The sequence below is a fragment of the Narcine bancroftii genome, unplaced genomic scaffold, assembly GCF_036971445.1.
Source record: "Narcine bancroftii isolate sNarBan1 unplaced genomic scaffold, sNarBan1.hap1 Scaffold_290, whole genome shotgun sequence".
In the NCBI taxonomy this organism is placed as follows: Eukaryota; Metazoa; Chordata; class Chondrichthyes; order Torpediniformes; family Narcinidae; genus Narcine; species Narcine bancroftii.
In genome coordinates, this window is record NW_027212026.1 from 9,962 (window position 1) to 76,843 (window position 66,882).

Genomic DNA, 66,882 nt, shown 5'->3' on the forward strand with positions numbered 1-66,882 from the left:
TCTTTCAGCTTCCTCTAACTCACTTTTCCTCCATCTTTCAGCTTCCTCTAACTCACATTTCCTCCACATTTAGCTTCCTCTAGCTCACATTTACTCCATCTTTCAGCTTCCTCTAACTCACATTTCCTCCATCTTTCAGCTTCCTCTAACTCACATTTCCTCCACATTTAGCTTCCTCTAACTCACATTTCCTCCATCTTTCAGCTTCCTCTAACTCACATTTCCTCCATCTTTCAGCTTCCTCTAACTCACATTTCCTCCATCTTTCAGCTTCCTCTAACTCACATTTCCTCCACATTTAGCTTCCTCTAACTCACATTTCCTCCATCTTTCAGCTTGTCTAACTCACATTTTCTCCATCTTTCAGCTTCCTCTAACTCACATTTCCTCCACATTATGCTTCCTCTAACTCACATTTTCTCAATCTTTCAGCTTCCTCTAACTCACATTTCCTCCATCTTTCAGCTTCCTCTAACTCACATTTCCTCCACATTTAGCTTCCTCTAACTCACATTTCCTCCATCTTTCAGCTTCCTCTAACTCACATTTTCTCCATCTTTCAGCTTCCTCTAACTCACATTTCCTCCATCTTTCAGCTTCCTCTAACTCACATTTCCTCCACATTTAGCTTCCTCTAACTCACATTTCCTCCATCTTTCAGCTTCCTCTAACTCACATTTTCTCCATCTTTCAGCTTCCTCTAATTCACATTTCCTCCATCTTTCAGCTTCCTCTAACTCACATTTCCTCCATCTTTCAGCTTCCTCTAACTCACATTTCCTCCATCTTTCAGCTTCCTCTAACTCACATTTCCTCCACGTTTAGCTTCCTCTAACTCACATTTCCTCCACGTTTAGCTTCCTCTAACTCACATTTCCTCCATCTTTCAGCTTCCTCTAACTCACATTTCCTCCATCTTTCAGCTTCCTCTAACTCACATTTCCTCCACATTTAGCTTCCTCTAACTCACATTTCCTCCATCTTTCAGCTTCCTCTAACTCACATTTCCTCCATATTTCAGCTTCCTCTAACTCACATTTCCTCCATCTTTCAGCTTCCTCTAACTCACATTTCCTCCATCTTTCAGCTTCCTCTAACTCACATTTCCTCCACATTTAGCTTCCTCTAACTCACATTTCCTCCATCTTTCAGCTTCCTCTAACTCACATTTCCTCCATATTTCAGCTTCCTCTAACTCACATTTCCTCCATCTTTCAGCTTCCTCTAACTCACATTTTCTCCATCTTTCAGCTTCCTCTAACTCACATTTCCTCCATCTTTCAGCTTCCTCTAACTCACATTTCCTCCACATTTAGCTTCCTCTAACTCACATTTCCTCCATCTTTCAGCTTGTCTAACTCACATTTTCTCCATCTTTCAGCTTCCTCTAACTCACATTTCCTCCACATTATGCTTCCTCTAACTCACATTTCCTCCATCTTTCAGCTTCCTCTAACTCACATTTCCTCCATATTTCAGCTTCCTCTAACTCACATTTCCTCCATCTTTCAGCTTCCTCTAACTCACATTTCCTCCATCTTTCAGCTTCCTCTAACTCACATTTCCTCCATCTTTCAGCTTCCTCTAACTCACATTTCCTCCACATTTAGCTTCCTCTAACTCACATTTCCTCCATCTTTCAGCTTGTCTAACTCACATTTTCTCCATCTTTCAGCTTCCTCTAACTCACATTTCCTCCACATTATGCTTCCTCTAACTCACATTTTCTCCATCTTTCAGCTTCCTCTAACTCACATTACCTCCATCTTTCAGCTTCCTCTAACTCACATTTCCTCCAAATTTAGCTTCCTCTAACTCACATTTCCTCCATCTTTCAGCTTCCTCTAACTCACATTTTCTCCATCTTTCAGCTTCCTCTAATTCACATTTCCTCCATCTTTCAGCTTCCTCTAACTCACATTTCCTCCATCTTTCAGCTTCCTCTAACTCACATTTCCTCCATATTTCAGTTTCCTCTAACTCACATTTCCTCCATCTTTCAGCTTCCTCTAACTCACATTTCCTCCATCTTTCAGCTTCCTCTAACTCACATTTCCTCCATCTTTCAGCTTCCTCTAACTCACATTTCCTCCACATTTAGCTTCCTCTAACTCACATTTCCTCCATCTTTCAGCTTGTCTAACTCACATTTTCTCCATCTTTCAGCTTCCTCTAACTCACATTTCCTCCACATTATGCTTCCTCTAACTCACATTTTCTCCATCTTTCAGCTTCCTCTAACTCACATTTCCTCCATCTTTCAGCTTCCTCTAACTCACATTTCCTCCACATTTAGCTTCCTCTAACTCACATTTCCTCCATCTTTCAGCTTCCTCTAACTCACATTTTCTCCATCTTTCAGCTTCCTCTAATTCACATTTCCTCCATCTTTCAGCTTCCTCTAACTAACATTTCCTCCATCTTTCAGCTTCCTCTAACTCACATTTCCTCCACATTTAGCTTCCTCTAACTCACATTTCCTCCATCTTTCAGCTTCCTCTAACTCACATTTTCTCCATCTTTCAGCTTCCTCTAATTCACATTTCCTCCATCTTTCAGCTTCCTCTAACTCACATTTCCTCCATCTTTCAGCTTCCTCTAACTCACATTTCCTCCATCTTTCAGCTTCCTCTAACTCACATTTCCTCCATCTTTCAGCTTCCTTTAACTCACATTTCCTCCACGTTTAGCTTCCTCTAACTCACATTTCCTCCATCTTTCAGCTTCCTCTAACTCACATTTCCTCCATCTTTCAGCTTCCTCTAACTCACATTTCCTCCACATTTAGCTTCCTATAACTCACATTTCCTCCATCTTTCAGCTTCCTCTAACTCACATTTCCTCCATATTTCAGCTTCCTCTAACTCACATTTCCTCCATCTTTCAGCTTCCTCTAACTCACATTTCCTCCATCTTTCAGCTTCCTCTAACTCACATTTCCTCCATCTTTCAGCTTCCTCTAACTCACATTTCCTCCACATTTAGCTTCCTCTAACTCACATTTCCTCCATCTTTCAGCTTGTCTAACTCACATTTCCTCCATCTTTCAGCTTCCTCTAACTCACATTTTCTCCATCTTTCAGCTTCCTCTAACTTACATTTCCTCCACATTTAGCTTCCTGTAACTCACATTTCCTCCATCTTTCAGCTTCCTCTAACTCACATTTCCTCCATCTTTCAGCTTCCTCTAACTCACATTTTCGCCATCTTTCAGCTTCCTCTAACTCACATTTCCTTCACATTTAGCTTCCTCTAACTCACATTTTCTCCATCTTTCAGCTTCCTCTAACTCACTTTTCCTCCATCTTTCAGCTTCCTCTAACTCACATTTCCTCCACATTTAGCTTCCTCTAACTCACATTTACTCCATCTTTCAGCTTCCTCTAACTCACATTTCCTCCATCTTTCAGCTTCCTCTAACTCACATTTCCTCCACATTTAGCTTCCTCTAACTCACATTTCCTCCATCTTTCAGCTTCCTCTAACTCACATTTCCTCCATCTTTCAGCTTCCTCTAACTCACATTTCCTCCATCTTTCAGCTTCCTCTAACTCACATTTCCTCCACATTTAGCTTCCTCTAACTCACATTTCCTCCATCTTTCAGCTTGTCTAACTCACATTTTCTCCATCTTTCAGCTTCCTCTAACTCACATTTCCTCCACATTATGCTTCCTCTAACTCACATTTCCTCCATCTTTCAGCTTCCTCTAACTCACATTTCCTCCATATTTCAGCTTCCTCTAACACATTTCCTCCACATTTAGCTTCCTCTAACTCACATTTCCTCCATCTTTCAGCTTCCTCTAACTCACATTTTCTCCATCTTTCAGCTTCCTCTAATTCACATTTCCTCCATCTTTCAGCTTCCTCTAACTCACATTTCCTCCATCTTTCAGCTTCCTCTAACTCACATTTCCTCCATCTTTCAGCTTCCTCTAACTCACATTTCCTCCATCTTTCAGCTTCCTTTAACTCACATTTCCTCCACGTTTAGCTTCCTCTAACTCACATTTCCTCCATCTTTCAGCTTCCTCTAACTCACATTTCCTCCATCTTTCAGCTTCCTCTAACTCACATTTCCTCCACATTTAGCTTCCTCTAACTCACATTTCCTCCATCTTTCAAGTAACCATTTACCTTATTTTCAATTTTCTTATTTGTTAATTTCAATTGCTGTTGGGTTCCAGGTCCTCTGGGCCCGTAACAGAAATAAGAAGTCAAAATGACAGGCATTATGCTGTGAGAACGTTGCTTGGATGGACAATTAATGGATCATTAGGAGGAAAAATGAATAATGATCAGCAGTCATCGAATGTAAATGTCAATGGAATTTCACTTGTGAAACTCAATGATCTGTGAGAACAACAGTTTAAAACTGATTTTCCTGAATGTCTCACAGATATTCAAGAACTGCCAAAGGAGGACAAGCAGTTTCTGGATTTTGTTTCAAATTCTGTTAAACATGTTACTGTACAGCATTACCTTTGAAGAAAAGAGAAATTTGCATGCAGATAATAATTGCAGAACAGCGCATGCTGAATTTAAAGAGGAAATTCAAGAGAAATTCTTCCTTTTATTTGGAATAAACCAATGTCATGTCGAACATGATAACCAAGGGTTATGAAGAAAAGGTCTCAGAAGATATCTTGGAATGTAAAGATGGTAAAAAATGGTATTTACCTCATACATCCACAAAAGGAGAAACTATGAGTAGTATTTGATAATGGAGCATCAATTCAAGGAGTTTCATTGAATTTGCAACTTTTACAAGGTCCAGACTTGACCAGTATTTAATAGGTGTTCTGATAAGATATTGTAAAGAGCCTGTTGTAATTGCTACAGATATTGAAGTGTTTCATCAAGTGAAAGTACTATCAGAAGATTACTATGATGGCCTAATGGTGATTACAGTAAAGATACGATTGAATACAGAATGACAGTTAATTTATTTGGAACAACTTCATCACCGAGTTGGACAGATTTTGCTCTCAGGAAATGTGCTGAAGATGATGAAGAGCAATTTCATTCTCAAGCCTCAACCATAATCAGAAATAACTTTTATGTTGATTATTGTCTCTCTTCAGTGGTTTCAGACAGAGAAGTAATAGATCTTTATCATGAATTGAAAGAAATCTATAATAAAGGTTTCTTCCTTATGAAATGGATCAGCAACAGTCGGGATGAGGCAGAAAGAGCAAAGGAGATAAAACACCTTGACCTGGATTGTGATGTTCTGCCTGTTGAAAAAATCCTAGGGAGTGCAGTGGCGTGTTCAATCTGATGTTTTCAAATTCAAAATTGTTTTGAAAGAATGGCCTTTAACAATAAGAGGTATTCTTTCAACCATAAGCTCAATATACGATCCTTTGAGAATATTGGCACTAGTAGTATTAATAGCCAAGAAAATTCTGCAAGGATTGTGCAGAAAAACATTTGGATGGGATAAAATTGTACTAGATTCCATTGCACAAGATTGGATGAATTGGATTGAGAGTCTTGAAATGTTAGAAAGTTTTGAAGTCAACAGATGTTTTAAACCTACAGACTTTGGAATTACAACATTTTCTCAGTTACACTTCTTTGCTGATGGAAGCGAAGGTGGTTTTTGTACTGTCAGTTATTGAGTACTGTGAAATAATAAAGAACGAGTACATTGTGGATTTGTTGTGGGAAAAGCCAGAGTGGCTTCATTCAATCCAGTCACCATACCTCAAATGGAATTGACTGCTGCTACTATGGTGAGCAAAATAGACACTGTGTTAAGAAGAAAATTACAGGTTGAGTTAGCTGACTCTTGGTTTTGGAGTGATAGTACATCAGTGTAATAGTACATCAGTGTGTAAATACATTAATTTTAAAAAATCATGCTGTTTCGTACCTTTATGACTAATAGAATTTCTGAGATCAAGAAGGTTTTGCATGCTAATCAACAGAGATGTTAAAACAGTGGATAATCCAGCTGATATGGCTTCACGAGGATCAAAAGTTCAATCGTTTCTGAAAAGAGCCAACACTTGGGTGTTCGGTCCTCAATTTCTTTTGCATTCTCAAGAAGAATGGCCTCAAAATCCAGAAGAGTTCAAAAAATTAAATGGAGGATCCAGAAATCCAAAACACTAATAGTAAATACTATTCAAATATCTAATGAGAATCATCCCATTATTCAATTAATTTGCTTTCATTCTTCATGGCTTCATTTGAAAAGGGCAGTCGCATGGATTCTTAGATGTAAAACTAAGTTTTTACATTGTATCAAAAAAGAGAATCTGAAGTCTCAAAAGAGCCATTAGCTCACAGTTGATGAGTTGGGAATGCTGAATTTGAGATAATTTGTTTTTTATCAGAAAAAGACATTTGATAATGAGATATAAAAATTGAAGAAGAATCTGAATGTAACAAAAGCAAGATTGGAAAAAGCAATGCCAAAACAAGTGGAACATCCAATTATATTAGCTAAGGAATCTCATATTTATGATTTAATTGTACAACATATACATGAGAAAACAGGTCACAGTGGTTGTAATCTTGAGTATTTAGAACTGCACCAGAAATATTGGATATTGGTGCTTCAGCATTGCCTACTTGATCTAGTCAAGTTAAATGATTGAGATATCTGCCCATTAGTTATTACTTTAGCTTTAAAAATTCTATAAAGTGATTTAATCCAATTTACAAAATTAAATCCAAAAATCAAATTTATCTAAAACTTTAAATGAAAAATCCCATTCTAATCTAGCAAAAGTTTTTCCTGCATCCAATCCAACTGCTACACTTAAATCCCCTCTTTTTAATGCCAGATGAATTATACTTAATAATCCTACTAGATTTCAGAAGTTTGTCTATTTTTAACAAAACCAGTTATTTATTAATATTTATTAATTTATTTATCTATAAATTTATCTACCAATTATTTATTCTATTTGCTAATATTTTCACAATATTTTTATAATCAACATTTAACAATGAAATAGGACTATATGAAATGGGTTTTAATGGATCTCTGTATTTTTTATGAATAACCATAATAATCGCTGTTGAAGGGCATGTACATAGAAGCTTGTTCTATTACTTGCATAAATAAATAAATAATTAGATCTTTACATTCTTTATAAAATTCCACAGGGAATCTATCCTCTCCAGGATATTATTCTGTCAACAAGCGCTTCCTTAACTTCTTGTTCAGTAAATGGTCCATCCAAATTATCTTCATCTAACTCAGTTTATCTTGGCAGTATTATTTGTGGCAAATAATTATCTATATTGGTTTTGTCTTGTAATGATTTTGAAGTATATAATTTTCATAAAATTCCCTAAAAGTTTCATTTGTTTCTTGAGGTTTAAATGTCACCTTTGTAGCGGGCCGAGCAGGCACAGCACGGCAACATGAACTGTCACTGGCATGGTTCTGTGGACGTGCAAAAGCATAATAAGGGTGCTGCATATGATGTAGCGTCCTTATAGCGGGCCGAGTGGGTGCACAGCGCAGCAATGAGAACTGTCACCGGCATGGTTCTGCGGGCGTGCGGAACCCTAATGCGAACGTCTCCCTACTCACCTAATGGACCACACATGAGAGATACTGAGTGCCAAGAAATGGCATTTGAACTGTCGAGTCTCCTGCCAGAAGGTGTGGGACACTTACGAGGCTAAATTTAAACCTGCCGGTCCCGTGGATCAGCAGCAATCTCGTAGTGACGTCCCACCTTGTCCCATGGAGCCTGGGACACACAGTATATAAAAGCCTGTAAACTCTGAATAAATCAGTCTTCAGTTAACTACTCTGGCGTGTGTTTGTATTTCTTTAGTAGCTCTACCTTAATAGCCGCTACACCTTCTTATTATCTCGTTACATTGCATTGATTGTTCGAGATTTGTTCTGCTTTTAATTGTCAAGATTTTGAACTGAAAGTAAAAATAAATCAATTCTAGAATATGAATTAAATCTATTAGAATAAAAAGAATAATCTCTATCCCAAGCATAAATTTTCCTCCATTTATCCACTAAGTTTAAATCCTTCATTAAATGTAACATCGTTTTAGCTGCTTTAGATTTAACTAATGTTCTTGAAGATCTGTCTAATAAAGGATCTAAACAAAAATTAAAGTCACCTCATGTGCATCTGCCAAATGTCAAAAAGTATCTTGCATAGATTTTTCATCATCTAAATTTGGTGCATATGTAGCAACTACTTTAGCAGCGCTATTGAATAACGAGACGTCCACACAGTACGAGGGTGCAACAAAGACTGACTTTATTGTTTGAATTTGCTGCATTGCCCCGCTGGAAATACCCTCCTCCGGTGATGTAACCACTGGCTTCCGAAAGTGATGTAATCACATCAGTGTCACTCCTCAGCTGGCAGCCTGCTTCACGGAAGTGGAAGGCTCCTTAGTTTGCACGTGGTGCTAAACATAGGCTCCTCATTTGGGGACCATTTTGGAATGGCCATTTGTTGTGGTGACTTGGCCAGTTAACCCACATGGTCGCTTGGCCTGCTACACCAATCCCCCCCACCCCCCGAGAATTGTCGCCGCTTTTTGAGCGGTCTGAACAGTCTCTGGGCAGTCTACCTCTGCTTCTGACCCGGGGATCTGGGGGCTTGCAGTTCAGAATCCAGCTGTGTGGCTTTGAGGCGGTTGACTGTGAATCTGTCCTGTCAGCCGCCAATGTCCAATGTAAATACAAAATCGTCTCTCCCCAGAACCTTGAAAGGGCCTTTGTACGGGCACAGTAGGGGTGTTCCTTGTTGTCCTCTGCATACGAAGATGTAATGGGTAGACTGCAGGTCTAATGGAAAGTGGTTGGGTGGTGATCCGTGTCGGGACAGTACCGAAAGGAGTTGTTCACCCTCTTGCGATCTCAACCTGCTTAAGACGTTTAAAGTGCTGGGCTGTGGGGTTGAAATGTAGGTCCCCTGGAATGGTGAGAGGTGTATCATACCTCGGACGATGCTGGCAGGTCCTCTTTCGGTGCCATGCTGATTCCGAGCAGTACCTACAGAAGCTCATTAATTCAATTCAGTCCGGTCAGTCAGGCTTTCAAGGCAGCCTTCAGGTGGTGGTGGAACCGTTCGACTCGTCCATTTGCTTGGAGATGTTAGGTTGTGGTGTTATGGACTTAACTGCCATAGAATTTCGCATTGGACCAGAAGGAGGAGGTGAACTGCACTCCCTGATCCGATGTGATATGGGTCAGGATTCCAAAACATGCAACCAAGGTGGCTGGGAAAGCCCGGGCACACGTGTCCATCTTGCACGAAGTCACGAACATGTACCTCATACTTTAACTCATTGGGAGGGGCCCGGCGATGTCAATGTGGACATGTTCGAACCTGCGTTGTGTTGGCTTGAAGGTCTGTAGTGTGCACCTTGGCGCTCTGGCACTGTAAGCAGGTTCGGGCCAATAGGGTAATGTCTCAACAGAGTCCGTGCCATATGAACTTGTGCGACAGCAGGTGGACCATAGACCTGACCTTATTTGGGAAGTATATCATTTAAAATCTGATCATAAAGGATTGTTTTCAGCCCTTTATGAATTATTTTAAGATATTGAGATGGTTTCCTGGGTGGTGTTAAGAAAATAAGGGAACAAGATTTTCAACAACCATTTGCCGAAATTGCATGGGATTCCATTTTGAAACGGGCTCCCTCATCTCCTCTTTGTGCCAGACATTCATTAATGCAATTTAACATGGTCCATCGGGCTCACTTTTCCAAGGTGCAGTGAGCTACATTTCATCCTAATCTCTTCTAAATGTGATAAATGCCTAATTGAGGAAGTCACTTTCTATCATATGTTTTCGTTATGTCTCTCTTTCATTTCTGGCAAGGGATATTTCTCACCTTATCATTAGTTCTTAATATTAACATGACTCTCAGCCATTGTTTTTGCTATCTTTGGAGTGAGTGGGCCATGGATTGAACATGAACTTCTTCACAATTCCATGTCGTGGCTTTTGCTTCCCTTGTTGTCAGAAGGGCCATTTTACTGAGATAGGAAGACGCTGTCCCTCCCACTTCTACTCAGTGGTTGTCGGATGTGAAGGCAGGTCTGTCCCTAGAAGAAAATGAGGTGTTCTACTACTGTACAGGAAACGCCTGCCCAACGAGTCCCAGACGTGGAGGAGGCTATCACATGGGCCAACCACTGCAGTCATCAACAACAGTTGGCCAGTGTATTTCCTGAAAACCTGCAGGGTGGACTGCATCAAAGGGCCTCCACATCCCATCACTGATGGTAGTAGCATAGCTGCCCCAGGAAGTCCACTTGCCTCTCCATTGGCCTTGATCTCACCGGGGGCTGTTCATGGGGCTTGCTGGTATGGTCTACAATGGAGCTGGCATCCTTCTTCGCTCTCTGGGGCATGTCCATCTGGGCTGCGACCCCTCCCCCCCCCCCAGGGTCGCTGAAGTCATCGTCTGTGAGCAAGAGTCAGATATCCTCAGGCAACTGCTCCAGAAGATCTGCTCGAAGACCAGGCAAGGCCCTCAGAGTGAGCATCTCGCTCATTATGGTGTTTGGGGCCCTGTCCCCAAATCTGACACAAATGCCGCAACTGGGCAGCGGGCTTATGCCAGGAGACCCCGAAAGATCGGGTTAACAGCTCCTTGAGGGCCGCGTATTTGCCTTGCTCCAAAGGCTGCAGTAGGAATTCTACGGCCCTTGCACTGCGTCTTGGTTGAGTGGGCTCACAACGTCATGGATGTGGTCAGCGGTGATGTTGTGAAGCTGGAATTGAGCCTCGGTCTGCTCAAGCCACATGTGCGGCTGCGACACCCATCCCGTCGGAAGCATAGATGGTCCCCCGTCGCGCCCATGTGGGCCACTGGCCCTGACGTCAGGGCCCTGCATCGTCGGAGTGCTGCCCCAGAATTGGCCAAGGTTCCCGCCAGAGTTCTCCGTCTTCCCGCCATGTGACGACGGCCGGTGACACCCCCAGGGCAACACAGTCACTGCGGTCATTGACCATTTTACGGGCTAGTCCATGAACCAGCTCGAGGGGTTCCTAATTTAATCTTCGCCCAAACTGAAAATGTTTGCTCAAAAGCGTGGCAGAGCCCTATCCAAGCACAGGGGCGAAGTACGCAGGCGCCACACTGATGCAGTGACGTCACAAAGCAGGGAGGGACAGGAGGCGGGGCTAAGGGCGGGACCGTTTCCCACTGGCGCTGCCGCTTTTCTCTCCGGCTGGTGGGAAGTGGAGGCCGCGGCTCCACCGACTTCTAACATCGGCCAGTTCCGGCCCCGCTTCCCCGTGGGAATTGGCCACTGCGCCAGGAGGTGAGAGACCCAGGCAGGTGAACGGCTCGGCCCTGGTAGGAAGGGCTTGCTCGGGCGGGCGGGCGCGGCCCTGAAAGGCCCCGGACTCCTAGACTGGGCCCAATATAGCGGGTTCATAACGCAGGGCATTCTGGGTCATAGACCAGTACAGCACAGGCCCTTCGGCCCTCGGTGTTCTACCGACCCATGTATTCCAAGAAAAGTACTAAATCCTCCCAACCCCGTAACCCCTTCGGGACTGGGATTCGTTCGTGTTCTGATACAGGATAGGATCAGTGTGGGGACTGATACAGGGCTGTGGGGAGGCAGTGGGATCAGTGTGGGGACTGGTACAGGGCTGTGGTGAGAGAGCGGGGTAGTGGGATCAGTGTGGGGACTGATACAGGGCTGTGGGGAGGCAGTGGGATCAGTGTGGGGACTGATACAGGGCTGTGGGGAGAAAGTGTGTACAGTGTGGGGACTAATACATGGCTGTGGGGAGAGAGTGGGGCAGTGGGATCAATGTGGGACTGAACAGTGGTGTGCATCTTCAATGATTGCTGCTTCCTTCCAATGGCATTGTTCATAGAACATAGAACTGCAGCACCATGCAGGCCCTTCATCCTTCTATGTTGTGATGACCTCTATATTCCTATAAAAAATTACTAAACCCCCCTTACCCCCAACTCTCTGTTATATTTTCATCCACCCGTCTAAGAGTCTTTTAAATGCCCCTAATATTCTGTCCTTCACCACCATCCCCGGCAAAGCATTCCAGGCACACACAACCTTCTGGTGTTTTTTTTTCAAATGTGGAGGGTTCCGTCAACAAAAGGTCTTAATTGGATATGATAAGAGGAGAGGTGATCATTGGTTTTGGATCTGTGGAGGGAGACAGGGAAAAGGGGAGAGCAAAAGACAGCTGTGGGCATGTGATGGGGAAGAAGGGGGTTAACAGAAACTGGGAAGTCTATGTAAAGCACTAATAGCCTGAATACGCCTGAGATTGTCTGATCTCAGCAGGGGAGACCACCAATGCACCAGGTTTCTGTAAGGGACACTGGACAAAATTCATCACTGCATTTCTATCAACAAATGTTAAAGAATTTCATGCATGTTACATTCTAAATGTCGTTTTACGTGACAATAATGGAACCTTTACCTTTAATACCATCTGGTTGGAGAATGTCCAGACGGAATTATGAGGTGTTGTTCCTCCAATGTGCAGGTGGTCTCAGTTTGGCAGTGCATGAGTTCATTGATAGGCATGCCAACAAGGGAATGGGACTGGGTATTGAAATGGGTGGCTACTGGGAGATTCATGCTATTGTGCCAGACGAGAGCCGAAGTGCTCAACAAAGTGATCTTCAAGTCTGCGTCCCGTCTCTCCGATGTAGAAAAGACCACAGCAGGAGCAGCAGATGCTGTAGATCACACATGTCAAACTCAGGCACAGACAGAGCTAATGCATGAGTCAGAAAGCAGGATGGAGATCAAGAATCTGGTTGTGTGGTGCCAGGACAACAATCTTGCTTTCAATTTCAATAAGATTCCAGCTGCATTGAATTCGCCCATCGTTATTGAATGAAGATCTACTGGGACCAATGCCTGAAGAGGGCGCACAAAATCTGTGAACCGGTGCGGACTTGAAAGGCCAACATGGCCTGTTTCCACTCCGTAGATGATTATATGGTTATGGTTATATGTATTAGAGCTTGCCCGCTGGCTGCTGCGCCAGTATAGCGCATGCACAGCTAATACTACAAATCCCAGAATGCTTTGCAAATGCGTTGTCGCCGGCCTGTCAGCCCGCTAATCACCCCGACCTCCCCTCTTTACTTTCATTAGCATCTGCGACCTGTCACCTAACTCACATGTAATAAACCCCTTACAAAAAATGGCCAAACGAAAGACAGAAAACAGGACCTTTCAAGACAGGTGGGAGGCAAACAGTGACCCCAGAGTTTGATGAACTTGCATCTAAGAAGAGATGCCAAGTATCTGGTTTAGACCCAGGTGCATCAGAGTAAATCACAGTGTAGCAAGCAAAGCTTGGATTAATATTTTCTTTGGTTAACTTTGGACTGTTCATAGTTGAAAGATTGGATTTTCATTGAAGCAAGTTGTTATTTTTTTGACTTGTTGGCTTGTGAAAAAAAATACATTTAAAAGGAGCTTAAAGGCTATAGAGAAATATTATTTATTGAATATTTTATTTCTCATTTGTTAATGCTTCTTCTGGAAAGAGTTTAACCAAAACTATTATTGAACATTTATTTTAATAAGAAAAAGTTTAACATTACATATGTTGAAAGAAGAGAAAAAATGCAGATGTTGAAAATTTTCAATAAATATTTAGTTTGGCCCACGACTTAGTCCAAGTTTTTAATTTTGGCCCTCTGTGAATTTGAGTTTGACACCCCTGCTGTAGATGATCCCTGCAGATTCTCAAGTGAAATGCTGCTTCACTTGGATGGACAGTGTGGGGCCCGAATGTTGGTGAGGGAGAAGGAGCATCTCCTATCACGGGGTAGATACCAAGGGGTTGATTGGTGGGGAGGGAGGAATGGTGAAGGGAGTCACAGAGGGGAGAGGTCCCTGCAGAAGGCGGTGAGGGGAGGAGAGGGAAATATAGTTGTGTCTAGTGGTGGGATCATGTAGTAGGTGGCAGAAATGGCAGATGAGGACACAAGTGGACGCACGAGGGAGGGTAAAAGAGAAAAACAACTGAGGTGATGGGGAAAGACTAATTCCCTGATAGGAGTGGGAATGCTGTCTGATTGGAGAAGGCCCAGACAGAATACAAGGTGTTGTTCCTCCAATTTGAACAAGTGCCCAGTCTGGAAATGGTGGAAAAAAAAGACACAGAAATGTTGGAGGAACTCAGCCGTTCTTCTCGTGTCCATAGGAGGAAAAGATTATTTCCATCGTTTTGGCCCTGAGCCCTTCAACAAATTAATTCTCCTTTATTTCCCATGGATGCTGCATGACCGGCTGAGTTTCTCCAGCAGGTTTGTGTGTAACATTCAACCTCAGTGACTGCAGACTTCCTCATTTAACTCCACTGGTTCCACTTGCCAGTAGCACTCTCCCTGTCAGTCAGCCGAGTGAATTGAGAAATGCATGTGGATGGATTTGGAGCTGATTGGCTTTCCAGACCTTGCCGACATCCACATGGTTGAGGAAACAGTTTCATTTGGGACTGAGATTAAAAACAGACAATGAACTAAATTTAATTCTCAGTAAAAAAAAAACCCACTGTAGAAGAACACAAAAACTGCAGATGCTGGAATTTTGAGTGAACAATGGGAAGCTGCAGGGTCAGGTCAGGTCAGGTCACATCCAAGGACAACATTTCAGGTTGGGACCCTTAGCAAAATTCTCATTACTTTTGTGATTCATTGAACTTCTTGGCTCAATTATCATCTATGAAGTCTCAACTTTCTGACTGAGGTGGGAATACAGCCAATAGCTGATGACAATGACCTGTTCTACCTTGCCGCCTTTCTCTGAATAATGATGTGGGTACACTTGTTTTGCAGGGTGATAAAAGCTGAGGAGTTGTGGATGGGAATCCAAGACAACATTAGCACCAGTCACGTCAGCGAAGAGGCAATACTTGCATGTTTTATTTCTGAGAAGAGACTACAAGCCACAGTGTGACTAGCAAGACAGTGGGATTCATAACCCTGAATAAGAGTGCTAAGGACCACTGACTGTAAGGAATTTTGGCCAGTTGTGCAGAGAGAGTCACTGAGGGAAAGTGAAGCACATCCTCTGAGAAGCTTTGATGAACTAAACAGGGGTGAAGCCAAATAATTTATTTACCACATCGCTGAAGGAGTGAGCAAATATTTCTTTGTTAAAAATTATCAATCGCTGTTGAGGCTTGAAAAATAGTTTTCCGTCCAGACTGAAATTTTTGCTTCAGGATTAGCTGGATATCACCTAGAAGCAGTTGGGTGAATCTGGAGTAAACACCGTGTTCTTTCCACAGATGATTTGGGGCATTGTGAGCACCGAAGCCTGGTCACTCACCTGCTGTGTGTGCAAGGGACATTTCTGCCTTCCAAAATGAGTGCCCACAACGGGGAGAGGCCATTCACCTGCTCGGAATGTGGGAAGGGCTTCACCAAGTCCTCCCACCTACTAACCCACCAGCGTCTCCACACGAACGAGAAACCCTTCACCTGCCCTGAGTGTGGCAAGGGGTTCAGTCGATCATGGGACTTGCTGAACCACCAGCAGGTTCACACTGGTGAGTGGCGCTTCACTTGCCCTGAATGCGGCAAGGGCTTCACCCTGTCCTCTAAACTGAAGTCCCACCGACGAATCCACACCGGGGAGAGGCCCTTCACCTGCTCTGAATGCGGCAAGGGCTTCATCCAGTCCTCTAACTTGAAGTCCCACCAGCGAATCCACACCAAGGAAAAGCCCTTCTCCTGTGCTGAATGCGGCAAGGGGTTCACCCAATCCTCCAGCCTGAAGACCCACCAGCGGATCCATACCGGAGAGAGGCCTTTCTCTTGCCCTGAGTGCGACAAGAGGTTCACCCAGTTCTCCAGCCTGAAGACACACCAGTGGGTCCACACCGGTGAGTGGCCCTTCACCTGCCCTGAGTGCGGCAAGGGCTTCACCCAGTTCATTCACCTGAAGTACCACAAGCAGATCCACACTGGAGAGAAGCACTTCACCTGCCCTGAGTGCGGCAAGGGCTTCACCCAGTCCTCTAACCTAAAGACCCACCGGCGGATCCACTCCAGGGAGAGGCCCTTCACTTGCCATGAGTGTGGCAAGGGGTTCAATCAACCCTCAAACCTGAAGATCCACCAGCGGATCCATACAAGGGAAAGGCCCTTCACCTGCCCGGAGTGTGGCAAGGGGTTCACCCAGTCCTCAAACCTGAAGATCCACCAGCGGATCCACTCCAGGGAGAGGCCCTTCAAGTGTTCTGAGTGCGGCAAGGGATTCAGTCATTCGGGGGACATGCTGACCCACCGGCGGATCCATACCAGGGAGAGGCCCTTCTCCTGCCCTGAGTGTGACAAGGGCTTCACTCAGTCCTCTAACCTGAAGTCCCACCGGCGGATCCACACCAGGGAGAGGCCCTTCACCTGCCCCGAGTGTGGAAAGGGCTTCACCCAGTCTTGCAGCCTGAAGACCCACCGGCAGATCCACACTGGGGAGTGGCCTTTCACCTGCCCCGAGTGTGGCAAGGGCTTCACCCAGTCCTCTAACCTGAAGTCTCACCAGTGGGTGCACACCAGGGAGAGGCCCTTCACCTGCCCTGAGTGTGGCAAGGGCTTCACCCAGTTCTCTCACCTGAAGTCCCACCAACAGATCCACACTGGGGAGAAGCACTTCACCTGCCCTGATTGTGGCAAGGGCTTCACCCAATCCTCTAACCTAAAGACCCACCAGCGGATCCACACTAAGGAAAGGCCCTTCTCCTGCCCTGAATGCGGCAAGGGGTTCACCCAGTCTTCCAGCTTGAAGACCCACCTGCGGACCCACACTGGGGAGAGGCCCTACACCTGCTCTGAGTGTGGCAAGGGGTTCAGTCGATCGTCAGTCTTTCTGGCCCACCGGCTTGTTCACACTGGTGAGTGGCCCTTCACTTGCCTCGAGTGCGGCAAGGGCTTCACCCACTCATCTAGCCTGAAGAACCACCGGCAGATCCACACCGGGTGTGCCCCTTCACCTTCCCTGAGTGTGGTAAGGGCTTCACCCACTCCTCTAGCTTGAAGACCAACCGGCGGATCCATATCAGGGCGAGGTCCTTCGCCTGCCCCGAGTTCGATAAGGGGTTCAATCTATAATGGGACATGCTGACCCACCAGTAGGTTCACACTGCTAGCTGCCCTTCACCTGCCCCGAGTGTCATAAGGGATTCAATCATTCCTCTATCCTAAAGACCCACCTGCAGATCCACACCAGGGATGACCCTGGACTTTTTGAATGTTTTTTTAAAATCTTATCTGATTTAAGTCTTTGTTCATTAGTGATGGGGGGACTTTAATTGCTGGTTTGACCCGGACTAGATTATTCTTCTAAACCAGCTTTGTTCATTCGGCTTTGTTCATTCAATCTTTTTTTTATTAGAATGTGGTATTATTTATGTTGGGAATTATTTTCATACAATAGACAGGGAATATTAGTTTTTTTCCTTCTGTTCATAGTACATATTTACAGATTGACCTTTTTTATTGACAGTCAAATTATCCCATTAACTTGTTCTTATGAATGCAAATAATTAGTTTTTTTCTGATCATGGTCCTATGTTACTATCTTTAAATTTTCCTGGTATTTCTCAAATAAACAGTCATTTGGCATTTCATTTCAACTTTGCTATCTGATACGGTATTTTTCCAGTTTTTGGAGGAATAAATTACTCTTTTTTGAAAAAAATACTGTGGAAGAGACTTCTCGTCTTATTGTATGGGACACTTTTAAGGCTTTTATTAGGATACAAACCATTTCTATACTGCAAACATTAGGAAAGGCGAATCAAGAGAAAAACTCACCAACCAACTGAAGCTATTAGATCTGGATCCAAATCCTGCTCTATATATATGACGCATTGAAATTAATGCCAAATACAACCTTTTTTTCGTGTATCCAATTAATACCCACATTTATAATCAAAAGTCAATTTTATATCCATGGAGATATAATGGGTAAACTTTTGGCTAATCAATTAAAACCCTTAGCAGCCAAACATCAAATTAAAGACATTTGTAAAGTTAATGGTGATATGACAATTGATCATTTAGAAATAAATGCTTTTAAAGAATTTCATTCTGAACTGTACAGTTCTGATTCTCCTAAGGATAATATTGTAATGAATAACTTATTTAGATAAGTGAATATTCCTGTGTTATCTGCTGCTAATCAAAACCAATTGGATCAACCTATTTTCCATGAAGAAATTGTCGAGGCTGTATGTTCACTATACTCTGGGAAGTAAGCAGTTAGGCTCTTTCCATGCCTCATGTGGCCACTAACCTTGTATGAGGTTCCAGTTTCGAGCATGGAAAAGCTGGAGAGACTGATCAGCTTGTACGTAAGGGAGTTGCTTGGTCTTCCCGGATGCCTCAGCAGCAAAGGGTCCTACGGTAAAGGAGTCCTAGGGCTACACATTTCCAGTCTTTCAGAGGAGTATAAGTGTGCCAAAGTAAGACTGGAGATGATGTTTACTGTAGCTCAGCCTGCTGTCCTCTTGGATGCTGGGAGGAAATGGATTCCATCAGAAGCAACTGAGCAAGCAAAGGCGGCGCTCAAGCATAGGGATATCATGGGCGACATGCAGCAAGGGAGGAATGGTCTTGGTCTTGGGGCCAGAACACCAACCTAAAACAAGGCTGCTCCATCTCAGAGACGCAGGCTTGAATGGATGACACCTATTTTAATATCCTAATTTCAAAGTATCATCTTCAAGGAGCATGAGCTATGATATTTGGAATTTTGATCTCTTTAATCCAACAAATCAAACTCTGGCTTTTTTTTTAATACTTTATTTAAATGTTACGAGCCCAAAGGACCACAAAACCCAGCAGCCTTAGACATTCACCAAGATGTGGTTTTTAAATCAAAGTTATTTTTAATCAACTTTAAACATGAAAGCAGAATTAAACTTTAACTTATCTCTATACTTAACTAACCCAAATTCACCCCTTCTAATTCTAAACGCACGTATATGTAATGTGTGTAAATTTAAGAAAAGTTATTTGGTTCACAGTTCAATCTCACTTCTCTTTCTTCCAAGTTCTGTGGATGCAGGCAATTCTTATACTGTGCACAGAATTTATCATGTATAAAGTCCACCAGGCTTTGGTGCTCAAAGTAAATGTTTGCCACTCAGGAAGGTTCTTGTAGGGTTTGCAGAGAAAGATTTGTTGTTCCAGGATTTCCACAACTGAGATACCTCCATTAGTCACCTCAAGGTCTCGCTGATGAAACTTGCCCCATCAGGGTTTTCCAGATGGTAACCTCTTTCTTCAGGCTGCCAGCACAGAATTCCGTTCTATTCCTCTTATTCCAAGAGAAACATCAGACAGATGTTTCCAGCCAACACTGCTTTGGAACTTTGTTTCCAACCAGCTCTTCCTGGCTTGCACTGTTCAGCTGCTTTTCAGTGTCACACACACAAGCTGAGAGGGCTTGTTTTCTCTCTCTCTCCCCAACTACCAGAAAACCCATGTGACTCTCTCACTTGCAAAAAAACCCACCTTCTTCAGCAAACAACAGGAGTTCTCCTTAGTAAAGATGTTGTCTTAGATAAACAAAACCCAGGAGTGACCTTTCTATGAGCATTTTGCAGAAAGATACTTGTTGCCAGTTTGTCTCCACCAGTCCATTCACTTTATGACATCATTTCAATTAGCACCTATTTGTGAAATGTGCATCACATTCTCCAGAGATCCTGCAATGTTACTAAATATAAATTCTTCAGTCTTTCAAACAAGATCTGCCCCAAAATGTGTGTTTGCATGTAACCTTACAAATTCCCCAAAATATTTATCCATTAGATAAAATTTAAAACCATGATACATAAAATGAATGAACTTAATACAGACTAAAATATTAATAAATATACATGGCATTTAACAGTAACCCCCCCCACTCAAAAAAATCCTTCCCCCTTTGTATACCCCTTACCTAAAACAATCCCAAAACTCCCCCCTAACTACCCCTTCTGAAAGAAAAAGAAGAAAGGGGATGTAAATTATAATGACATAGATATATATTGTGGATTGAGACATTTCAGCACACCAAGGCAGAAGTATTCAAAATTTTAAGAACCTCAATAAAGGTATCAATAAATCTTGAAATTTCTTGTAAAATTCAGCTGTAAATCCATCTTCACCTGGGGATTTCCCAATAGCCATTGATTTAAGTGCTTCTATAATCTGTTGAGTAAAAGGACTCTCCAATTCCTTAATTTCCTTATTAGAAGGAAATTGAAGATCAGATAAAAACAATTATCTATCTTAACTTCATCTTTCACAGTCTCAGAAGTGTATAATTTTTAAATAAAATTCCTTAAATACATTTATCTGTTGAGGTTTATACGTAATATCTGAATCTTTTCTAATAACATTTATCGTTCTTGATACTTGTTCTGATTTTGATTGCCAAGCTAAAACTTTGAGCCCTTTCCCCTAACTCTTAACACTTCTGTTTAGTTCTTTGTAATAATTTTTCAAATTTATGTCTAAGGAATTATACTGTAATTTCTTATTAACCAACGAGATCTTTTTCACCTCTGTTTAATTCAGTTTAAATCTTTCTCTAAGGATTCTATTTCTCTTTCTAATTTATTTATTTCAGCTAAATGTTGTTTCTTAATTTTAGAAGTATAATTAATAATTTATCTTCTTAAATATGCTTTCAAAGTATCTCATAACAGAATTTACATTTATCTTTAAAAACTGCTGTATTTGATCCCTCATAAAATTACAAAACAAGGGGGGGAGTCACGTGATGGAGTAGTGGCCGGACGGTGAACTCCAGTCCTCTCCAGAAAAGTCGGAAAAAACAAAGGAAAACACAAAGGCACAGAAATAAAAGTTAAAGAAAAGTGAGTATAAAGGTGGAAAGAAGATGGCGACAAAAAAAGAAAAATCGAAATCAACGGTAAGAAGAGAGGAAGAGAAGACAACGGAGGAAGAAGGAGAAGGCCTTACCTGTTCGAAGAGGCCCGCGGTGAAGAGAGAAACCCGCTCCCTCAGGTCAGTAGAAAGTGGACTACAAAAATGGCTCGTTGAGCTGAGTAAAAGTGCGCAACCGCGCATGAAAAAAAACACACCGACGGGAGGGGTGACCAGCAGGGGAGTCGATCTCCACAGCCGGCAATGACAGCTGCAGAACACCTGCAGCAAGAAGAGAACACAGAAGACAATGAAAAAAAGAAAGAAGAGAAGAAAAGGGCAACATAGAAACAACAGATGGCCAACCCAGAGGAAGAGGAAGAGTACAGTGAAATAGAAGAAGGGAAAGGCAAGATAAAGGATATACTTTCTCTTATTAAAGAATACATGGAGTCATTTAAAGAATGGCAAACACAGGAATTTAATGATTTAAGAAGAAGAATAAACAACACAGAAGAGAAAATGAATAAAATAGATATGACCTTAACAGAAATGGGAAAGAAAATGGACAAGATTGAAGAGCGGGAAGCAGCAGTAGAAATGGAGGTAGAGGACTTAAAAAAGAAATTAGAGGAATCTAATAAAAAAAGTTACAGAGACACAAGAACTGTTAGCTCAGAAAATAGATATAATGGAAAACTATAACAGAAGAAATAACATAAAGATAGTGGGCCTTAAGGAAGATGAAGAAGGCAAGAATATGAGAGAGTTTATAAAAGATTGGATCCCTAGGATCCTAGGATGTCCAGAACTACAGCAAGAAATGGAAATAGAAAGGGCACATAGAGCATTGGCCTTTAAACCACAACCACAACAAAAACCAAGATCTATTTTAGTAAAATTCCTAAGATATACTACAAGAGAAAAGGTTCTGGAGAAGACAATGAGTTCTTTTTGTAAGAGAGGGCAACAAGCCACTGGAGTACAAAGGGCAAAAAAATCTTAATTTATCCAGATATAAGTTTTGAACTCCTAAAGAAGAGAAAGGAGTTCAATACAGCAAAGGCGATTTTATGGAAGAAAGGGTATAAATTTATACTAAAGCATCCAGCGGTATTGAAAATATTTATTCCAGGACAACAAAACAGACTATTCTCGGATCCAGAAGAAGCACGAAAATTTGCAGAACAATTACAAAATAGACTGAGGGATGAAGACGTGTAATGAGAGTAAAAATGACCATGATTTATATGTATGTGGGTAGAGAGGTATAAGAGTGTATATGTATAATGTGCATACGTGAATGTATCCGTATTTAGAGGAAAATATAGATAGTATAGACAAGAATTAATAAGGGAAGGAGATGGAATAGAGGGAATAAGGAGGGAACTAAAAGAGTGACCTTTGTTACATATGAAAAGTGAAATCTTTTCTGGGAGGGGCTGGGTGGGGAGGAGTTGCGGTCACTGCAAAATCAGCTGACGCTTGCGAGTGAATTCGCAAACCCAAATGGAGAGGGGAGATGTGGTTGTCCGACAAGGGATAAAGGACAACTCAGGAGGGGAAGGGGAGATTGGGGCTAAAGAAGTTTTAAATAGGAAAATAAGGAAAATGTTTGATGTTTTAGGAATGTTGTCTTATAAAGGATTCAAAACAAGAAAACAGAAATGGATAAGAAGGAAAGGTAATGATGGAGAAACGGAAAGGGAAGATAAACAAAGTATAAAATGGCTACGTTGAACTATATGACTTTAAATATTAATGGAATACATAACCAAATTAAAAGGAAGAAACTGCTAAATTTACTGAAAAAAGAAAAAAATTGATATAGCATTTGTGCAAGAAACACACTTAACTGAATTGGAGCACAAGAAATTAAAGAGAGATTGGGTAGGACATGTAACAGCAGCATCGTATAATTCAAAAGCTAGAGAAGTGGCTATATTAAGTAGTAAAAATGTGCCATTTAAAATAGAAGAGGAAATAGTAGATCCAGCAGGGAGATATGTAATGATAAAATCTCAGATATATTCGGAGTTTTGGAATCTACTCAATGTATATTCACCTAACGAAGAAGATCAAAAGTTTATGCAAGATATCTTTTTGAAGGTAGCTAATACGCAAGGGAACATATTAATAGGAGGGGATTTCAACCTGAATTTGGATTCAAATATGGATAAAACTGGGAAAAAAATTAACAGAAAGAACAAAGTAACCAAATTTATAATTAAATCAATGGAAGAAATGCAACATTTGGATATATGGAGGAAACAACACCCAAAAGAAAAGGAATATTCATATTACTCGGCTAGACATAAAACATACTCAAGAATAGACCTATTTTTGTTATCAGCTCATATGCAAGATAGAGTAAGAAAAACAGAATATAAAGCTAGAATACTATCGGACCATTCACCCTTAATATTGACAGTAAAGCTAGAGGACATCCCTCCAAGAATGTATAGATGGAGATTAAACCCCATGTTACTTAAAAGGCAGGATTTTAGAGAATTTATTGAAAAACAAATAAAAATGTATTTTGAAATAAATACGGAATCAGTGGAAGATAAGTTTATACTATGGGATGCAATGAAAGCATTCATTAGAGGGCAAATAATAAGTTATGTAACCAAGATGAAGAAGGGCTATAATCAGGAAACAGAGCAGTTGGAAAGGGAAATAGTAAATATAGAAAAAAAAATTAGCAATGAAGGAAGATACAACTAAAAGAAGAGAATTGGCGGATAAAAAAATAAAATATGAAACACTACAAACATATAAGGTGGAGAAGAATATAATGAAGACAAAACAGAAATATTATGAACTGGGTGAAAAAATACACAAAATCCTAGCATGGCAGCTTAAGACAGAACAAGCTAAGAAAATGGTATTGGCATCAAGGAAAAAAGACAAACAAATTACATATAATCCAAAAGAAATTAAGGAAAACTTTAGAGAATTCTATGAACAATTATACCGAACTGAAAATGAAGGGAAAGAAGGGAAAATAGATGAATTTCTGACTAAAATTGAACTACCAAAACTACAAATAGAGGATCAAAATAAATTAACAGAACCATTTGGAATAGTAGAAATACAAGAGATAATAAAAAAATTACCAAATAATAAGACACCAGGAGAGGATGGATTCCCAATAGAATTCTACAAAACATTTAAAGACTTATTAATTCCGCCCCTCCTGGATGTAATCAACCAGATTGATGAAACACAAAGCTTACCAGATTCATGTAAAACAGCAATAATTACAGTAATACTAAAGCAAGGGAAAGATCCACTCACACCAGCGTCATATAGACCAATATCTTTACTTAACACAGATTATAAGATAATAGCTAAACTATTAGCAAACAGATTAGCAGAGTATGTACCGAAAATGGTAAATTTAGACCAAACTGGATTTATCAAAAAAAGACACACAACAGACAATAATATACACTTTTTCCAATCCTGTATGTTATTAGTAAAAGAGAATATGATAAAAGTCTAGTTTTATACTCAATTACCTTGTAATTGTGCCAACAACAAAGGTAAGTCTATTCTAGGATAAGAATCAAATCGAAATGAATAAAAAAAGAATTCTTTCTCCATATATCAACCAAATTCATTTCTTTCATTAAAGTTAATACTTTATTGCCATTTTAGATCTAGTTACTGTTTTCAGAAATTTATCTAACAATGGATCCAAATAACAATTAAAATCACTTCCAATCATAACTTTATCATATGCTTGTGATAAATTAAGAAAAGAATCGAATAAATCATCCACATGATGTGCGTAAATATTCACGACTCCAAGATTCCAAATAAATTTTACAATTAAAAGTCAATAACAGATTCCAATTTAAATTTATTTATCAAAATGGCAACTCCTCTTGCTTTGGAATTAAAAGACGAAGCAACAACTTGACCAACCAATCTCTTTTCAATTTCTGATGTTCTTTTTCAGTTTCATTAATTTATTGTAAAAAAAACTATCTACTTTAATTTGTTAAATGTCAGTAATATATCTGTTCCTCCTTTGGACACTGCAAGACCAGCTGAGTTTCTCCAGTATTTCTGTGTGTTTTTTCCACGTGACCTGTTAGCCTGCGATCCTTCACCTTCTTCCCCCCACCCCATCCCGCACCCATCCCCCAACCTTTTTATTCAGGGATCTGCCTGCTTTTCTTTATACCTTGACGAAGAGCCCAGGTTAAAAATGTTACTAGCCATTTTACTTCCAGCACGTTTGTGCAGTTTGAAGGAAACTAATGTCTGTAATGGGAAAGGCGTAATGTCATCACGCAAGCTGGAGTTTAGAAGAATGAGAAGGGGATCTCATAGAAACATTTTGAATGCTGAAATTGTTGGACAGAGTAGAATGTGAATAAAATATTTCCCTTGGTGATTCCAGGGCAAAAAGGCACAGTTTTAGAATTGGAAGCTACCTAAAACAGAGATGACCCCCTGGATAAAGAAATTTCTCCTCGTGGATTTGTGGGATTTGTTGCCACATACAGCTATGGAGGCACGATCATTGGGGGAGTTTAAGGAGGAGATTGACAGGTATCTAATTAGGGTATCAAGGGATATGGGGAAAAGGCTGGAAATTGGAACAGTTTGGTTCAGGGTGGTATGGTGGAGCAGACTCAATAGGCCGAATGGCCTACTTTTCCTTTATCTTGTGAAAATGGCAGAAGGACATTTTGGAGAATATGAGGAGACTGAAGACTGGCTTGATTATGTGGATAGATTTGATCTGTAATGCATAACACTGAGATCAGTAATTAAAAACTGGTACTGTTTTCGTGAAGTGGGAAGCAGAACATCTCATCTGATCAAGATTTTAGTGGTACTGTGGTGGCACACATTCTCATGGGGAACCAGCCCCACTTGTATTGCCACGTGGTGGGGCAGCCATGGGGAAATGGTGGTGACAGAGGATTCTCTCTGGCTCCATCATCCCTTCCAGCGCGCTCCCTGGGCAGTGATTATGATGTCACAATGTACCAGGTGACTGAGCTCATGCTGCCCTTAAAGGGGCGTGCTGAATTTGAATAAAAACAGTCGTTAGTGACCCTCAACGTAGTGGCTGTGTTTCTTCCACTACTCACACCGCCACAGTGGTGACCCTGACAAGCCCAGACATTTTTCTGGACTCAAAACACCATGGATTCAGCAGAGGTTAAAGCATCAAGCTTTCCCCATTTTGGACCCACCGACCGAGAACGTGGTTCAGGAAAGTGGGAGCACCATTTCAACTCCGCAATATCTCCTCAGATGCCACAATGTTCTATCATGTCATGAGCGCTCTAGACCAAGATACGGCAGCAAGATTGTACGACATCATCCACCAGCCCCAATTATGGGCAAATACACTGCCCTCAACGACCTGCTGCTTGGCATTTTTGGGCTAACACCCCAGCAATTGGCTTCCAGGCTCCTTCACCTAGATGGGCTTGGGGATTGTAGTCCGTCAGCACTGATGAACAAAATGCTGGCCCTGGCAGAAGACAACAAACCTTGTTTTCTCTTCCGCCAGATATTCCTGTAACAGATGCTGGAGTACAACCAGCTGCTCCTCACAGATGAAGATTTCTCAAACCTGAGGAGAGCAACAGCTTGTGTGGGTGCCCTCTGGCGCACGAAGAGGGAGAACAAGGCAGCCCTCAACCATATGGCATGACCGTGAGCCAGCCGACTGCAAGCCACTCCCATGAGTTGGGACGGCCAGAGGAGGGCCAGTTGACCTGGTGTTTCTACCACCAGTGCTGGGGAGCGCAAGCTCGTAAGTGCCACAAGCCTTGTGGTTTCAGGGAAACGACCAGGCCAGCCGCCGTTGATGGCTGCAACAGCTGGCCACACAAACAGCCTCCTTCATGTGACACAGATCCACTGGCTGCCAATTCCTGGTGGACACGGGCTGAGCTCAGCATCCTTACCCCCCCCCCCACCCACACAGCATTAGAGACTCACACCCGATCTAGAGGTCCAACTCTGCGGGCAGCCAATGGCTCCACCATTAGGACCTATGGCACCCACAGGGCACAGATCCAGATCGGGAAGAACAAGTTCCACTGGAGGTTCGTCCTAGCCTCTGTGGGAACCGCGCTGTTAGAGGCCGACTTCCTCAGAGCTCACAGCCTATTGGTTGACATGAAGGGCAAAAGGTTGGTCAATGCCTGAACGTTCCACTCCACCCGACTGGACACAGCACAAGCCTGCAGGCCCGAAATCACCACCATAGCCATCGCCAGGGATGAGTTTGACAAAATCCCCGCCATCTTAGAGCCTCAGTTCCACGCTGCCCTGGACCAGCATGGGATCTTCCACCACATCGCCACACAAGCCCAAGAAGCTCCAGCAGGCAAAGGAAGAGTTCTCCAGGCTCCAGGAACTGGAAATGATCCGGAGCTCAGACAGCACCTGGCATCGTTGTTCAGGGGCTGGAGACCATCTGGAGACTTCTGTTGGTTGAACAATGTAACCATCCCCAACAGGTACCCGGTGCCCCACATGCAGGACTTCTCCGCCAAACTCTACGGCACATGGGTCTTTTCCAAAGTGGATCTCATGTGGGGATACCATCAGATCCTGGTGCATCCAGACGAAGTGGGTAAGACAGCCATTATCACCCCTTTCGACCTCTTTGAGTTCCTGCGTATGCCCTTTGGTCTAAAGAACGCGGCCCAAACATTCCAGCGCCTCATGGACATGGTTGGAAAAGACCTGGACGATATTCTCATTGCCAGTCACAACCACGATGAACACAAAGCCCACCTCTGCACACTCTTTGCCCGGCTGGCGGACTTTGGACTCACGGTCAACGCAGCCAAATGCCAGTTCGGCAAGGAGTCCCTCCAGTTCCTGAGGCACACCATTTCGGCGAATGGGGCCGAACCGGAGAAGGTAGTGGTTGTTCAACGATTCCCCAAACCCTCCACCCTGAAAGACCTCCAATTGTTCACAGGGATGATGGACTTTTACCATAATTCATCGCTGGAGCCGTGCTCTCATGGCCACCAAAGAAAAGACTATCATGGTCAGAGGAGGCGGACAGGGCTTTCTTCACGACAAAGGAGGCTCTAGTTTCTGCCACGCTGCTGGTACACCCGTGGCTGGAAGCGCACACGTCGCTTTCTGTGGACACCTCATCTATGACAGTCGGGGGGGGGGAGAGTTCTGGAACAGTGGCTCGATGGACAGTGGCCCCGTCTGGCCTTTTACAGCAAGCAGCTGTGCCTGCTGGGGCTCAAGTACAGCATCTTCGACTGGGAACTTCTGACACTTTATTTGGCCATCTGCCATTTCCGCTATTTCCTCAAGGGCAGGCCGTTCACAGCTTTCACAGATCACAAGCCCCTCACTCAAGCACTGGCGATTGCCAAGGATCCATGGTCCGCCAGACAGCAGCGCCATCTCTCGTACGTGTCTGAGTTCACGACCGATCTCCCGTCCAGTCATCAACACTCTCACGCCCGGCCTGGATTATGAGCAACTGGCTCAGGCCTTGTGGACTGCCATCTCGGGCCTCAAACTCAAGGATGTCCGGGTGCTCAGCAGCCCGGACACGTTGCTCTGTGAGGTCTCAACAGGCTCACCGCGCCCGGTGGTCCTGTCGCACTGGAAGGCCAAGGTCTTCAGTCTGACTCACGATCTTGGTCACTCAGTGGGAAAGACAACCATGCGGATGGTCGCGGAGTGGTTTGTGTGGCACAGGCTGAAGGAGGTGGCAGAACTGGCCAGGAACTATACCAGGTACCAGACCTCCAAGGTCCAGCGACACACGCGAGCCCCCTTCCAGTACTTCGACCTGGCAGTTCACAGATTCCAACACATCCACGTTGATGTCATCGTGCCCCTGCCGGTGTCCAAGGAGGGTCGTTACCTCCTCACAGTGGTGCATCGGGTCACAAGTTGGCTGGAGGCTGTCCGATTAAGGAGGCCTCCACAGAGATATGCGCCAGGACTCTGGTCAGCCAATGGATCACCCGTTTTGGAGTCCCAACGCATGTCATTAGCAAAAGAGGGGTGCAGTTCACGTCTGCCCTGTGGACTCGGGTGGCGAAGCTCCTGGGGGTCAAGGTCCACCACACCACAGCATACCACCTGCAGTCCAATGGGTTTGTGGAGAGATTCTACAGGCAACTGAAGGCATCGTTTATGGCCAGGCTCTCTGGACGAGACTGGGCAGACGAGCTACCCTGGGTACTCCTCGGGACTAGGACGGCACTCAAGGAGGACCTGCAGGCTTCAGCAGCGGAGATGGTCTATGGTGCACCGCTTTCACTGCCGGGTGAGTTTTTTGGCTCAGACCCCGACACCACGGCCACCGACAAAAACCTGCTGATGGACCTACACAGGCGACTGGCCTCCCTAGTTCCTCCACCACCGTCATGCCACAGCACCCGGCCGTTTCATTGCCCCAAAGAGGTCAACTCGGCCCAGTTCGTGTTCGTGTGGAGGGGACCACAAGGTACACCACTACAATGGCCTTACGAGGGGCCATACAAAATCCAGTGGAACCTTCACCCTGGACATTGGGGGGGGGGGGGGAGAGAGGAACTTTTTACGGTGGACCGCCTAAAGGCAACCCATCTGGACTTATCACAGCCGGTGCCGACGGCCGCGCCCAAGCACCGGCCACCAAAGCAACAGGATGCATAGCTGGTTCTGGGGTGGGGGTGTTGTGTGGTGGTGCACATCCTCATGGTGAACCAGCCCTGCTTGTATCGCCACGTGGTGGGGCAGCCACGGGGAAATGGCATCGTCAGAGGTTTCTTCTGACTCCAGCATCCCTTCCAGCGCGCACCTTGGGCAGTAATTATGATGTCACAATGTACCAGGTGACTGCTCATCCTGCCCTTATAGGGTCATGCTGGATTTGAATAAAAACAGTCGTTTATGACCCTCAATGTGGTTTCTTCCACTGCTCACTGCCACAGTACCAAAAAAAAACAAACACTTGTAAAATATTGTGTGATCTTGTTAGAGAACATCTGTCACCAAAACCATCAGTAATCTCCAAAAGATTTAAATTTGAAACCAGAAAGTAAAATTCTGGGGAAGTGGATAGCCAATATCTGGCTGAACTGCATGACCTTCCAAAAGCAGCAATTTTGTATCTTTTTGGACAAAGTGTTGAGAGTTAGCAAACGGTCAGGCCCAATAAAGATTGTTAGTGCAAAGGAATTAGAATTGTCTGCCCATGATATAGCATTGAGTTTTGAAATGGCAACATAATACATAGAAAATGGACTGTTGAGAATGTTTCCGATGTGGAAAACCATGGCCCGAATTACTGTATTTTCAAAAATGCTGAATATTTCTTATGGGATAAGGTGGGGCTCACCAAGGCAAGGTGCCCAGGATGGAACGCAAAGAAAGAGGACCACAGGAGCATGAAAACCCCACCACTGAGTTATTAAAAAAATCTTCCAAAGTTAGACACCTGAAGGGAGAAGAAGAAAGTGAGCCAGAGAACCAAAGTGATTCTGAAGAAGAAGGAACTGTGTCAGTACATTATATCCACAGCTTAAGTAATTGCAAGTCAGAAATTCTTGTTTGAATGAAAATCAATTTTATTTTTTATTTTTCACACCATAAATCACATTAACCATGGTACACACTTTTTCCTTTTCACACATATACAGTGCCATTTTCTCCACCCCCCCTCCCTCTTCCCATCCCACCCTCCCTACCTCCCCCCTCCCGTCCATTTAAGGTATACAATCTAGGATACATTAAACCAGTCAGACAATGTTGTCATTCAATAAAAATACACCAGAAATTCTACTGAGTCCATTCTTTTCATTTCCTTTTCCTTCCGTTAACTTAGGTAATGATTGTCCCCGGTAGGTTTTCGCTATTGTATTTAATGTAAGGCTCCCATATTTGTTCGAATATTTCAATATTATTTCTTAAACTATATGTTATTTTTTTCTAATGGAATACATTTATTCATTTCTATATACCATTGTTGTATTTTCAAATTATCTTCCAATTTCCAGGTTGACATAATACATTTTTTTGCTACGGCTAGAGCTATCTTAACAAATCTTTTTTGTGCATCCTCCAAATCAATTCCAAATTCTTTATTTTTTATGTTACTTAGGGGGAAGATCTCTGGATTCTTTGGTATATTGTTTTCTGTTATTTTATTTAATATCTCCCTGCGGGTGCCAGAGGTCCTAATGGCGGCCCCATTCGCCGAAATGGTGTGCCCCAGGAACTGGAGGGACTCCTTGCCGAACTGGCATTTATTTAGATCTTCCCAAAATTTTTCTACTTTCTCACATGTCCAGATTGCATGAATTGTTGTTCCCATTTCTTTTTTACATCGAAAACATCTATCAGATACTGTTGGGTCCCATTTATTTAACTTTTGAGGTGTAATGTATAGCCTGTGTATCCAGTTATATTGTATCATACGTAACCTCGTATTTATTGTATTTCTCATCATTCCGGAGCATAACTTCTCCCATGTTTCCTTTTTTATCTTTATATTTAAATCTTGTTCCCATTTTTGTTTAGTTTTACCATTTGTTTCCTCATTCTCCTTTTCTTGCAGTTTAATATACATATTTGTTATAAATCTTTTGATTAACATTGTATCTGTAATCACATATTCAACGTTACTTCCCTCTGGCAAACTCAAACTGCTTCCTAATTTATCCTTCAAGTAGGATCTCAATTGGTATTATGCCAGCGCTGTATCTCCAGTTATATTGTACTTATCTTTCATTTGTTCAAAGGATAAGAATCTATTTCCTGAAAAACAACTTTCTATTCTTTTAATCCCTTTTTTTTCCCATTCTCTAAAGGAAAGGTTATCTATTGTAAAAGGGAGTAACTTGTTTTGTGTCAATATTAGTTTTGGTAATTGATAATTTATTTTATTTCTTTCTACATGAATCTTCTTCCAAATATTGAGGAGATGATGTAATACTGGAGAACTTCTATGTTGTACCAATTTTTCATCCCATTTATACCTGTGTTCAGGTATCTTTTCCCCTATTTTATCTAATTCTAATCTCGTCCAATCTGGCTTTTCCCTTGTTTGATAAAAATCTGATAGGTATCTTAATTGTGCGGCTCTATAATAATTTTTAAAGTTTGGCAGTTGTAAGCCTCCTTGTTTATACCATTCTGTTAATTTATCTAGTGCTATCCTTGGTTTCCCCCCCTCCATAAAAATTTCCTTATTATTTTCTTTAACTCCTTGAAGAATTTCTCTGTCAGTTGTATTGGCAATGCCTGAAATAAGTATAATATCCTTGGAAAAATGTTCATTTTAATACAGTTTATCCTTCCTATTAGTGTTAATGGTAAATCTTTCCAATGCTCTAAATCGTCCTGTAATTTTTTCATTAGTGGATAATAATTGAGTTTATATAGTTGGCCGAGATTTTTGTTTATTTGTACACCTAGGTATCTTATTGCTTGCATTTGCCATCTAAATGGTGATTCCTTCTTAAATTTTGAGAAATCCGCATTATTCATAGGCATTGCTTCACTTTTATATACATTTATCTTGTAACCCGACACTTCTCCATATTCCTTCAATTTCTTATATAATTCTTTTATTGATAGTTCTGGTTCTGTTAAGTATACTATAACATCATCCGCAAATAAACTGATTTTATATTCCTTGTCTTTTATTTTTATTCCTTTTATATTATCATCTGTTCTTATCAATTCTGCTAATGGTTCTATAGCTAATGCAAACAATAAAGGTGATAGTGGGCATCCCTGTCGTGTTGACCTGCTTAAGTTAAATTGTTTTGATACATGTCCATTTACTGTCACTTTCGCTAATGGTCCCTTATATAATGCTTTAATCCAATTAATATACTTCACCGGTAAACTGAATTTTTGCAATACTTTGAACAAATAATTCCATTCTACTCTGTCAAAGGCCTTCTCTACATCTAAAGCAACTGCTACTGTTGGTGCTTTATTCCCTTCTACTGCATGAATTAAGTTAATAAATTTACAAATATTGTCTGTTGTGCGTATTTTTTTGATAAATCCAGTTTGGTCTAAATTTACCATTTTCGGTACATACTCTGCTAATCTGTTTGCTAATAATTTAGCTATTATCTTATAATCTGTGTTAAGTAAATATATTGGTCTATATGACGCTGGTGTAAGTGGATCTTTCCCTTGCTTTAGTATTACTGTAATTATTGCTGTTTTACATGAATCTGGTAAGCTTTGCGTTTTATCAATCTGGTTGATTACTTCCAGGAGGGGCGGAATTAATAAGTCTTTAAATGTTTTATAGAATTCTATTGGGAATCCATCCTCTCCTGGTGTCTTATTATTTGGTAATTTTTTTTATTATCTCTTGTATTTCTATTATTCCAAAAGGCTCTGTTAATTTATTTTGTTCCTCTATTTGTAGTTTTGGTAGTTCAATTTTAGTTAGAAATTCATCTATTTTCCCTTCTTTCCCTTCGTTTTCAGTTCGGTATAATTGTTCATAGAATTCTCTAAAGTTTTCCTTAATTTCTTTTGGATTATATGTAATTTGTTTGTCTTTTTTCCTTGATGCCAATACCATTTTCTAAGCTTGTTCTGTCTTAAGCTGCCATGCTAGGATTTTGTGCGTTTTTTCACCTAGTTCATAATATTTCTGTTTTGTCTTCATTATATTTTTCTCCACCTTATATGTTTGTAGTGTTTCATATTTTATTTTTTTATCTGCCAATTCTCTTCTTTTAGTAATATCTTCCTTCATTACTAATTCTTTTTCTATATTTACTATTTCCCTTTCCAACTGCTCTGTTTCCTGATTATAGTCCTTCTTCATCTTGGTTACATAACTTATTATTTGCCCTCTAATGAATGCTTTCATTGCATCCCATAATATAAACTTATCTTCCACTGATTCCGTATTTATTTCAAAATACATTTTTATTTGTTTTTCAATAAATTCTCTAAAATCTCTAAGTAACATGGGGTTTAATCTCCATCTATACATTCTTGGAGGGATGTGCTCTAACTTTATTGTCAATATTAAGGGTGAATGGTCTGACAGTATTCTAGCTTTATATTCTGTTTTTTTTTACTCTATCATGCATACGAGCTGATAACAAAAATAGGTCTATTCTTGAGTATGTTTTATGTCTAGCCGAGTAATATGAATATTCCTTTTCCTTTGGGTGTTGTTTCCTCCATATATCCAAAAGTTGCATTTCTTCCATCGATTTAATTATAAATTTGGTGACTTTGTTCTTTCTGTTAATTTTTTTCCCAGTTTTGTCCATATTTGAATCCAAATTCAGGTTGAAATCCCCTCCTATTAATATGTTCCCTTGCGTATCTGCTATCTTCAAAAAGATATCTTGCATAAACTTTTGATCTTCTTCGTTAGGTGAATATACATTGAGTAGATTCCAAAACTCTGAATATATCTGACATTTTATCATAACATATCTCCCTGCTGGATCTATTATTTCCTCTTCTATTTTAAATGGCACATTTTTACTAATTAATATAGCTACTCCTCTTGCTTTTGAATTATACGATGCTGCTGTTACGTGTCCTACCCAATCTCTCTTTAATTTCTTGTGCTCCAATTCAGTTAAATGTGTTTCTTGCACAAATGCTATCTCAATTTTTTCTTTTTTCAGTAAATTTAGCAGTTTCTTTCTTTTAATTTGGTTTTGTATTCCATTAATATTTAAAGTCATATAGTTCAACGTAGCCATTTTATACTTTGTTTATCTTCCCTTTCCGTTTCTCCATCATTACCTTTCCTTCTTATCCATTTCTGTTTTCTTGTTTTGAATCCTTTATAAGACAACATTCCTAAAACATCAAACATTTCCTTATTCTCCTATTTAAAACTTCTTTAGCCCCAATCCCCCCTTCCCCTCCTGAGTTGTCCTTTATCCCTTGTCGGACAACCACATCTCCCCTCTCCATTTGGATTTGCGAATTCACTCGCAAGCGTCAGCTGATTTTGCAGTGACCGTAACACCCCCCCACCCAGCCCCCCCAGAAAAGATTTCACTTTTCATATGTGACAAAGGTCACTCTTTTAATTCCCTCCTTATTCCCTCTATTCCTTTTCCTTCCCTTATTAATTCTTGTCTATACTATCTATATTTCCCTCTAAATACGGATACATTCATGTATGCACATTATACATATACACACATATACCTCTTTACCCACATACATATAAATCGTGGTCATTTTTACTCTTATTACATGTCTTCATCTCTCTGTTTGTTTTGTAGTTGTTCTGCAAATTTCCTTGCTTCCTCTGGATCCGAGAATAGTTTTTTTTCCATAAGATCGTTTTCGATGTTTTGAACTCCTTCCTCCTCTTCAGGAGTTCAAAACTTATGTCTTTTTAGTTTGCAGTCTTTTGTACTCTCGTTACACGTCTTCATCTCTCAGTCTATTTTGTAATTGTTCTGCAAATTTTCGTGCTTCCTCTGGATCCGAGAATAGTCTGTTTTGTTGTCCTGGAATAAATATTTTCAATACCGCTGGATGCTTTAGTATAAATTTATACCCTTTCTTCCATAAAATCGCTTTTGCTGTATTGAACTCCTTTCTCTTCTTCAGGAGTTCAAAACATATTTCGATAAATGAAGATTTTTTGCCCTTTGTACTCCAGTGGCTTATTGTCCACTCTTACTTTTTCCATTGTTTTCTCCAGTACCTTTTCTCTTGTAGTATATCTTAGGAATTTTACTAAAACAGATCTTGGCTTTTGTTGTGATTGTGGTTTAAAGGCCAATGCTCTATGTGCCCTTTCTATTTCCATTTCTTGCTGTAGTTCTGGACATCCTAGAATCCTAGGGATCCAATCTTTTATAAACTCTCTCATATTCTTGCCTTCTTCATCTTCCTTAAGGCCCACTATCTTTATGTTATTTCTTCTGTTATAATTTTCCATTATATCTATTTTCTGAACTAACAGTTCTTGTGTCTCTTTAACTTTTTTATTAGATTCCTCTAATTTCTTTTTTAAGTCCTCTACCTCCATTTCTACTGCTGCTTCTCGTTCTTGCACCTTGTCCATTCTTTTTCCCATTTCTGATAAGGTCATATCTATTTTATTCATTTTCTCTTCTGTATTGTTTATTCTTCTTCTTTAAATTCTTGCGCTTGCCATTCTTTAAATGACTCCATGTATTCTTTAATAAGAGAAAGTATATCCTTTATCTTGCCTTTCCCTTCTTCTATTTCACTGTACTCTTCCTCTTCCTCTTCTTCTTCCTCTGGGTTGGCCATCTGTTGTTTCTTTGTTGCCCTTCTCTTCTTTCTTGTTTTTGTTGTCTTCTATGTTCTCCTCTTGCTGCAGGTGTTCTGCAGCTGTCGTTGCCGGCTGTGGAGATCGACTCCCCAGCTGGTCACCCCTCCCGTCGGTGTGTTTTTTTTCATGCGCGGTTGCGCACTTTTACTCGGCTCAGCGAGCCATTTTTTAGTCCATATTCTACCGACCTGATGGAGCGGGTTTCTCTCTCCACCTCTGGCCTCTTCAAACAGGTAAGGCCTTTTCCTTCATCTTCCGTTGTCTTCTCTTCCTCTGTTCTTACCGTTGGTTTCGACTTTTCTTTTTTCGTCGCCATCTTCTTTCCACCTTTATATTCACTTTACTTTGATTTTTATTTTTGTGCCTTTGTGTTTTGCTTTGTTTTTTCTGACTTTTCTAGAGAGGGCTGGAGTTCACCGTCCGGCCACTACTCCATCACGTGACTCCTCCCTTATATGAAACTCCTTAATGTCACAACACTTGAAAGAAAAACTGCTTGACATAAAACAGTCCAACGTTGTTCTAAACACACTTTAAAAGTCAAAGTGCTATGGAAATGTAAACATTGAATATAAAGAAAGGACAATCTTTCTATATTGTTAGTTTGTGAGGAAACCCCATGGCACCTGTGCAGTGACTGCCTGAGCGCAGCCACTCCATTAATTGGCAACTCCCTCTGTGCAGCGGCTGCCCCGTCACGTGACGATTGCCCAGGCTTGTGCGCACTGATGTCACAGGGCTGCAAGCATCCTTGAGCGCCGTTCCCTCAGCAATGGCCTAGTCCACGAAGGAGGCAGCGGCTTGGGCCCGGGGTTTGGGGGGGGGGGGGGTTGGTGGTGGTGTGGAGGTAAGACTTGTACTGGATGGGCAGAGCTGGAGGGGAGTCCTGAGTGCTCGGGGCCTGGACCTTTTTGGAGCCGTGCAGCCTGGGAGGGTGAATGCAGCCTTTGTATGAAAAAGAAAGTGTGTTTGTGTGAGAGTAGGTAAACAATATAAACAAAATGACTGACAATAGGTGCAGGAGTAGGCCCTTCGAGTCAGCACCGCAATTCACTGTGATCATAGCCGATCATCCACAATCAGAACACCATTTCTTCCTTCTCCCCATATCCCTTGACTCCACTATTCTTAAGAGCTCTAACTCTTTCTTGAAAGCATCCGAAGAATTGGCCTCCACTCCCATCTGAGGCAGAGCTTTCCACAGATCAGTAACTCACTGGGTGAAAAAGTTTTTTCTCAACTCCGTTCTAAACAGCCTACCCCTTATTCTTAAGCTGTGGCCTCTGGTTCTGGGCTCCCCCAACATCAGGAACGTGTTTACTGACTCTAGAGTGTCCAATCCTTTAATAATTTTAAATGTTTCAATCAGATCCCCTTTCATCTTTGTAAATTCCAGTGTATACAAGCCCAGTTGCTCCAATCTTTCAAATAATGCTGTCCTGCCATCTGCACTTCCTCAATAGCAAGAATGTCCTTTCTTAAATTTTGAGACCAAAACTGCACACAATACTCCGGGTGAGGTCTCACCAGGGCCCTGTACAACTGCAGAGGGACCAATGTGCATTAATTCCGATAGTGATCTGCCTTCCTGTTTTTGCCACTAAAGTGGACAGCCTCACATTTATCCACATTAAACGGCATTTGCCCACTCAACCAACCTGTCCAAGTCACCCTGCATTCTTTTAACATCCACCTCACATTTCAGACGGCTACCCAGCTTTGTGTCATCTGCAAATTTGCTCATTATAATTAGTCCCTTCATCTAAATCAGTGGTCCTCAGTGTTTTTTGCCATAGGTCCCACTTTAATTTTTCAAAAAAACGTATGACCCACCATTAGTGGAAATAAGTTATAGATTCAAAAGAAGTTTTAATTAAATTATTTATTGCAAGTGTATTTCAATGCAATTAAGGTTGGGAATACACTGGAACACACATTTAACATTCAACTATTCAGTATGTCAACCATCACAAACACACATTCAACAAAATGAGTTTATTTTTTCAAACCAACTTTAAAAATTTTTTCCACAATATTCCTACGCCCCACTAAAATATTCTTAGGCCAACAGCCCACCAGTGTAATGTATATTGAAATTGCTGTGGTCCCAACACCAAGCCTTGTGGTACTCCGCTAAGTCACCGCCTGCCGTTCTGAAAGGGACCTGTTAATCCCAACTCTTTGTTTCCTGTCTGCCATTGGTGCGGCCGGGGTGGGGGGGTCAGGGGCTGCAGCCGGACACACTCGCTGCTCACAGCGTTGTCAGGGACCCTTCTCCTTTTCCCATCCCCTCACCGGCCCGACTATGGGGGGATGAGACCCCAACCGGACCTCGGTGCTGCTCGCCCTCTTTCCCAAGGCCGCACCCCCCCTTCCCAGGGCCGCGCACCCCCACCTCCTTCGCAAGGCCCCACTTTTGTCCTCAGTTGTACCATCGGAGGTCTTAATAAACACTCAGAGAAGCTTGTAAGTTTACAGCACAAACTTTTACTACATCTCAGGCCGCCGATCATGTATGAATACACTGTTGCACTGAGCATGCTCAACACTCAAGTGTGATGTGGCTTTTACGGTCTTGCAGTGCTCATGCTCCAGCATAAAATAGTCGCAAGTTTCCACTGTATGTAACACCCCAAAAAGGGCCGGTACCGGGTTCGAGCCCGAGCCCCGGCTGCTCCCCTCCCGATCCGCCCGCCCGGAGCAAATATCATCCCCAACATGGTACTGGCCCGTTGCTAAGAGAACGGCGCTCAGAGACACGCGTGACCCTATGACGTAATCTCGCACACACCTGGGGTGGAACACGTTATCACGTGACGGGCAGCCACCGCCCAGTAGGTGGGGCGGAGGAAATCAGAGGAGCGGCAGCGATCAAGCAGTCATTGCGCAGGCGCTCAGAGGCTTCCTGTATCTGGGAGCTGGAGCAGATGCTCCTTTTGCTGCTCGGTGAATCCGAATCCGGTTCTTCCCAACCGGGAAGATCATGTTGATGAGCTCAGGCGCTGCCTTTAACCAGTTCGGGCCCTGCTTCCCTGTGGGAATTGGCCGCTGCGCCAGGAGACCCAGCCGAGTGAAGTGTTCGGCCCTGGTAGGAAGGGCTCGCTCTGGAGGGTGGAGGCGGCCCTACAAAGGCCCGGGCGCCTGGTCTGGGCCCGATAGAGCGGGTTCAGGAAGCGGGGCATTTTCGGATCATAGAACAGCACAACACAGGCCCTTCGGCCCTCGGTGTTCTACCGACCCATATTCCTAAAGGAAGTACTAAACCCTCCCAACCCCGTAGATTCGTTTGGGTTCTGATATAGGTTGGGATTAGAGTGGGGACGGATACAGGGCTGTGGGGAGAGAGTGGGGCAGTGTGGGAACTAATACAGGGCTGTGGGGTCAGTGTGGGGACTAATACAGGGCTGTGGGGTCAGTGTGGGGACTAATACAGGGCTGTGGGGTCAGTGTGGGGACTGATGCAGGGCTCTGGGGAGAGTGGGGCAGTAGGATCAATGTGGGGACTGGTGCAGGGCTGTGGGAAGAAAGGGTCAGTGGGATCAGTGTGGGGACTAATAGACCGGTTGTGGGGAGAGTGGGATCAGTGTGGGGACTAATAGACCGGTTGTGGGGAGAGTGGGATCAGTGTCGGGACTGATAGACGATTGTGGGGAGAGTGGGGCAGTGGGATCAGTGTGGGGACAGATATAGGGCTGTGGGGAGGGAGTGGGACAGTGGGATCGGTGTGGGGACTGATGTGGCTGTGGTGAGAGTGTGGGGCAGTAGGATCGAAGTGGAGACTGATACAGGGCTGTGGGGTGACAGTGGGACCAGTGTGGGGACTGATACATGGCTGTGCAGGGAGAGTGGGACAATAGGATCCATTTGGGGACTGACACAGTGCTGTGGGGAGAGTGTGGGACAGCAGGATGGGTGTGGGGACTGATATGGTGTTGTGGGGCAGTGGGATCAGTGTGGGGACTGTTGCAGTAGGTAGGTGATTGTCAGTATTTGGAAAGTTGAAATCACCCATAACTCCATTCCAAAATCATCTTGCTTATCTGCTTCTGTGTCCTGAGGGCTATTTGAGTGCCAATAGACTACTCACAGCACAGTGATAACTCCCTTCCTGTTTTTGATTTCTACCCACACCGACTCAGTGAACACTGATGATGAGAAATTTATTTATGAATACTTTTCAATTGGCAGAAAAGCAGAGAAACGTTTTCGTGGGAGGGGATTGAAAAATTTTTTTTTAATACGGTTCTTGATAAATCAGCAAAGCAGATGCTATGACAAAGGCAGTGAAATCTACCCTGGTATTAATGAGAGAATTGAATTTAATGGATGCTTGGAGAAGATTTCAACTAAGGGAAAGGGACTATTCTTTCTATTCTAATGAACATGATTGCTACTCTAGCATAGATTTGTTTTTGGCATCAACTCAATTACAGTGTAGAATCATGGAAGCAGAATACAAAGCGAGACTTTTATCAGATCACTCACCTCTGGTAATTTTAATACAGGATAAACAACATGATATATTGATTGCGATTTTAATTCATAGCTGTTGAGAAGATCAGACTTCTGTGATTTTATAAGGAGACAAATTGAGATGATCTGTGAGACCAACTGCAATTCAACAACTAATAATTTATTGTATGGGATGTTCTAAAAGCATATTTAAGAGGAACAATAATAAATTATACTTCAAGGATTAATATACAAGGGAGGTGGCGAGTTAGAAAAAGAGATGCTCCATTTGGAAAAGGAGCTTCGACAATTGAATGAAGATCTACCGGGACCAATGCCTGAAGAGGGCGCACAAAATCAGTGAACCAGTGCGGACTCGAAAGGCCAACATGGCCTGTTTCCGTTCCGTAAATGGTTATATGGTTATGGTTAAAGGGGTTCTCCCCTTTGGGAGCATTGAGCTTCCCCCACCCGCCCTGAATTTTATAAAGATCTTGTGAGGCCTTTTTTTATGGAGGTTGAGACTCATAATCTCCTGGAATTATTTTTAATGGCAATACCTAAAGAAGATAGAGACCCACTGAAACTCATCTTATAGGTCTATTTCATTATTGAACTTGGATTATAAAATAGACTGGTGAAATCTTTTCTAAAATTAATAAATATGGACCAAACAGCTTTTGTCAAAAAGAGACCGTCTGCTGATAATGAAAGCAGATGGCTTAGTCCTATCCATCTGGCCCAAAGGAGAGGTGATTTGAGTGTAGCTGTGGCCTTGGATGCAGAAAGGGTATTTGATGGATTGGAATGGGACTTTATTATATCATGAACCTAATGCCAAAGTTGTAACTAAAGGACAAATTTCTCCAGCATTCCCCATCTAGATTTTGCAGACAAGGATGCCCACTATCCCCAGCTCTTTTTATACTGGCTATAGAACTGTTATCTGAGGCAATTCGGTGAGGTCCAGGTCTCAAGGGATTCAGGGTTAACCAGGTGGAACACAAAATTAATTTATTTGCAGATGATGTGTTGATATACTTTGTAGAAGCACTAACTTCATTACAAAAATTGTACTCAAAACTGGAAGAATAATGGAAAAGTCTCGGGTTATGAAATAAATAGGGATAAAAGTGAAATTATGCCACGTATGGGTGGGGATTATAGTCAATGTCAAAGAAATACTCCATTTAAATGGCCACCAAATGGGATAAAATATTTAGGGATTTAAACAGATAATAAATTACAGAATTGATACAAATTAAATGATCTCCCCTTGGTTACAAGGGTTGAAGAGGACTTGAACAGGTTCCTGTCTTTGCCAATAACATGAGTTGGCAGAGTCAATTGTGTAAAAATAAATATATTTCCTAAACTACAATATCTTTCAGTCACTGCCTATATAAGTACCTCGGAGGATTTTTCAGGAACTAAATGAACATGTCAGAAACTTTCTACAGAAGGGTGAGATGGCCAGAATCTCCATAGAAAAATTAATATGGAAATATGAGTTGGGAGGTTTACAGCTTCCAAATTTTAAAAAATGGTTATTGGGCAGCCCAAACTAAATTCCTTCCCTCCGTATATGAGGGAGGAGATAAGTCTTCATGGGTAAAAATAGAACTGTATAAAGTGGGAGAGAAGATAGCAGAAGATTTTGTATACAAATGGGATTCAAAATTATTGCCAGGTGAGAAAGAAGCCCCCTTGTTGAAACATTTAATTAACATCTGGAGTAAAACGTGGGGGAATATCTCCAAAAACACCCCACGCTCAGAATGGACTAAGGGATCAGATTTATCGAGGATTGTCATGGGCAGGGGCAACATGTTATTTGAACATTAAAAAACATGTTTGGTGTTGCTAATCATACAATATTCTGCTATTTCCCATTAAGAGCATACTTAAAGGATAAACAAAGTGTAGTGATGTGGAGATTCTGGTTCAAAAGGGAAACACAAAGAAATTTACTTCAGCAATGTATTTACCACTGCAAATGGGAACCACCAAACAGGGGATTCAGAAGTACACGGAGATGGGAATCGGACTTAAATGGAAGTATGGGTGATCAAAACTGGTCTGATCTATGCTGGGATTATGTGGCAAATACAACAAATGTAAGAATCAGATTGGTGCAATATAACATTTTGTACCAGCTGTATCACACCGCAAAAGGTAAATACATTTAAATCAGATGTTTCGGATTAATGATTTAGGTGTTGTGAGGAGATCGGAACTTTTCTACATCCAACTTGGGCATGCTCCAAGGTAAATCCCTTTGGGATAGATCTGAGGCAATTCTTAGAGCAAATGACAAGAATCCAATTTCCACAGAACCCTGAATTATTCTTATTGGGAAATATTGCTGCTAAAAGACCTAAAATGAGAGAGTCCCAACATTAAATAATATTTGTTAAGATTCCATTGGCAGTGGCCAGGAGATGTATCGTGGTTACTTGGAAGTCTGATTCTCATCTAGGTTTAGCCCGTTGGAATTCGGAAATGCATAGTGGTGTCCCCTTGAGAAGATTACATATAACCTGAGAAATAAGTAGGTAGAATGTGTCCTTACAAATATGGCAGCCATATTTCCAAAATGCAGATGCAGATTTTTAATTGCCCCCATCTCAACCACGAGACCCATGCTAACACTACCACAATGCTTCCCCCCCCCCCCCCCCGAGTTCAAAGTAAATTTTGAAATTGTGGGATAGTTGTCGGATTCCCGACAAAACATTTTTCCTTTTTTTCTTCTATTTTATTTCATCTCTTCATTTCTTTCTTTGGGGCTTATTTATTTTATCCACTTTTCAAGGGGGGGGGAGATGGGGATTATAGCCATCGTGTATCAAAGATTATTATTTTACTCTATTCATATTTTTTGTTCTTCTTGATTCCATATTTGTCATATAAAATTTAAATAAAATATTACAAAAAAGAAACTGATGACCACTGACAGACAGAACCAAGGTGCTCAACAAAGTGATCTCCCAGTCTGCGTCCAGTCTCTGATGTAGAGGAGACCATAGTGTAAGCATTGGATGCAGTAGATGACCCCTGCAGATTCACAAGTGAAATGTTGCTTCACTTAGAAGGATTGGTGCCAAAATGATGATTTTGGGGAGAAGGTGTGGATGCTAGTGGAGAGTCTCCTGCCCATCACAGGGGTAGGTACGAAGGGGATGATTGGTGGGGAAGGAGGAGGGGACAAGGGAGTCACGGAGGGAGTGGTCCCTGTGGAAGGTAGTGAGGGGAGGAGAGGGAATACAGTTTGTCTTAGTGGTGAGTGTCTAGTAGTAGGTGTCGGAAATGGTGGAGGCTAGAAGAGAAAAACCACTGAAGTGATGGGGGAAGCCCTCTCCCTGTCTGTCAGCCGAGTGAATTGAGAAATGCATGTGAATGGATTTGGAGCTGATTGGCTTTCCAGACCTTGCCGACATTCACATTGTTGAGGGAACTGCTTCAGTTGGGACTGAGATTAAAAACAGAAAATGAACTAAATTTAATTCCATAAATAAAACCCTCTGTAGAAGAACACAAAAACTGCAGATGCTGGAATTTTGAGTTGCAGGGAGTTAGTGGGTCAGGTCAGGTCACATCCAAGGCAAATGTTTCAGGTTAGGTCCTTTTACAAAACTTTCATTACATTTCTGATTCATTCTTGGTTCAATTAACGCCTATAAAGTCCCAACTTCCTGACTGAGGTGGGAATACACCCAATAGCTGACCTTGCACCTTTCTCTGAATAATGACATGGGTACACTTGTTTTGCAGGGTGATAAAAAGAGATGAGTTGTGGATCGGAATGAAAGGCAACGTTAGCACCAGTCACTTCAACGAAGAGGAGATGCTTGCGTGTTTTATTTCTGAGAAGAGATTACAAGCCACAGTGTGACCGGCAAGGCAGTGAGATTCACACCCCAGAATAAGAGTGTTAAGGACCACTGACTAAGGAATTTTGGCCAGTTGCGCAGTCACCGAGGGAAACACATCCTCTGAGAGGCTTTGATGAACTAAACAGGGGTGAAGCCAAATAATTTATTTTCCACATCGCTGAAGGAGTGAGCAAATATTTTCTGATAAAAGTGATCGATCGCTCTTGATGCTTGAAAAACAATTTTCTGACCCAGACTGAAATTTTTGCTTCAGGATTAGTTGGATTTTACCTGGAAGTAGTTGGATGAACCATGAGCAAACACCATGTTCTTTCCACCTACGATTTGATGCATCAAGAGCACATGCTAACCGAAACCTGGAGGGTCCACTCTGCCTTCTGAAATGAGTGCCCACCAGCGGGCCCACACCAGAGAATGCCTGTTAACATGCTTGGAGTGTGGGAAGGGCTTCACTAAGTCCTCTTACCTGAAGTCCCATTGGCGGATCCACACGGGTGAGAGGCCCTTCACCTGTCCTGAGTGCGGCAAGGGTTTTACTCAGTCCTCTGACTTGAAGTCCCACCGGCTGATCCACACCGGGGAGAGACCTTTCACCTGCCCTGAGTGTGGCAAGAGGTTCCGTCGATCATCAGACTTGCTAACCCACCAGCGTATCCACACTGGGGAGAGGCCCTTCACCTGCCCTGAGTGCGGCAAGAGCTTCACTCAGCCCTCTGATCTGAAGACCCACCAGCGGATCCACACCAGGGATAGGCCCTTCATCTGCCCTGAGTGTGGTAAAGGGTTCTGTCGATCGTGTGATTTGCTGACTCACCGGCAGGTTCACACTGGTGAGTGGTCCTTCACCTGCCCTGAGTGTGGCAAGGGGTTCACCCATTCCTCTGGCCTGAAATCCCACTGGCGGATCCACACAGGGGAGAAGCCCTTCACCTGCCCTGAGTGCGGCAAGGGATTCAATCGATCATCGGACTTGCTGACCCACCAGCGGATCCACAACAGGGAGATGCCCTTCATGTGCTCCGAGTGCGGCAAGGGCTTCACCCAGTCTTCTAACCTGAATTCCCATCGGCGGGTTCACACTGGGGAGAAGCCCTTCACCTGTTCTGAGTGTGGCAAGTGCTTTGCCCATTCTTCTAACCTAAAGTCCCACTGGCGGATCCACACCGCAACAGGCCTTGCACCTAACCCAAGTACAGCCTGGGGTTTGCCAAATGTTTCCACCTGATAACCTACTGGCACCTCTGCATCAGCGACAGGCTCTTTACCTGCCACAAGTGTAGCTTGGGGTTCAATTGATTGTCCAACTTGTTGACCCACCGGCGTGTTCAAACTGGCGAGAGGCCCTTCACCTGTGCAGTGTGTGGGAAAGGATTCACTCGGTCATTCAACTTGATGAACTACCAGTGGGTTCATGTCGGGGGGCAATGTTTAAATCTGTCATATGTTCAGTATTTAAGTGTATTTACATTTTAAATCAAATTAGGGACATGGGTTCGAACCCACTGCTGTTTGTAAGGAGTTGTCTGTTCTCCCTGTGACATGTTTGGGTTTCCTCTGGGTGTTCTGGTTTCCTCCCAACCTCCAAAAGCATACATGGATTGTAGGTTAATTGGGTGTATTTGGGCAGCATGGGCTCGTGGGCCGAAAGGGCCTGTTACCGTGCTGTATCTCTAAAATTAACAGAAATGTATTTTAAAAATTGAAACCGCTGGTATTTCCTGCTCCATAGGATAGTGGAGGTCAGATCATTAGGTGAAGATAAAAATACATTTACCAGATTGAAGAGTTAAAAGCTGTCACAAAAGAGAACAGGATATCTACAGCAGGATGCAGATTAGTTGGGAAGATGGGCCAAAACTGGCAAATGGCATTTAACTCTTCATATGAAGGTTGGTTGTATTGTGGATTATGTACAAGAGGGGTGGCCAACCTTTTAATTATAAATTTAGACATACAGCACGATAACAGGTCACTCTGGTCCACAAGTCAGTGCTGCCCAATTAATCTACACCCCGGGTATGTCCTCGTGGGCTGAAGTGGCCTGTTAATGTGCTGTAAGTCTAATTTAAAAATTAAAAGGTTAGCCACTCCTGGCTACACATTGTTGTAGCTGCCAACAATATATCGACAGGATGCAGAGTTGGGTGGAAAATTGACAGATGGAGTTCAATCCACATCAGTGTTTGGGAAGATCAAACTTGAAGGAAGAGAATGTGGTTAATGACAGGATTCTTAACAGTGTGGAAGAACAGAGGGACTTGGGGTCCAAATCCATACATCTTTCAAGGTTGCTGCACAGTTAAGAAGGATTATGGTGTTTTGGTCGGGGGAGTGAGTTCAAGAATCGTGAGGCAATGTTGCAGCTTTAGAAAACTGGTTAGACCTCACTTGGAATATTGTGTTCAGTTCTTGTTATCTCATTACAAGAAAGATGGAGGGAGTGCAGAGTAGATTTTCCAGGATGTTGCCTGGATTGGAGGCAAGGTTGCCAGAATCAGGGGATTTGTTTATGGATCAGAGAAGGATGACGATTGTCATAATAGAGGTCCACAAAATTATAAGAGGCAGAGCTGGGGTGGACAGACAGCACCTTTTTTTGTGGAGAGAGACTAGCAAACACCAGAGGACGTCTGTACAAGGTGAGGGGAGGAATATTCAGCGAGTAAGTTTTTTTAAAACACAATGGTAGGGGTCTGGAATGCATTGCCGGGGTGGTACAATAGGGACATTTAAAAGGTTTTTTTTTAAAACAGACACATGGATACAAAGAAAATAGAAGGTTATGGGTATGAGGTAGGGTATGTTCAGTAGGTCTCTATAGGTCAGCACAACATCGTGGGTTAAACGGCCTGTGGTGGGCTGTGATCTAAGTTTGAGGAGTTGTCAACACAGGGCATGACTGACACGGTGAATGACATAGCCCTAGAGAGAAAGACCCCAACAATGAAGACGCTGTTTACATCCGGTACCGCACGGATGGCAGTCTCTTCAATCTGAGGCGCCTGCAAGCTCACACCAAGACACAAGAGAAACTTGTCCGTGAACTACTCTTTGCAGATGATGCCGCTTTAGTTGCCCATTCAGAGCCAGCTCTTCAGCGCTTGACGTCCTGCTTTGCGGAAACTGCCAAAATGTTTGGCCTGGAAGTCAGCCTGAAGAAAACTGAGGTCCTCCATCAGCCAGCTCCCCACCATGACTACCAGCCCCCCCACATCTCCATCGGGCACACAAAACTCAAAACGGTCAACCAGTTTACCTATCTTGGCTGCACCATTTCATCAGATGCAAGGATCGACAATGAGATAGACAACAGACTCGCCAAGGCAAATAGCGCCTTTGGAAGACTACACAAAAGAGTCTGGAAAAACAACCAACTGAAAAACCTCACAAAGATAAGCGTATACAGAGCCGTTGTCATACCCACACTCCTGTTCGGCTCCGAATCATGGGTCCTCTACCGGCACCACCTACGGCTCCTAGAACGCTTCCACCAGCGTTGTCTCCGCTCCATCCTCAACATCCATTGGAGCGCTCACACCCCTAACGTCGAGGTACTCGAGATGGCAGAGGTCGACAGCATCGAGTCCACGCTGCTGAAGATCCAGCTGCGCTGGATGGGTCACGTCTCCAGAATGGAGGACCATCGCCTTCCCAAGATCGTATTATATGGCGAGCTCTCCACTGGCCACCGTGACAGAGGTGCACCAAAGAAAAGGTACAAGGACTGCCTAAAGAAATCTCTTGGTGCCTGCCACATTGACCACCGCCAGTGGGCTGATAATGCCTCAAACCGTGCATCTTGGCGCCTCACAGTTTGGCGGGCAGCAGCCTCCTTTGAAGAAGACCGCAGAGCCCACCTCACTGACAAAAGGCAAAGGAGGAAAAACCCAACACCCAACCCCAACCAACCAATTTTCCCTTGCAACCGCTGCAATCGTGTCTGCCTGTCCCGCATCGGACTGGTCAGCCACAAACGAGCCTGCAGCTGACGTGGACTTTTTACCCCCTCCATAAATCTTCGTCCGCGAAGCCAAGCCAAAGAAAAAAAGAGAGTGATGAAGAACAGAGAGACCTGGGGAACAGGGGCTTAGTTCCCTGAAAGTGGCCATTCTGGTGGACAGGACGGTGAAGCTTGTGTTTGGAAATGCAGGCCTTCATTGGGCAGGATGTCAAGTACAAAGATGGGACCCATGATACAGCCGCTTGCATGACCACACTTACAATGTTGTCCACAGTTCCGGTTTCCCAACTATAGGAAGGACATCAATAAGTTGAAGGAGTTCAGAAGAGATTCTGGGACGAGAGGGCTCAGGTTGCAAGGAGACATGGGATAGCCTAGGTTCCATCTCGGCCTGTGATACCCAATCCAGCAAGGCCCTACTTTCATCACGTTCTGAAGTGTGCCCATTACACCTTCAAATAGCACCTGGTGTCTGAACAACCTTGTGTGCTAGTGCGGGAGTTTCCATTCACCGGCACAGTTGGTGTCGTGGTAAGTACAACACCTTTACAGTATCAGCAATCGGACCGGAGTCCATATCCCAGGCTGTCTGTAAGGAGTTTGTATGTTCTCCCCGTGTCTGTCTGGGTTTTCACAGGGGCTCCAGTTCCCTCCTACAGGTCGAAACATACTGGGGATGCAGGTACATTGGGTGACCTTGTGGGCCGAAGTGGCCTGTTACCATAGTGATTATCTAACAAAAAATAAAATTCCCCAGCCATGAGGCTCCTCTTGATCTCAAGCCGAAGTGGCCACCCTGAGACCAGGCTCCCTGGTTTTTCACTCTGTTCTTCAATGAGGAGGTTAGTCCCACCCCCACCACCTGGCTCTTTTACAATGAGCCTTGGTCACGTTTCCCTCTGAACATTAGACACATCCAGTTTTCCCCATGAAGCTTCCTGTTGAATCTGCGTGCACTGCCCTTCCAGATGGTGAGTCCAAGCTCACACCTCACTGCCTGCAAAGAAGTCCTTGGGGTCTCACCTTGATATTTTGTAAATGACATTAAAATTTAAAATTGCAGAATGCAGTGGGTAATTGGGAAGGGCGATGGATTCCTCACCCTGAGTGTGAAGGAGACGGGAAAAAAGTAGCACAGTCTTAACTGAACGGTATCACTTGTGAGTAATGAGAATAATACTGCTCTGTCAGAACCATGCACAGAAAGAGGCCCTTTGGCCCATATAGACCCTGTCAAACCATTCCAATTGTCCTCTTGACCTACACCCAGATCATAGCTCTACATTTCCCTCCCATCTCTCTACCCACCAAAATTTCCCTTAAATGTTTAATTTCACCTGCATTCACCACTTCAGCTGCCACTTGTTCCATACTCCCACCACTCTGCATGAAGTTCCCCCTGATTCCCCTTAGTCATATTACCCTTAACCCATGTCCCCTCATTCTTGTCTCACCTAACCTCTGCTTGCAGTTGTCCCATCGATAACTCACGTCCCCTCATAATTTTGTACCAGCAACTCCTTGTTCTCCAGCGCTCCAGGGAATAAAGTCCCAACCTATGTAACCATTTAACATATGTCCAAGCAGCACAGAAGCAGACCAGTTCAGCCCTTCTTGTCCATGCCGAACACATTCCCCCAACCTGGTCCCATTGATCCATACCCACCACATAACCTTCCATACCCCTCTCTGTATACCTGTCCAACTTATATTTCAATATTAAAATCAAGCCTCATCTACCACTTCGGCTGGAAGCTGATTCCACACTCCCACCACCCTCTGAGGGAAGAAATTCCTCCTCGTGTTTCTCTTTTACTTTTCCTCCTTAAATCTCAATCTGTGTCCACTTGTTTGAATCTCCCCCACTCTAAATGGAAAAAGCCAATCCACATGCACTCTAATCTTCCCCCTCAATTTTAAATACCTCTATCAAATCTCCCCTCAACTTCTATGCTCCAGGGAATAAAGTCCTAGCCTGTTTAACCTTTCCCTGTAACTCAAATCCTGAAACCCAGGCAACATTCTTGTAAATCTTCTCTGCACTCTATTTTATTGATATCTTTCCTCTAATTCAGCGACCAAAACTGCACACAATATTCCAAATTTGGCCTCACCAATGCCCTATACAACTTCAACATGACAGCCCAACTCCTGTACTCAATACCCTGATTTATGAAGCCAACTTAGCAAAGCTTTCTTCACCACCCTATCTACATATGACTCCACTTTCAGGGAATTGGGTACAAGAATTCTGAATCCTTTAGTTCTACTGCATTCCTCACTGACGGCAGGAGAAATGACTCCACGTTGTATGGTCGCAGCAGCAGAGCAGCCGCATCAAGATGGGCACCACCAGGATCAACTTTTCTGTCGGCTGAGTCAAGTCCACGTGCACATGGGGTAACGTCATGACATCATTTCTGGTGTGAGGGCGGGATTTACCCATGGCCTTATAAGGTGCAGCGTGGGAAGATTCAATAAACAACTGGAGTGCAAATGAGCCCACTGACTACTGGTTTTGTTCTTCACAACTCCATTTAACTACTGTTACGTTGGTAACCCCAACAGGTCCAGACACCTCTGGACTCAACAGTAGGACACTGCAGCAGTCAGTGCAGTCACCCTCAAACGCCTGACTTTCTTGACATTTCGCCCACGTACTTGGTTTGGACAGGCAGAGGCACATTTCCAAATAAAGCAGATTACCTCAGACTCCAACAAGTACAAGCACGTTGTCACCTCACTGGACCAGGAAACCACAGCCAGAGTGGACAACCTCCTACAGAACACACCAGAGGAAGGTAAATACTCTGCATTGAAGGTGCTGCTCATCAGCACCTATGGGTTCTTCAGATGCCAGACAGCAGCCAGGCTCATGCACCTGGATGGCCTAGGTGACAGAACGCCATCTGCACTCATGGATGAAATGCTCATGCTGGCAGAGGGCCACAAGCCCTACCTCATGTTTGAACAAGCATTCTTAGGATAGATACTCAATAACATCCAGTTCCTGCTGGCAGACACGGATTTCAGTGACCCCCCACCACCACGGGGTCACAGCGAGTGCGGACATCCACGTTGCACCAAGAGAATGAATCAGATGATCAGCCACGCCCTTGTAAGCCTGCAGAGGTGCAGTGGTGTTTCTACCACCTGCACTGGGGAGCAGAAGCACAGATAAGACCACAAGCCACTGGTTCCTCATCAATGTGGAGGCTGAATACAGTCATACCACTAGATGACCACACTGGCCCACCCTGTGGGTGGCCAACAACAACGCCATAAAGATTTTCGGTACACAGTAGCGTTATGTCTCAGTGGCAAGACCTTGCACTGGGATTTCACACTGGCCACAATGGAGAAACTACTGCTCGGGGCAGACTTCCTCCAAGCACCTGGTGCATGGCCAGATGTTCCAACTCGCTCTCACCAGCACCACTCCCAATGACAAATGCAGCTGCATTTTGGCTGAATTTCACTCTATCCTCAGGCTTAAGTTCACATCCATGATGCTGAGACACAGTGTGCAGTTCCACAGTATGACACAGGAACCGTCCGTGTTTTCCCCCCCCCCCCCCATGCGAGAGGCAGATGCCTTCCCCCAGACAAGTTGCAGTGTCCATGGAGGAGTTCAAACATATGGAGGAGCTGGGGTTGGGGAGGAGGGTTGTGGTCCTCCCCTCTCCACATGGTACCCAAGGTCACGGGACTATCAACGCCTCAATGATTTAACCACCCTGGACCGTGTTCACGTTCATGTGGGTCCCACAGGTTAAGAACCAGGCCATAGTTGAGGTATAAAGCTCGCGTTCATTTCAGGGATGCAAACAGGGCCAATATGTTGGGCAAACCTCTACACAAGCACATACAATACGCAGGGGGTAAATATACATTTCGGATAATGAGGGAGGAACCCACAGAGACTGGGAGAAGTTATATGAACACATTCAACAATCAGGTTCAATGTGATACTACATGCCCCCACCCCTTGAAACTCACCCCAACCCAATGTTAAAGGTGCTACTTACATGCCACAAGGTGTCCAAAGGGGCACATGGTCCTTTATAGTTCTGGGGGCAGTGCTTGGGGGGGGGGGCGCAATCACTTGTGGCAATTTGAGCCCTGTTGGCTGCTGTGGCCAATGGCTCAAAGCCAAGTGCAGGGGCTCAGCAGGGGTCAGTTGAGGTGATTCACCTGGTCCAATTGGGCGAAGGTGAGGGCTGAATCTGGGTGGGCTGCCTGGACTGCAGCAGCTAATGATTTAGGTGGGCCAATCGCAAGGGCCACCTTGACGGCTTGGGGTGAGTCTTTGACCTTGATTGGCAGGTAGTAACTCCTCCAAACATGAGTCCAGCAGTGCCACTCAGTGGTGGATGCTGCCTCTCCACTACAATCCACCCCTTCAGGAGACACTGCACACCAATAATATGACAGGTGATAAGTAAGCCTAAGGGGGTAATATGGAGGTATGTATGATTTGAAAAGCACAACAAATAATAATTATGGCTATGATAATGAAAATAAATGCAATCCCCCAGTGTATGATAGTTGCCCAAATACCCCAATGGAACCAAATGGCCACCAGTGTCCCCATGAGGTGGTGATGCTGGAGGAGCTGGTTCCTGGATTTCTGAATTTTGGCCACTGAGTCCCAAATGTGGTTAGCCAGGTGGGTGATGTTAGAGGATTCGTCAGGTATGTCGGTGCAGTATTCCTGGCCAATGACTGCAGTTACCACTGTTCGCTGCCAGCAGGTAGTCCAGGGCAATGTGACTTTGCAGTCTGGGTTAGAGCATCATGTGTATGGTAGAGGGACACTGCCATCTTGTTGGCCAATGTCTCCAGGAGGGCAGTAATCATGGTCACTTCGTTGGAGAGCCAGGCAGTACCATACATGGGGAAGGCGATCATCCAGAATCATTCCGCCGCAATAATGGCCCTCTTGTTACAGTGGTCACCAAAGGCTGGGTGCTTCCCCAAGTCATTGAGAGAGTGGATGTAGGGGACCACGAATGTGGGGAAACAGCAGCTGTACCAGCTGGCAGGGAGCCAGGGGAACACACAGTGGCCGCATACCCAGTGGGTGTCATTCAAAGTCCAGGGGACCCCAGCTTGGCAACACCATTGGAGGTGGTGAGTGTAGAGCCTTGGTACCATCTGTGCAGGCAGTCACTGTCACCAACTGGGAGGTTGGAGGTGTCTGTTGGGGAGGCTGCACCAACACTCCTTTGGTTTATGGAGGAGCTGTGGGATGATGCGGAGGGTTGGGACTCAAGTGGAGGTCAAATTATAGGGAGGGAAATACCAGTTCCTGAAGCACCCACCTCAGTGGAAGGGGCAGTGTTGAGTGGGAATGTGAGGGGTGGTGGGCTGCCATTAGGCCCACCCCATACAATCAACCCAAAGCCCACTGGAGCAAAGAGTCTCTGTAGGCAGTTCATCTGAGAGTCATCCAGCACGATGGGGGTAAATGGTAAAGCTTGATCGGTGTGTGCTGGAGTTTGGACGCTATTAATGGCCTCACTTCACCTGACTCAATATTCCTTTCCTTAGTGAATACTGAAGAAAGGAAATAGTTTAAAATTTCCCCCATCTCTTCTGACTCCTCACAAAGCCGCTCAGATCCTCAAGGGGCCCAATTTTATCCCTCACTATTATTTTACTTTTTAATGTACCTATAGAAACCCTTTGGATTTATTTTTAACTAATGTCTTTCTTAAGTATTTTTGCACTCGTTATATTCCTCAAGCACCTCATTTATTCCCTGCTGTCTATTCTGTTGTACATAATATTCCTCTTCCTCCAAACCAAATTCCCAATATCCCTTGAAAACCAAGGCTCCTTATATTTTCTAACCTTTCCTTTAATCCTCACAGGAACATACTCTCAAAATTTCCCCTTTGAATATCCTCCATTTATATGTTGCATCCTTCCCAGAAAATAAATTTTCCCAACCCACACCATCCAAATCCTTTCACGTCTCCTCGAAATTCATCTTATTCCAATCAAGAGTGTCAACCTTAGACCCAGCCATATCCTTCTCCATGATGAACCTAAAACTAATAGTATAATGATCACTAGACCCGGTGTTCTCCAACACAAACCTCTGTCATCTGACCTATCTCATTCCCCATATGAGATCAAATACTGCCCCCTCTCCAGTTGGTCCATCTAGGTATTGATTCAGAAAACTACCCTGAACACATTTGATAAACTCCAGCCCTTTTACAGCCCAGTCTCAGTCAATCTGTGGAAAGCTAAAATCTCCAATAATCACCACCTCATGTCTACTACACATATATGCTATCTCCTTACAAATATGCTCCTCTAATTCTCTCTGACCATTAGGGGGTCTATAATACACCCCATTAGTGTTTTCATGCCTTTCCCATTCCTCACTTTCTCCCAAATAGCATCATTGGATGAGCCCTCCAATCTATCCTGCCATAGCCCTGTTGTAATATTTTCTCTAACAGTAAGAGGGCTGGATGGGCTAGAGTTTGTCAAATGTGTGCAAGGTAGTTTTCTTAATCAATACGTAGAGGAACTGACTCGGGACAGTGTAATACTGGACCTCCTGTTAGGGAACGAGATAGGTCAGGTGTCTGAGGTTAATGTTGGAGAACAAATTGGGTCTAGTGAACACAACTCTCTTAATTTTAGGGTAGTTTTAGGGAAGAGCAAAGAAGGACCTAAAGTTGAGGTTCTGGATTGGAGAAAAGCAAATTTCAAAGGAATGAGAATGGCTTTGGGGAGTATTGAGTAGGACATGATTTTTTCAGGAAAGGATGTAAATGAAAAATGGAGAATATTCAAAGAAGAAATTTTGAGAGTACAGAGTAGATATGTCCCAGTGAGGATCAAAGGAAAGGCTGGAAGTCATAGGGAGCCTTGGTTTTTGAGGAATATTAGAAATTTGATTAGGAGGAAGAGGGAGGTGTACAAGAGATATAAACAGCAGGGTGATGAGAAATTGAAAGAGGACTACAAGGAGTGTAGAAAAAAATCAAGAAAGAAATTAGAAAGGCCAAAAAGAGACACGAAGAGACTTTGGCAGGCAGAGTAAGAATAAATCCAAAGGGTTTCTATAGATGCATTAAAAGTAAAAGATTAGTGAGGGATAAAATTGAACCACTTTTAGGCTATGTGAAAAGTCAGAGGAGATGGGTGAAATTTTAAATGATTTATTTTCCTCGGGAAAAAAATATTGTACCAGTTGAAGTAAAGAAAAATAGTGGGGAGGTCATGAATCATACAAGGATAACTGAGGAGGTAGTGATGGCAGTGTTAAAAAAGATAAAGGTGGACAAATCTCCGGGTCCGGACAATGTATTCCCAAGGACATTCAGGGCGACTAGTGTACAGATAGTGGGTCCATTAACAGAGATATTTAGGATGTCACTGGTCATGAGTGCCAGAGGATTGGAGGGTGGCTCATGTTGTTCCGCTGTTTAAGAAAGGGTCCAAATGTAAGCCATGAAATTATAGACCTGTGAGTCTGACGAAAGTGTTCTGAGGGATGGTATTTACAAATATTTGGAAGAACAGGGATTGATAGGAAGTAGTCAGCATGGTTTTGTCAGGGGTAGATCATGCTTAACAAACCTTATAGAGTTTTTCGAGGAGTTACAAAAAGATTGATGAAGGGAAGGCTGTGGATGTTGTCTATTTAGACTTTAGTAAAGCTTTTGACAAAGTTCCCCACAGGAGGTTAGGAAAAAAGGTGGAGGCATTAGGTATAAATAAGGAGGTAGTGAAATGGATTCAGCAATGGTTGGATGGGAGGTGTCAGAGAGGAGTGGTAGAAAATTGTTTATCAAATTGGAGGCCGGTGACTAGTGGAGTTCCTCAGGGATCGGTCCTGGGTCCACTATTGTTTATTATATATATTAACGATCTGGAAGAAGGGGTGATAAATTGGATACATAAGTTTGCGGATGATACAAAGATTGGTGGTATTGTGGACAGTGAGGAAGATTACCGTAGCTTAAAAAGAGATATAGGAAAGCTAGAGGAGTGGGTTGAGAGATGGCTGATGGAATTTAATACGGATAAGTGTGAAGTGTTACATTTTGGAAAGGCAAATCTATTGAATGGTAGACAATTGAGGAGTGCAGAGCAACAAAGGGATTTAGGAGTTATGGTAAATAGTACCCTCAAAGTTGATACAAAGGTAGATAGATTGGTGAAGAAGGCATTTGGAATGTTGGCCTTCATAAATCAGAGTATTGAATTCAAGAGTTGGGATGTTATGATGAAATTGTGCAAAGCATCGGTGAGGCCAAGTTTGGAATACTGTGTGCAGTTTTGGTCACCAAATTATTGGAAGGATATAAACAAAATAGAGAGAGTGCAGAGAAGGTTCACGAGAATGTTGACAGGATGTCAGGGTTTGAGTTACAGAGTGTAGAGCTCGTTGAAAGAACCAAAGACTTGTTGATCCAAACCAAGGCTTTTATTAGCAAAAGACCGGAGCTCTTCACAGTTGAAAGAACCAAAGACTTGTTGATCCAAACCAAGGCTTTTATTAGCAAAAGACCGGAGCTCTTCACAGGTGGCCGACCAGTCCGGAATGATCCGACCTGGCTAGGGACACAACCCTTTAAGGCCCAGACAATAGGTGTGGCTTAGCTCTCAGCCAATTGCTGTAAGCACAGTCTAGATACAGTAACTATATACACTATGTACATTGGTGATAGATCTGTACTATCACATTCACCCCTTCTTGGAGAACTGACCCTAGGAAAAAAAAACAAAAACGAGGGAGAGAATGAAAGGAAGGGGTAGGTCAAGGACTGTAGAGGTCAGGGGGTCTGACCATCCGGCGTGACCGCCGTGGTGCCGGGAATGGGGTCGCTGGAGTGGTGTCGCCAGCGGGCTCGTCGGGTGCGACTGGTCCATCGCTCAATTCCCCATTCGTGTTGTCGGCAGGGTGGCCCGGGTCATTGGGGTGCTGTTGGTCCTTCTGTTGCGGCACGGGGCCTGGAGAATAAAGAGTTGGGGAAGGTTGGGTTGAGGGGTTTGCTGGGTCTACCGCGTCCTGAGCTAGGTCCCGCACCGAAACAGTGTCCTCCCGCCCGTCTGGGAACTCAACGTAGGCGTAACGTGGGTTCGCGTGGAGTAGAGTCACTCGGTCGACCAAGGGGTCGTTCTTTGAGTGCCGGACGTGGCGTCGCAAAAGGACGGGGCCAGGCTTGGTGAGCCATGGCTGATTTGGTTCCTGATTCGGATTTCCTCGGGAAAAGGAACATCCTTTCGTGGGGGGTGGCATTTGTTGCAGTACATAGGAGGGAGCGGATGGAGTGTAAGGCACTAGTGAGAACCTCCTGCCAGTGAGAGGTGGGGAGACCTTTAGACCGGAGAACCAGTGTAACCGCTCTCCATATGGTGGCATTCTCCCTCTTGACCTGGCCGTTACCGCGTGGGTTAGAGCTCGTGGTCCTGCTTGAAGCAATACCACACTCCAGAAGGTACTGTCGCAGCTCTGCGTTCATAAATGAGGACCCCCTATCACTGTGGATGGAATTGGGGTACCCGAAGATGGTGAAAATACTGTGAAGGGCCTGTATCACTGAGGTGGCAGTGGTGTCTGGGCAGGCCACAGCGAATGGGAAGCGGGAGTACTCGTCGATGGCTGTAAGGATGTAGGTATAACGGTTGGTTGATGGTAGGGGCCCCTTAAAGTCTACGCTAAGACGCTCGAAGGGGCGGGTGGCTTTGATAACGTGGGAGTTATCCGGACGGAAGAAGTGGGGCTTGCATTCAGCGCACACCGAACAGGCTCGGGTCGTGGAGCAGATCTCCTCAACTGTGTAGGGTAAGTTGTGCGCCTTGACAAAGTGAGCAAACCTAGTGACCCCTGGATGACAGAGCGCCTCATGGAGTTTCCGTAGTCTGTCCATCTGTATGCTGGCGCACGTCCCCCTGGAGAGCACGTCAGGCGGGTCGTTGAGCTTACCAGGCCGGTACAGGATGTCATAGTTAAAGGTGGAGAGTTCGATTCTCCATCTGGCGATTTTGTCGTTTTTTATCTTACCACGCTGGGTGTTGCTGAACATGAAGGAGACCGCGCGTTGATCAGTCAACAGTGTAAAGCGCCTCCCAGCGAGGTAATGTCTCCAACGACGCACTGCTTCAACTATGGCCTGGGCCTCCTTCTCTTTTTTTTTCAATTTTTTATTTTTCACATCATAAATCACATTAACCATGGTACACACTTTTTCCTTTTCACACATATACAGTGCCATTTTCTCCCCCCCCCTCCTCCCATCCCACCCTCCCTACCTCCCCCCTCCCGTCCATTTAAAGTACAAAATCTAGGATACATTAAACCAGTCAAACAATGTTGTCATTCAATAAAAATACACAAGAAATTCCACTGAGTCCATTCTTTTCATTTCCTTTTCCTTCCGTTAACTTAGGTAGCGATTGTCCCCAGTAGGTTTTCGCTATTGTGTTTCATATAAGGCTCCCATATTTGTTCGAATATTTCAATATTATTTCTTAAACTATATGTTATTTTTTCTAATGGAATACATTTATTCATTTCTATATACCATTGTTGTATTTTCAAATTATCTTCCAATTTCCAGGTTGACATAATACATTTTTTTGCTACGGCTAGAGCTATCTTAACAAATCTTTTTTGTGCATCCTCCAAATCAATTCCAAATTCTTTGTTTTTTATGTTACTTAGGAGGAAGATCTCTGGATTCTTTGGTATATTGTTTTCTGTTATTTTATTTAATATCTGATTTAGATCTTCCCAAAATTTTTCTACTTTCTTACATGTCCAGATTGCATGAATTGTTGTTCCCATTTCTTTTTTACATCGAAAACATCTATCAGATACTGTTGGGTCACATTTATTTAACTTTTGAGGTGTAACGTATAGCCTGTGTATCCAGTTATATTGTATCATACGTAACCTCGTATTTATTGTATTTCTCATCGTTCCAGAGCATAACTTCTCCCATGTTTCCTTTTTTATCTTTATTTTTAAATCTTGTTCCCATTTTTGTTTAGTTTTACCATTTGTTTCCTCATTCTCCTTTTCTTGCAGTTTAATATACATATTTGTTATAAATCTTTTGATTATCATTCTATCTGTAATCACATATTCAAAGTTACTTCCCTCTGGCAAACTCAAACTGCTTCCTAATTTATCCTTCAAGTAGGATCTCAATTGGTAATATGCCAGCGCTGTATCTTGAGTTATATTGTATTTATCTTTCATTTGTTCAAAGGATAATAATCTATTTCCTGAAAAACAACTTTCTATTCTTTTATTCCCTTTTTTCTCCCATTCTCTAAAGGAAAGGTTATCTATTGTAAAAGGAGTAACTTATTTTGCGTCAATATTAGTTTTGGTAATTGATAATTTGTTTTATTTCTTTCTACATGAATCTTCTTCCAAATATTGAGCAGATGATGTAATACTGGAGAACTTCTATGTTGTACCAATTTTTCATCCCATTTATATAATATGTGTTGAGGTATCTTTTCCCCTATTTTATCTAATTCTAATCTGGTCCAATCTGGCTTTTCCCTTGTTTGATAAAAATCTGATAGGTATCTTAATTGTGCGGCTCTATAATAATTTTTAAAGTTTGGCAGTTGTAAGCCTCCTTGTTTATACCATTCTGTTAATTAATCTAGTGCTATCCTCGGTTTCCCACCTTTCCATAAAAATTTCCTTATTATTTTCTTTAACTCCTTGAAGAATTTCTCTGTCAGTTGTATTGGCAATGCCTGAAATAGGTATAATATCCTTGGAAAAATGTTCATTTTAATACAGTTTATCCTTCCTATTAGTGTTAGTGGTAAATCTTTCCAATGCTCTAAATCGTCCTGTAATTTTTTCATTAGTGGATAATAATTGAGTTTATATAGTTGGCCGAGATTTTTATTTATTTGTACACCTAGGTATCTTATTGCTTGCATTTGCCATCTAAATGGTGATTCCTTCTTAAATTTTGAGAAATCCACATTATTCATAGGCATTGCTTCACTTTTATTTATGTTGATCTTGTAACTCGACACTTCTCCATATTCCTTCAATTTCTTATATAATTCTTTTATTGATAGTTCTGGTTCTGTTAAGTATACTATAACATCATCCGCAAATAAACTGATTTTATATTCCTTGTCTTTTATTTTTATCCCTTTTATATTATTTTCTGTTCTTATCAATTCTGCTAGTGGTTCTATAGCTAACGCGAACAATAAAGGTGAGAGTGGGCATCCCTGCCGTGTTGACCTGTTTAAGTTAAATTGCTTTGATACATGTCCATTTACTGTCACTTTCGCTAATGGTCCCTTATATAATGCTTTAATCCAATTAATATACTTCTCTGGTAAACTGAATTTATGCAATACTTTGAACAAATAATTCCATTCTACTCTGTCAAAGGCCTTCTCTGCATCTAAAGCAACTGCTACTGTTGGCGCTTTATTCCCTTCTACTGCATTAATTAAGTTAATAAATTTACAAATATTGTCTGTTGTGTGTCTTTTTTTGATAAATCCAGTTTGGTCTAGATTTACCATTTTTGGTACATACTCTGCTAATCTGTTTGCTAATAGTTTAGCTATTATCTTATAATCTGTGTTAAGTAAAGATATTGGTCTATATGATGCTGGTGTGAGTGGATCTTTCCCTTGCTTTAGTATTACTGTAATTATTGCTGTTTTACATGAATCTGGTAAGCTTTGTGTTTTATCAATCTGGTTGATTACTTCCAGGAGGGGCGGAATTAATAAGTCTTTAAATGTTTTATAGAATTCTATTGGGAATCCATCCTCTCCTGGTGTCTTATTATTTGGTAATTTTTTTATTATCTCTTGTATTTCTACTATTCCAAATGGCTCTGTTAATTTATTTTGTTCCTCTATTTGTAGTTTTGGTAGTTCAATTTTAGTTAGAATTTCCTCTATTTTCCCTTCTTTCCCTTCATTTTCAGTTCGGTATAATTGTTCATAGAATTCTTTAAAGTTTTCCTTAATTTCTTTTGGATTATATGTAATTTGTTTGTCTTTTTTCCTTGATGCCAATACCATTTTCTTAGCTTGTTCTGTCTTAAGCTGCCATGCTAGGATTTTGTGCGTTTTTTCACCTAGTTCATAATATTTCTGTTTTGTCTTCATTATCTTCTTCTCCACCTTGTATGTTTGTAGTGTTTCATATTTTATTTTTTTATCCGCCAATTCTCTTCTTTTAGTTGTATCTTCCTTCATTGCTAATTCTTTTTCTATATTTACTATTTCCTTTTCCAACTGCTCTGTTTCCTGATTATAGTCCTTTTTCATCTTGGTTACATAACTTATTATTTGCCCTCTAATGAATGCTTTCATTGCATCCCATAGTATAAACTGATTTCGTATTTATTTCAAAATACATTTTAATTTGTCTTTCAATAAATTCTCTAAAATCCTGCCTTTTAAGTAACATGGGGTTTAATCTCCATCTATACATTCTTGGAGGGATGTCCTCTAACTTTATTGTCAATATTAAGGGTGAATGGTCCGATAGTATTCTAGCTTTATATTCTGTTTTTCTTACTCTATCTTGCATACGAGCTGATAACAAAAATAGGTCTATTCTTGAGTATGTTTTATGTCTAGCCGAGTAATATGAATATTCCTTTTCCTTTGGGTGTTGTTTCCTCCATATATCCAAAAGTTGCATTTCTTCCATTGATTTAATTATAAATTTGGTGACTTTGTTCTTTCTGCTAATTTTTTTCCCAGTTTTGTCCATATTTGAATCCAAATTCAGGTTGAAATCCCCTCCTATTAATATGTTCCCTTGCGTATCTGCTATCTTCAAAAAGATATCTTGCATAAACTTTTGATCTTCTTCGTTAGGTGAATATACATTGAGTAGATTCCAAAACTCCGAATATATCTGACATTTTATCATTACATATCTCCCTGCTGGATCTATTATTTCCTCTTCTATTTTAAATGGCACATTTTTACTTATTAATATAGCTACTCCTCTTGCTTTGAATTATACGATGCTGCTGTTACGTGTCCTACCCAATCTCTCTTTAATTTCTTGTGCTCCAATTCAGTTAAATGTGTTTCTTGCACAAATGCTATATCAATTTTTTTCTTTTTTCAGTAAATTTAGCAGTTTCTTCCTTTTAATTTGGTTATGTATTCCATTAATATTTAAAGTCATATAGTTCAACGTAGCCATTTTATACTTTGTTTATCTTCCCTTTCCGTTTCTCCATCATTACCTTTCCTTCTTATCCATTTCTGTTTTCTTGTTTTGAACCCTTTATAAGACAACATTCCTAAAACATCAAACATTTTCCTTATTCTCCTATTTAAAACTTCTTTAGCCCCAATCTCCCCTTCCCCTCCTGAGTTGTCCTTTATCCCTTGTCGGACAACCACATCTCCCCTCTCCATTTGGATTTGCGAATTCACTCGCAAGCGTCAGCTGATTTTGCAGTGACCGTAACTCCTCCCCAACCAGCCCCGCCCAGAAAAGATTTCACTTTTCATATGTAACAAAGGTCACTCTTTTAATTCCCTCCTTATTCCCTCTATTCCATTTCCTTCCCTTATTAATTCTTGTCTATACTCTCTATATTTTCCTCTAAATACGGATACATTCATGTATGCACAATATACATATACACACATATACCTCTTTACCCACATACATATAAATCGTGGTCATTTTTACTCTTATTACATGTCTTTATCTCTCTGCTTGTTTTGTAGTTGTTCTGCAAATTTCCTTGCTTCCTCTGGATCCGAGAATAGTTTTTTTTCCATAAGATCGTTTTCGATGTTTTGAACTCCTTCCTCCTCTTCAGGAGTTCAAAACTTATGTCTTTTTAGTTTGCAGTCTTTTGTACTCTCATTACACGTCTTCATCTCTCAGTCTATTTTGTAATTGTTCTGCAAATTTTCGTGCTTCCTCTGGATCCGAGAATAGTCTGTTTTGCTGTCCTGGAATAAATATTTTCAATACCGCTGGATGCTTTAGTATAAATTTATACCCTTTCTTCCATAAAATCGCCTTTGCTGTATTGAACTCCTTTCTCTTCTTCAGGAGTTCAAAACTTATATCTGGATAAATGAAGATTTTTCGCCCTTTGTACTCCAGTGGCTTGTTGTCTTCTCTTACTTTTTCCATTGTTTTCTCCAGTACCTTTTCTCTTGTAGTATATCCTAGGAATTTTACTAAAATAGATCTTGGCTTTTGTTGTGGTTGTGGTTTAAAGGCCAATGCTCTATGTGCCCTTTCTATTTCCATTTCTTGCTGTAGTTCTGGACATCCTAGGATCCTGGGGATCCAATCTTTTATAAACTCTCTCATATTCTTGCCTTCTTCGTCTTCCTTAAGGCCCACTATCTTTATGTTATTTCTTCTGTTATAATTTTCCATTATATCTATTTTCTGAGCTAACAGCTCTTGTGTCTCTAACTTTTTTATTAGATTCCTCCAATTTCTTTTTTAAGTCCTCTACCTCCATTTCTACTGCTGCTTCTCGTTCTTCCACCTTGTCCATTCTTTTTCCCATTTCTGATAAGGTCATATCTATTTTATTCACTTTCTCTTCTGTATTGTTTCTTCTTCTTCTTAAATCATTAAATTCTTGCGCTTGCCATTCTTTAAATGACTCCATGTATTCTTTAATAAGAGAAAGTATATCCTTTATCTTGCCTTTTCCTTCTTCTTCTATTTCACTGTACTCTTCCTCTTCCTCTTCTTCTTCCTCTGGGTTAGCCATCTGTTGTTTCTTTGTTGCCCTTTTCTTCTCTTCTTTCTTGTTTTTGTTGTCTTCTATGTTCTCCTCTTGCTGCAGGTGTTCTGCAGCAGTCATTGCCGGCTGTGGAGATCGACCCCCCAGCTGGTCACCCCTCCCATCGGTGTGTTTTTTTGCATGCGCATCGCACATGCGTGACTCCTCGCGCATGCGCGGTTGCGCACTTTTACTCGGCTCAGCGAGCCATTTTTGTAGTCCACTTTCTACCGACCTGAGGGAGCGGGTTTCTCTCTCCACCGCGGGCCTCTTCGAACAGGTAAGGCCTTCTCCTTCTTCTTCCGTTGTCTTTTCTTCCTCTCTTCTTACCGTTGTTTTCGATTTTTCTTTTTTCGTCGCCATCTTCTTTCCACCATTGTACTCACTTTACTTTAATTTTTATTTTTGTGCCTTTGTGTTTTCCTTTATTTTTTCCGACTTTTCTGGTGAGGGCTGGAGTTCACCGTCCGGCCACTACTCCATCACGTGACTCCTCCTCCCCTGGGCCTCCTTCTCGATCGAGGAATGTCTACTCTCCGGATCCTGGAGGGTTCTGGAGAAGAAGGCTGGCTGCCATGGCAAAGTTGGATGCATCGCTCTCGACTTGAAACGGGTCAGACTCATCAATCGCGTGCAGCGTCGCAGCAGCGATGTCGGATTTGATTTGATCGAAAGCCGCTGTGGCTTCGGTCGAGAGGGGAAAGGAGGTGGTCTTGATAAGAGTACGCACCTTGTCGGCGTAGTGTGGAACCCATTGGGCGTAATACGAGAAAAGGCCCAGGCAACATTTGAGAGCTTTCTGGGTATGTGGGGGGCTAAGTCCATTAGGGGACGCATACGGTCAGGATCTGGCATGACTATCCCGTTCTCCACCACACAACCTAGAATAGCGAGTCATGTGGTCTGGAAGACACACTTGTCCAAATTGTAAGTCAGGTTCAGCCGACGGGCAGTTTGAAGAAATTTGTCTAGGTTGGCGTCGTGGCCGCAGATGGTGATATTGTCCAGATACGGGAATGTAGCGGTTAGCCCGTTCTGGTCCACCATCCTGTCCATTTCCCGCTGGAAGACCACAACACCACTCCAGCGACCCCAATCCCGGCATTTGTACTATCACACAGAGATAGGTTGAGCAGCCTGGGTCTTTTTTCTGTGGAGCGTAGAAGATTGATGGGGGATTTGACGGAGGTGTTCAAGATTTTAAAAGGGACAGAGTCAACGTGGATAGGCTTTTTCAATTAAGAGTTGAGGATATTCAAACCAGAGCCCATGGCTTGAGATAGCAGGGGGAAAATTATAAGAGGAACATGAGGGGAAATTTCTTCACGCATAGGGTGGTTGGGATGTGGAATAAGCTTCTAGCAGAGGTGGTTGAAGCAAGGACGTTATTTACATTTTTAAAATTTTTTTTAATTTTTCACACTATAAACCATACTGACCAAAATACATACAGAAATTTTTCTCTTGAATATATACAGTGTCATTTTCTCCCTTTTTTCCCCCCTCCCTCCCCTTCCCATTTATTCAAAGTTCAATCTATAAGATACATTAAACCCGTTAAACAATGTCGTCACTTAACAAAAATAAACAAGAAATTTTTGTCTTTTACTTTTATATACTGAGTCAGTTCATTTCGTTGTCTTCTCCTTCTGTCATTTTAGGTGGTGGAGGCTCATGGTAGGATTTCTCTATTGTATTTCATGTATGGTTCCCATATTTGTTCGAATATTGTGATGTTTTTTCTTAAATTATATGTTATTTTTTCTAATGGAATACATTTATTTATTTCTATGTACCATTGTTGTATTCTCAAGTTGTCTTCTAATTTCCAGGTTGACATAATACATTTTTTTGCCTATCACAATAAATCTTTTTTGTGCTCCATTCAAATCGAGTCCAAATTCTTTATTTCTTATATTACTTAGAAGGAAGATCTCTGGGTTTTTTGGTATATTGCTTTTTGTGATTTTATTTAATATCTGGTTTAGATCTTCCCAAAATTTTTTCACTTTCTCACATGTCCAAATTGCATGTATTGTTGTTCCCATTTCCTTTTTACAGCGAAAGCATCTGTCTGATACTGTTGGGTCCCATTTATTTAACTTTTGGGGTGTGATGTATAGCCTGTGTAACCAATTATATTGTATCATGCGTAACCTCGTGTTTATTGTGTTTCTCATAGTTCCGGAGTATAGCTTTTCCCATGTTTCATTCTTTATCTTTATGTTTAGATCTTGTTCCCACTTTTGATTAGGTTTACAGTTTGTTTCCTCGTTTTCCTTTTCTTGCAGTTTGATGTACATGTTTGTTATAAATTTTTTAATTATCATCGCGTTATTTACATTTAAGGAAAGACTGGATGGGGAAAGGAGGGGAAAGGATTGGAGGGGTATGGACCAGGTGCTGGTCAGTGGGACTAGGAGGGTGGGGATTTGTTCCAGCATGGACTTGTAGGGCCAAACTGGCCTGTCTGTGCTGTATATGGTTATATGGTTATAAGCAATGTGACTCCACCTTTTAGCACCCCACCCCCCCACTCCGTTCTATCACACCTAAAGCAACAAAATCCTGGAACATTTAGCTACCAATCATTCCCCTCCTGCAACCAAGTTTCACTGGTGGCTACATATCATGTTTCCATGTGTCACAATCCATGTTCTAAGCTCATCCACCCGAC

At 42.6% G+C, this 66,882-nt stretch overlaps 1 pseudogene; it reads left to right on the forward strand.

The window, feature by feature from the left end:
• Window positions 1-11,116: 11,116 nt before the first annotated feature.
• Window positions 11,117-45,924, forward strand: LOC138750883 (zinc finger protein 91-like; annotated as a pseudogene).
• Window positions 45,925-66,882: the final 20,958 nt, after the last annotated feature.